The sequence below is a fragment of the Benincasa hispida genome, chromosome 5 (genome assembly GCF_027475165.1).
Source record: "Benincasa hispida cultivar pf3 chromosome 5, pf3_genome.v1.1, whole genome shotgun sequence".
NCBI classification, from domain to species: domain Eukaryota; kingdom Viridiplantae; phylum Streptophyta; class Magnoliopsida; order Cucurbitales; family Cucurbitaceae; genus Benincasa; species Benincasa hispida.
Window position 1 is genome coordinate 7089453 of NC_143482.1, and position 68106 is coordinate 7157558.

Genomic DNA, 68106 nt, shown 5'->3' on the forward strand with positions numbered 1-68106 from the left:
ATTCCAAATTGTTGTCATAATTTTGTGGCCTAGAATATAAGGAGTCGAATGAACTAATGAAATAAAGCAGTTGCAATACTTTTGCTTTGAATTTAAATGGCCTTCAGGTTCAGGCTAGCTCAGGTGGGCTATAAAACACAGAGGTCGAGCTGGATCTAACCTTCTTGGTGGCCACGATGAAAAACAAAGAAGCCGGTGGACAAAATTCCTTATGATTTGATGGGCTACAATGGAGGAAAACAAGGGCTATCAATTTATCTTCTTTCTCATTTAGGCCTTCTCTTATTAGACAATTAAATAAATAAAATAAAGGCCTACTCTCAGTATTTTCTCCCCTAATTTGAATTAAATAACACTTGATTTCATGTGTAACACCATGATCCTTGAAGTGGAATTTGTATTGTCATTTCGAGAATATTTTGGTGGACAAGACATTAACTAACATTTGAAAATTTAGTTATAAGTGATATAAATAAGGTATCTCGAGTTCAATATATATATATTTTTATTGAGTTCAATAAGTTTCGAGGTTGGGATTAAAATCTTTGATTTTAGGAGTATATGATGATTACTACTAAATTATATATATATAAACCTCCTACTCTTGAACCAAAGAGTTTTTTTTTGAGAAATTTTATGTATTTTTTTCATTTATTGTTTGCCATGTTGGTATACTTTTAAAAATAGAGTAAGATTCACTAATATTAATGCGTGGTCTACTAAAAATGTATAGTGTGAACAAATGGCGTCGTGAGATAATTTATTTACTATCTACCATTGGTGTTAAAAGGGAGAACTGCGAGGAGCCAATTCTAGTACGAGAAGATTGGGTTGGGCCAACTTATGATGTATCAATTGTTATGCTAATAGCAATGATACTGTTGTAGTATTAGAATTTTTTCCGAGTTTTCCTTACCAAAATTTTAACTTTCTACATTGAGCTAAAAATTTCACTGGTTTAAAATGAGATTGGTTGCTCCAACTTGCAACCAATGAATAATATTTAAATTGTACATCAAATCAAATGATTGATTGAACATTTTTTTTTTTAAAAAAAAAATCCCTTATCTTGTAAAAGAATAAGGATGGTTGGTACATTAATTTAGTAGTTTTCATATGTAAAGTGTTTGATTCTATATAATCTGTTGTGCTGCTGTTGAATGGAGACCACAACTGAAGATAGATTTTTATAATCAATGGAAAATCATAGAGGATATATTTGGCATATAATAAACACAAAAAGGAATGAAGTAATGAGTTTGTGAGAAGCCAAGAATTGACTTTGAAAAGCATACATTATCAAAGGAAAAGCCTTTTCTCCATTTGAAGGAATTAAAAAAAATGTGTGTTTCTTTTAATCTGATGGTGGAAAAAGATAATAAAAGCAGAGAAAATGGATCATATACCAAAAGATAAAAATTAGCGCCCTTTTGGTAAATTTTTTGTTTCCTATTTTCTATTTTTCGTTTTCCTGTTTCCTTTTTTTTTTTTTTTTTTAACAAGAAACAGTAATATATTCGATAATTATTCTTGTTTTCTATTTTTTGAAAAAAGAAACGAGAACAGAAATTTATTTGATAATTATTTCTTGTTTCTCGTTTCTTGTATTTTTTTTCCTTACATCTTTTCCTATATCTTGTAGTTTAAATATAATATAATTATATAAAATATAAGAATATATAGCATGTATTAAAATATAAAAAATAATTTTCCAATATTTAAACTATCTAATACATATAAGTTCCGATGTAAAATTAATATCAATAATACAATTGTTTCTATCATTCATATGTTGCTAAAATTTGATTTACAACATTATTTCTCACTAAGTCATTTATTTTGAATTTTAAATGATGTAGACTCAAATCTAACTAAATTATATATTATGTAAATGTCGTGGTTGTAACCTAAATGAATATCTTAGTAATCAAAATTTATATTATTGTAAAATTATAATTGGTTTCATATATAAGAAAAAATATATATAAATTTGAAAAAAAAATAAAAATGCATATTGTAAAAAATTTAAAATTCAAAATTCAAAAAATATTTATATATACCTATTGCAATTGGGAAATTATTTTAAATGACAAAACTGCTGAAAATATTGACAAATAATAGACAAATATCATAGTCTATCTGCGATAGACCGTGATAGATAGTGAAAATTTTCTATATTTGTTAATATTTTGGTTCATTTTCCTATATTTAAAAACAACCCTAATGAAAATTTGAAAATTGAAAATTAATATAATATATAAATCTAAATGTTTGAAAATTCAAAGTTCAAAATTAAATTTGCTGTATTTGTAAATATTTTGATCCATAAATATAGAGAAAAAGAAAATATAAAAGAAAGAAAGAAAAAAAGAAATATGAATAAAAGAAATATAAAAAAGTATAAAGAAAAAGGAAATATAAAACAAAGAGAGAAAAATAAAATAAAAAAGTCTTGTGAGATTTAGTCTAAGATCATGAAAGCTAAAGAGTGATTTGGACATATATTCTCACCAGTTAGCCAAGTCTCTACTTTGATATGTTATAGGAACAACCTTAAATAAAATAGAAATGAAATAAGTAGTTTTTCAATTTTGGTCTCATTTTTATGAACGTTTCTCAAATTTTAGGAACAAGAAACATAAATGGTTATAAAATAAGTCAGTTTCTTAAAAAATGAGAAACATAAACAAAAAAAAACATGAAATGAAACGTTATTAAACGGGTCTTTAAAAGCTCTTAAAGAGGGGCTTTGAAATTTACAAATTAGTTTAGGGATAAAAAAAAAAAAAATTGGAAAGTGACAATATTTAAGCATACAGTTTTATTAAAAGTTGAGATTAAGATATCTTCTCTTTACTCAAAGTGCAAGTCAAATACCATAGTTCTATGACTTCTCTCTCTCATTTGTTTTGGACCACTCTCTCCTCTCTCAAAGAATTAAATTGCAAAAAAAAAATGAAATGTCATAATGATATAAAACAGTTGATGCTACTTGAAAAAAGAAGAAAAATTCACGAGGATAGAGTTAAGGAGAACTCAATAATCGACTTTTGAAATGATAATTAGTGTCTTTATCTATCTAGTTATGCTCAGATTAATATTTAAATGATTAACATTAAGTTAAACACACTTCGAGATTAATAGTAGTCAATTAAGCTATGTTAATTTTTGACCATTAAAATATCGTTTTGTATGCTTCTTTTTTTTAACACATTATAGAGACCTATCGAAATAACAAATCTCTTTCGTTACCAATTACGAAAACTAAATCCATGTACAAAAAGGAATAGCAAATATATAGAGATTGAATACAAGATCAATCTAAACATAGATGTTAGGATAATTGAAAGAATATTCGGAAATCATATAAATTTTATTTGATCTATCTCAATTGTCCACTGCACAGTAGCAACATCCAAAATGCATATACAAATCCAATTCATTACTTCGGAATAGAAATATAGAATTAAAAGAAAGCGGTCTTTATTTGAGATGTGAAGATTTAGGAAAAACAATATTTCTTTTTTTGTAAAAGAAAAGATTAAAAAATAATATGATTCAACCTCGAATCATTTTGAATGTAGTAGATAACAACGAGATCTGAGAATTGATGTGTATTCAAATCATAGAAGCTAGTAATTGACATATGCTCATATTGATGACATTATTGTTGCTGTAATCAAGAAAGTTGTCCCAATACACCTCTAGAAAGATCAAAAGTGATCAGAGATGTAATTCAATATATATGTATATATATATTTGCCTTATTATTAGAATGGGTTGCACAAAGATATGGGCCCGATGATGCTTGATTTAAACTCATTGTATATTTTATTTATTACATCAAAGATATGAAGATGTAGTCATCATGTTAAAGGGTTAGATTCTATCTATATACATAGATTATATATGATCATTATTATGGTGTTTGTGTATGTATAGTAATTTAAAGAGGCTAACATCTCTTTCAAGGAAAATGATAGAGATTCAATATTGTAGCATTTAACCATTTGGGGTCCATTGGAATTTAAGTTGTTGATGGGGATTTTCTTTCACCGCCTTAATTTCTCTTTTTAGACCACTTTTCTCTGGCAAATTCAAGCCTTCTATATATAAATACATATGCAAGCACCAGCAAAAAGAGAGTGATTAAAAAGAGATAAGAACCTAATTAATTAATTCAACTACTTGGTTTAATTTTCTCTCTTGGGGTTTTCCCTCTCGTTAGTTTAATTTGCTGGTAGCCAAAAGACCTTCCTATTGAAAGGGCTACTCATTTTATTTACCACCTAATATTGACTTTTCCCCCCTTTTTCTTTTTGTTGGTTAAATAACAAATTTACTTTTTCATGTCTTGGTTTATTTATTATTATTATTTTTAATTTTAGTTTAGCATACACACACACACATATATATATATATATTTATTTAACCTCCTCAATGCTTAAAGTTTGTTGGGAGTATGATAAAGTCTCATATTAATTAGGAAAGGGACAAAATATGAGTATATAAGTGAGAGACAATATCGGTTGATGTGAGTTCTTTTATGAGTGAATAAAAATATAAACTCATAAGTCTTATGTTCAAAGTGGACAATATAGAGTTATGTAGATGGTTCGCGGTCATATGGCTATGCGGATGCTTAAAATAGACAATATTTTTTGTCATACCTTTATTTGGAGCATTAAGCTAGCAAGTTCAGGCTGGTTACAACTTAATTATCAATCAAACCCTACTGAATTGACTCATATAGTTAGCCTTCAAGAGAATAGGTAAATTTAGAGATTCGATTCTTCCACCTTATACTCTCAAAATAAAAAAGGAATCAAAGAGTCAACATCTCTTCGATGAAGCATACATAATAGTAATGTAAAGAAAGAAAGAGAGAAATTAAAAAGCCACTTTTGAAGAAATAGATAAGCCTTGGATTGTGGCTTCATTAGGTGGGTCATGCACTAAAAAGCTTAAAGAAGATATATTAAGTATTGAAAACCCTAGGCAATCCCTTGGGGAATGGGAGAACCCTAAATTCCCTAACAAGATCCTAAATCTAAGTTAAAAAAATGAAAAAGGGTGTGTTTTATTCCAATATGGGTGCTTTTCAAAATCTCATCTTTAATCCAATGCATGAAATGTGAGATGTAAGTTTGATTTTATCAAACAGAAACCCTAATTTAGTGGTGATACATTGCTTCTACTTGACACAAAAGTCTTGGTTCTTTCAAACCAAAGCTTCAAAATGCATGGGGATATGGGTGTGGCTAGCATGGGATTTTTTTTTTTTTTTTTACTATTATTAATAAGAAATATATGAAGGATTTGAGGATTTTTTTAAAGTTAATTTTAGTTTTCTTCAAAATGGTTTGGATGTTTCATATAGTATATTGATGCTCAAAACATTCCAAGAAGATGTCTTTCTACCATGTATCTTGAGATTTGAGATCAATATATCTTTAATTGTTGTCTTCATCCGTGTGTATATATATAATATAATATCTATTTTCTCTTTTTAGGTTAAAGTGAACTTAGTTTAGTAGTAATTGACATGCATTCCTTCTTTGAGGTCCGGAGTTCAATCCTCCATCTCTACAAAGTACTGTATTTCTTTTTAAATAGTTTGTTAATTAATTTTTTTTAGTAAGAGGTTGAATAAAATATGCTAAGCTTTCCATTTGCTTTAATTTGTTAATTTATCTTGAAGGTTAATGTAATAGCAATTAATTAGTTTAGTATTAAATTCAAAATATTGGAGATGTGAAAATATGTTTTATTTTTAGTTGACTTGACAAAATGGTAAGAGTATCGAGAAAGTTCAGAACTTTTGTTCCATCAAAGCAACTCTAATCCTCAAGTCAAGTAATTGATGACAGTTCTTGAAAAAGTTCAATCTATATTAAACTCCAATAATACTAAAGTCAAGGTTTTGATGACAAATAAAGAGTTGAAACAATTGTAATAGCAAAAAAAGCTACTTTAAAGATTGTGGAAAGTATCTATTTAAGGGTTAAAGTATTTGATTCTTAGTGACTCTATCTAGGACTAATTTTTTTTTTTTTTGTGTGTGTTAGATATTTATCTAATATAAAATAGTACAAATGATAACTACTTTTAGGATAGGTAATTGGCGTCCACCATTACAAATATAGCAATGAGATTCAAAGTTTTAGCAAATACAATACAATGCAAAATAATTTACAGATATAATAAAATTTTGATCAAACTCTCAGAATCTATCAGTGAAGTTTATGAATGGTAGGAGTATTATATTAATGATAGAGTCTGTCATTGATAGATTTTGCTATATTTGTAATTCTTTAAAAATGTTTTTATACATTTAATTATTAGTCCTAAAAGTACAACATATTTCAATTACCAAAGGTAAGAATGTGTGCTCATGCTCAAACTAAACTGTCTTTTGTTAAGCATAATAACAAAAAAAATTAATAAAAAATAAAATAAAATAAAATAGTGGTGAGTTTTGCGCCAAGCCTACATTTAGATAAATAGTGCATTATTAGTATTTTATTTCATTGGATGAACGACAAACTGTATTATTATTTTTACTCTTAATATATTAATTATTATGGTGCATGTATGTTTATTATTTGGAAAAAAAATATTATATTTAAAAAAAAAGAAACAAAAGTATCCCATTTTAATAAAATGGCCAAATTTCAATTGGAGAAAAAATGTCTAATTAAAAAAAACCAAAATAAAATTGAACAATCGAAAGGAAAAAAAAGAATGAACATGCCTAATTGAGTAATTGGTCGAAAACATAAAACAAAACCAACATAGAATCCATTCAATCATTGAATACTGGTTTTGTTATGAACGTTATTTTGTTTTCCTATTATATTAAACCAATCGGTTCAATTTGGTTTCTAATTAGCCAGAACTCAAGAAAATCAAATAGACTATCACATCTAGATTCATTATCAATACGAAAGGTGGATAAAGATTTTCATTATATCACAAAACATACAAAATAAGAATCAAAATGACAAACGTGAATATAAAATAAATAACACATACTTAGCAAGACATTTTGGCATGTTTATTTATTAATAAAATATATTTTTAAGTATAATATTTAAAATAAATTTCATGACATCAATATTTTATGGATATATATAAAATTGGTTATTAAATTCACTGGACATATATTTGTTTTTGAAGGGGAAAAAGAAATTGAAGAGCCAATAATTAATAGTTTGACAAAATAATAGAGAATAGGTCAGATGGGCAGCAAAAAAAGGCTGAGTTAGCCAAGTTTCTCATGACTGTCAAAGTTGAATATTTGAGAAAAATTCATTTATGGAATTAATGCCAATTTCTGTTCTTAATTCCAAAGGAAATTCAAATTTCTATTTACACCCACAAGAAGGACGATGCCCAATTTTCTCCTTGTTTCACTCTGTTTTTTCTCCTCATAGAAGAAGATCACAGAGATGAAGGGAAGGGGATAGTACTCCGTACTCTGTTCTTTCCTACATCAAAGTTCAAACCTAACTTTACTGACCATTCTAGAGAGAAGAAAGATAAAGTTTAGTTTTTGAGAGGCTAACCAATTAGAACAAATGCCCTTCCCCAACTTGGGTTCTTCTTGGATTTTGGGTTAATTTTTGCTTTCTCGAAACTCGCACAAATTCGAACACAAGCTCACAATAAAGAGAGAGGAAAAGCAGAGTTTTTCTTCAAATACAGATAGTATACTCCACACTGTACTCACCACCAGAAACTCTTCTTCATTCTGTTCTTTACTCCTTAATTAGGATGTAAAACACACTACATTCAACTGGGTTTCTGTCATTTCCTTTGTTTTTATCTCTTTGGAAGCTCAGGAAAATGAAATGCCCACCAACTGGGATTTTCCTTCTTCTTTCCATTTGTTTTCTCTTTATCTACTAATGAAAACAGGGGATTGGGATTCTTCTTCTCTGTTACCTTTTGATGCTTTGAATTGAATGGTGCGTTTGGGTTTCGTTCGAATTCTTGTTATTTGATTGATTTCATTTCTTAAGCGCTTAAGAATCGTTGGGATTTCCCATTGTTGTTGTGAGTTTGTGACTTTTGGAAATAGTTTCATGAATCAGTGAAGCAATGAGAGATGGAAATTCTAAGAAAAGCAAGGTTCAGAGCTATATATGTGCCCACTACTTCTTTTGAATTCTCTCTGTCTCTATTTTTCTGGGTTTAGTCCGAAATTATTGAACTTTTTCTTTTTCACCTTCAAGCTTTCATGGACCAAGACATTATTCAAGAAGTGGCTCAATATCAAGAGCAAATCAGAAGATTTCGAAGCAGACGATAGCGTTTACGGTGGGGAATTCTTCTTTTCAAAAGATGATTAGCAAATTGAACATTACTGAGTTTACTTCAATGGGGTCTGCTCAAGATCCATTGAACAAAAACTCTTTTCAAATGAATCTTCTCATCTTGTTGATATTTGAAAATGAGGGTTGATGAGTGAACAGTAAGGGGGTGTTTTTTAATCAGCTTTATGGCTTTCCTTTTCAGGTGGGGATGGAAACTGGAGAAACAGCCATCCAGAGGAGGCATGTGCCACCAAGAAAAGCCAAACAGGTCTAGGATCAAGACCTCACTCATCATTATTTCAAATAAAGTTCTCTTTTTTTTTTCCTCCCTTTTTAATTTATGTGATTTTTCTGTTTAAATTTCCAGAGGGATCAAGCAAGAGGAACTTTGAAGGAATCCTCCAGCATAGTTTTGAATTTGACTCTCCACAGACCAATGATGTGAACAACTACAGGTATGTTTTATTTTGTTGTTTCCAGGCAGTGATTCTTTGGACTAAGACTTTGTTTAAATTCTTTAATTCCTTCTCTCTCTCTCCTTTCCTCTTCTTTCTGTTTAAATGGACAGTATCTTTGTAGCTACTTGGAATGTTGCTGGAAGATCGCCTCCAAATCATTTAAGTCTAGATGATTGGCTTCCCAGCTCAACTCCTGCAGATGTATACGTTCTTGGGTGTGTCCTACTGCTCTGAATTGAAATCTGTTTCTTAGACGTGAAGTTTGTGTAAATTATAGAGAAGTTTGTTTATTTGCTTGGATTCCCAGATTTCAGGAAATTGTTCCTCTGAATGCTGGCAATGTGTTGGGAACAGAAGACAATGGCCCAGCTAAGAAATGGCTTGCTCTTATTAGAAAGACTCTAAATTCTCTTCCTGGCACTGGTTATCAAGCATCTTCCCCATTCCCTGATTCATTCACCAATATGGATGCAGATTTTGATGGATCAACAAAGCACAAGGCTTTGTCATATTTCCATCGACGATCATTTCAGTCTACTAATCGAAGTATGAGAATGAATAGTAACATTTCAACACAAAAGACTCAATTTGATCGACGATTCAGCGATTTTGATCAGGTTATGTTTGGGCATAGGCCAAGTGATTATGATCCTACCTGCAAATGGGGCTCATCTGACGAAGAAAATGGACTGGGGGACTCTCCATTTGTCTCCCAATATTCGCCTATTTCCCGCTGTGGTTCCTTCTCCATTGATGATGGAGATAGGCAACCCGGACGTTCAAGGTATTGTTTAGTTGCCAGTAAACAAATGGTTGGTATATTTCTTACTGTGTGGGTGAAGAGCGAAATGAGGGACGATGTCCACAATTTGAGAGTGTCTTGTGTAGGCAGAGGATTGATGGGTTATCTTGGAAATAAGGTAGAAGACTAAGCTTCTGTAATTTTTTCTACTTCTTTTTCAGATTTATGAATCTCTTGCGAACTCGTTAAAAGTAGGCCTATCATTTATCTTTGGTGTTGTAGGGAGCAATCTCAATTAGTATGTCATTGCACCAAACAAGCTTCTGCTTCATTTGTAGTCACTTATCATCCGGGCAGAAGGAGGGTGATGAGTTTAGGAGGAATGCCGATGTTATGGAGATACTTAGGAAAACCAGGTTCCCCAGAGCTAATGGCATGGAAGATGAGCAGTCCCCTCAAACAGTTCTAGAGCATGAGTATGATTATCCTTCATTTACTTTCATATTCTGGTTTCCTGTTTCTTTGTACTATTGAATCAAACTTTGATGATGACCTTGGTTCAGTCGGATTATCTGGCTGGGCGATTTGAATTATAGGATTGCCTTGTCTTACCGATCTGCCAAGGCTCTCGTCGAGATGCAGAACTGGAGAGCATTGTTGGAGAATGACCAGGCAAGTTCATGTTAACCATAGTATGGTCAATTATCATATTTGTGTTGATTGTTACTCTCTTAGAGATCAGGAATTATGTACCGTAGTTTTATCCAAGAGCTAACTAAACTGAGAACATGCTGGTTCATGTTACTATCAGCTGCGGATAGAACAAAGATGTGGTCGGGTTTTTGAAGGATGGAAAGAAGGAAAAATCTGCTTCCCTCCGACTTACAAATATTCTTACAACTCAGATAGATACTCGGGAGATGCCAGGTATCCGAAAGAAAAGCGGAGGACTCCCGCTTGGTAATTTCTCTATCCTTAGAAGAGCAATTCCTATGTAATAACAGAGAGTTATATATTAGCCTTTTCCCCAATTGCACCACTTATGATTATGGCTTTTTAATTGAAGGTGTGACCGAATATTGTGGCATGGTAGGGGTCTGAATCAATTGTCTTATGTTCGTGGTGAGTCGAGATTCTCAGACCATAGACCAGTTTGCAGTGTGTTTTTGGCTGAGGTTGAGTCCCTAACTCATAACCGGATTAAGAAGGGTCTGAGTTATTCCAGTTCAAAGATTGAAGCTGAAGAGCTATTGCCAAAACATGAATGGTTATTCGGGACATAATTTCTTTGGCAAATCTTCTAGACGCACGAAACTTCAAAAGAAAAGGCAGTTTACCAAGGGATCCAAAGGTTTGCTATATGGTAGATATCTGAAAATACCTCTAACATACATTTATAGTACTCCGATGTTAGTTTACAACAAAGTTTATGTTCATGCATTATCTTTGGGAAATATCTGTTTACAAAATTAGATTGCCTCAGGATTTCAAACCTCTATTTCATCAAATCAAAAGATTGGGATCATAAAGTTTTCTAGAATATCTCATATTTTTTGTCTGCTTCAAAGAATTGATGACAAGAACCTAGTTTATTATCCTTTATGATCTAAATATTCTTAATAACAGATGATGAATATTGCAGACCATGGTGGCCACTGGTCCGTTTTTTGAGTTAAATAGAAAGCCTCACATGTTTAACAACTAAAGTACGGGCTTGGTGCCATTGACTTTAAGAATAGAATGTGTAGTTTGGACTATGCGCATTTTCTAGCCATGTTTCTCATTAAAGTTTTAGTTGTGAAATCTTTTACACTAGTCGTCTTCTCATCTGTTAATTTTGGTCCACATTTTGCAGGTGGGCACTGCCAAAAGGCTCCTTTGTCTCCATAATTATGAAGGTTTCTAATGCCTAAAATCCGAAAAAGAAGGTTGGTGGTCATTCATTCTCTTTTTATTGTTGTGGTTCAACTTCCTTTACAAATCCATGTCGGTTTATTTCATTTTGTTCATCCATATTTCAGATGAAACACAAGTTGATCTTCTCTACGCGGTTTTTATCAACAGTACTTCATGGAAGGTCCAAACATGATATCAGTAGCAAGGTAAGAGAAATTGTTGTTTCTTGAGTCCTGATATCTTAATTATTCTGATGCTTTGTCAACTTTTTTGGCCGAGTTGCCAACCCTACCTTAAATCCAGTAATATTATCTGCTTGATATTGACTGCTCGAATGCCATAAATGAGCAGTTGGTATTAGTTGATTATATCATAGGCTCGAGTCGGTGGCTTCATGGCATAAATACTCATTGCTGCATGTCTTGCTGTGAAAATTCAAGATTTTGACAGTTTCGTTGGATATCTCTTCAAAGATTGGGAAAATTACTGATATTTCTAAATATATAGCTTTTTTTCTTTCTTTCATTTCTTTCATTTGATCACCATCTCCATTCAGAGGTGGCTTCCTCTAATCTTTTTCCTTTTGTTCCTTTCATGCGCATATATTCAGGACAAATGAAGAGAGAGAGAGGGGACAAGTCCTTCATGTCTAAATCATTTGCATCCCCCTTGAAATGAAAGGAAATAAATAAATGGGACCCCTTTTTTCTTTGAGGGAAGTAAGGATTGGCTTCAAAAAATTAGGACACTTTTTCCTGTTTTCTTTTTGTCATTTAAATATTCTATTGTTCTGGAGAATAGAAAAAGGAACTTGTACAGATGACATCCAATTTTCAACTGCAAGTGGGGAATAAAAAAAAAAGCTCTATATCCATTCATGTGGGTCTTGGTTCTGCTGAGCATTACTGATATTTTGTCTCACACTTTTCATTTTTTACACAGGACACGCATAGCAATGGCTTGGATGGCTGAATTTCACTTTTTTCATGTCAAATTCAAACTGCTCTTACTTTCAAATTATGGAGTTTCAAACTAGTTGTGCATGTAAAGTTGAGAATTCATGGAGCATTCAGTACATGAACAAAAAAGTAAAAGAAAAATTGAACTTTCATCTAAAAACCAATATCTTAGTACAACATGAATTATTAGATACCCTTCCTTTCATATGAATTTGAATTTGGAAGGAGTCTAATTTCAACCATCAAACTAATTTTTGGTACTGGCGATCCATATATCTTTGAAAATTCAATTTAAGAATGCATAATTACTATTTTTAAAGAAAAACTTCAGGAAAAAAATTGCAAATCCAACAACAGACTCCTCTTTAAGGCAATGGCAGTCCCCTAATTTCCACAACTGCCACTGCTACTTAGTTGAGGAACATTAAAAACTCTCACTGCAGTAAAAAACATAAACAAATAAAACTGGCTTCTTCCATTCTGTTTTTCACCAAAAAAGCCTGAGAAAGTTACCGAAAGCACAAAGAACTCAATCTTAACTGGTTGGTATTGGCCCAAAAGCCATAAGTGTGGCCTTACCCTTTACTCTGTGGTAGTGACCCCACTGCATTTCTTCTTCTTCTGTCTAATCTTATTCTCACATTTACTGCTTCCATAGTACCATTATCAGTCATTTCAAAAGGACCCTTCTTTTTCTCTTTATTTTCTTATAAAGATAGCATATTTAATGTGAGTACTCCACCTTCCTTATTGTCATAGAAGAAAAATGAAACATCAGAAAAAACAGTAAGCAGTTGGGAAGCTGTTTTTTTTTTTTTTTTTTTTTTAATACTAAAGGACCACTTGACTAACTGCTGTTCTTTTAAGTTTTTGATTTTTCTTACTATCTAGAACTTCTTGAAAAAGTTATAGGGTTGTGAATAATGATCTTAAGTACATTAATCTTTACAAGCTATGTCCCATCATTCAACTAAACTTGAGAGATTTATCTGCAACAGTCTTATAAGTGAAAGAGAGTAGTAAAAGGCAAAAGGAAAGGACTTGACTAACCATTTTTACAAACTTTTACGTTTCAAGAATAAATACACTTGTACTTTACGTGTGGCCTAAAACTGCATTAAAATAGCTCACCATATATTTACATGTAACTTCTGACTTTCATAAGCTGTCCAAAAAGTATACCTGTAAATTGAATGCTGTTGCTATAACTTATAAGATATTTCATTTGCATGGAGTCAGAAAATTGCAACTTTTTCCAGCTCTGCAATAATGATAATCATGAGACTTTGTCCAAGTGAATAAGCAAACATTCTCTCATATAATTGTACAGTGATTTGCATTTAGTTTGTTTAGTTGGGTGGAAATGGTATCATACTAATCACTTTAATGAAAAGTTTTGTTTTTGTACTCTTAACAACCGATCAAAAGGTTGAAGATTCGAATTTCCATACCTACATGTTGAACTTTAAAAAAGAAGAAGTCAACTTGTTTTGATATAGAAAAAAACATTAAACTTAGCAAATATCTTCTCTATGTGGTTGCCAGTTGGATTAATATTTCTTTTGTATAATTGTATTAGGGTCGGTTCTATAGCCCATTTTTCTTAATTATAGCTGTTATGTTCTTTGTTTGGTAGTTCTATAACTAAATCACAATATATATATATATTTGTATGTATGTATGCCCTCCTCTTCTATGCCATTTTCCTTTGGCTAGCTGCTATAGGTTTAGTACAGACAACCTTGGCTAGACTTTGTTCCCTTCAGCTAATCTATTGACTTCACAACCATGATTTGGAAAGATACATTTTATTGGATATTATATAAAACTACAAAATTATCCGGGAGATAGAGAAAGAGTGAGAGAAAGGTTTCATGTATGAAATAAAGATACTTCATGTGAGACAGGTAATCGGTATCGAATACACATAGATACTTCTCATATACGTATCTGATATACAATTTGATGTATTTGTTTTTTCTTTTAGAATATTGATATGCATATCCCTTTCTAGATATGTGAAGAGAAGATGTTGGACCTTTTTTATAAAAAGAAAAAACAAGAAAAGAAACTCATCTAATTTTTCTCGATCCAAAACTAAGCAACCTATTTAAAATGTCTAATGTCCTAGTCCAGAATTAAAATAAAAATAAAAAACTAAACCCTAGAATCATCTAATCTTCATCTTCATGCCTGAGCCTCCACAAAGTCATACAAAAACTTCAACAGTTTAATTTTATCTTCTTTGTTCGTTTTCGTACTTCTCTCTAATCTTCTTCATCTATGATCGATTCAACTCTAGCGTGCCACCAACATTTTTTATAATTATCATATTATGTTGATTATTATATTTCATTGTCTTTGATGTTGCCTTTTGTATCCTACTCCAATGTTTATACTGTATTTTGTACCATTATCATTAACTTGACATTTTATGTTTTTAAATAGATTACATTTAATATCTTTATGTTAAATATACATATTTCCTAGATTTTTTTTTTTTAAAGAAACATATATCCTCAACTTATTAATAATATTGATATTGTTGTATCCTATCGTCTCTGTAACCATATACCTGCTTCATAGGGTTTCATTGATAAACAAGAATATCATTTTCCTAGGTTGTTCTGTTCTGTTGTTTTCAATCCTACACTAATATGGTTCATGATATGAAAACGATGGCAGAAAATGGAAGAGGATGAAGAGATAAAGTTTCATTTGAGATAATTGTCTCTTAAAATGGCATGGAAACCACTAGCTCTTAAATCAAGCCTTGTATTTTTAAGACACGTCAATGCTATTATTGATACAAAGCTAAATCATGTATTGGTTGAAAAAAAAGTATTAAGACATTATTTATAAATAAACCAGCAACCGACCCTATAGTTAAATGATTCTATTTCACATGGATCTACTAGTCAAGTCAATTTTATATACAGCTTCTCTTAGCTTAGGTCACTCCCTAAAACCAACACTAATGCAATTATTCAGTCTAATAAAGATTTTCTGTATCTTCTTAAGTCTTTGGTTTGAATACAGTACAACCTAAACAAATATATTCATCCCCTTTTAAATAATAATAATGCATTTCTGTACTGCTCTATCTTTAGCCATTGTCTTGGTCAAGGACCAATTAAAACACTAGCCAATTTTGCAGCTTCTTTTAGATGTTGATATGGATCCTTTATTCATTCAACCAGAGAAGGGTTCAATTATTTCCATTAAATAATTTAGAGTTTTCTTTATGTGGGTGGTTCTGATTTAAAGAGATCAATTGGGCCACAGGTTTGATATGGATAATACAGTAGTAAGTAAGAAGAACAAGACTTGCATCATAGGGACCAAATAAAGTAGACTATATAGTATAAGATAAAATTTAATAGACAAAGTAAGTGTTAAGAATTGACAATCAAAGATGATCAAAAGGTGTAAAGCAAAAGAGAATTGGTACAAAGATGTACGTGATTCACTAACAGTATGTTAACTATGTTCACAAAGAGAGGGAGACCAGTTTATCATTTGAGACTCTAAGATTAGAGAGTTTATATATAAAGCACTTCTCTAAACCTTAGGGTCAAAATCGTAAATAATATAAATATGTTAAATATGAATTCTGAAAGACCTTGTACTTAGTTATTCGAAGCATCAAATAATAAATTCAAGACATTCCAACGGTAAACATAATTTAGAGTAATTGACACGCACTTCTTCAATTGAGATAAAGAGGTTTAAGTGAAAAAGATGAAACTTAATGGACAAAAGTTTTGGTGCAAACTCGAAACTGATGAGGAAATACCTTTGGGCACGTGATCTCACGTGAGTAAGGATGAACATGCATGTACATATATGATCACAGTCAGTGGTTAAGGTTGGTCCAAAAATGGAAAATCAAATTGGGGAAAGAAAGTGATTCTTTTGGGGGAAAAAAAAGTTGCCACCATCCCACTATTGATTTGCTGACTTATAGCAAAATTACATTGAAATTTAACAAAACCCCATAATCGAAATCCACAGAGACAGCCATAACTTTTTTTTTTTCCTGATTCCTTCAATAAGTTACTGTCAAATTTGCCACAAATGGATAAAGTGTTTTTCTTTTTGAGTTGGGTTTGTCATTTGTGTGAGAGATTTCAAAATAAAGACATCATTATTAAATTGTTAAAGCAATGGGTGTCAAAAGAAACAGTGACCTCAAAATTCATATTCAATGGTCAAAACAGAAGGCATTTGAATCTGTGCTATAAGTAACAACAAAGTGCTTTTTGCAGAGGTTAAAGATTGGAAATGAAGCATTCATTTTTATGGGAATTGTGTGTGTTTTTCTGACAGATAATGTTGGGTTTAGATGGACCAAATTCAAAACATTAGCTGGTGCCTGGGTTTACTTGTTAAAGAAGGCTAGTGATTGTCAATGTCAGTATGAAAAGAGTTGAAAGATCCAAAATTTCATCAGTCAACCATATGCAAAAGCCATATGTGATAGAACAAAACCCAAACTGTCTGTTTTCATGTTGGAGTCGAGGGTGGAAAGATCTTTCCCAATTCTCACCCTCTATAGAAATGGTTGGGAAATTAAAACGGGAAACACAAGAATTAACGTGGAAAAACTCCAAACCGGGAAAAAAACCAAAAACCAAAAAGAAATTCCATTGTATACCAAGCTTAAAATGTTTTAAATTGGGATGGTTTAAAATCGAGCGCATATGTTCTTTTTATAGTTTTTGGAGCCCGTCACTTTCTCGAACATTTTAGACGTGGGACACCTGTTGTTTTAATATTTTGCCAAAACCCAACAGAAATTTATCTTTTTTGTTTTGAAGCAGATAATGAAAGGAGGAAGGAGGTGTTTCCAATTATTCCAAGTGCAAAGCAATCCAACAAGTCTATCCTTTTTCCAAAAGTTAAAGACAGAAAGGAACTTGATTTGGTTCAGCACACCAAACCTGATCTGATTAATTCAAATTTTTGCTAAGACAGAGGATTCAACAACAATGTACCTTTAAGTTTTTGTATGTTGCTACAAAAAGAAAAGCAACTCAGCTTCCAAAACAACATATAAATATATATATATGCAGACTAAGATTGGTCCTTTAGGGTTGTAAAGTGTGGTTTGAGGCCCATTGGCCTCTGTGGTTAATCATTTGCAGTGAAGTGTCAGATCAACAATTTGGTACTGAAGTTATCACAGTGACAGTGCAAATAAATAAGTAAATACCTTTGGATAAATCGATGGCTGCTCCTTCTTTCTTCTTTCCCTTCTCTGGTTCAAGTAAAAGTGGGTGAAAAAAGCAGCTAAGTGTAGGAACATGGAGTGTAAATTAACCTAGATTCTATCATTTGTCCGATGTTGCAAATCTTTTCTTCTTAATTTTTATTAGGGAAAAAAAGACCCTTTGGTATCTACATTTTGGGTCTAGTTTCCATTTGATCTTTAGATTTCAAAATGTTATACATTTGGTCCTTAATTTTCACTTCTGGTTTCAATTTAGTTTTTAAGTTTCAAAATGTTACAATTTTATCTTTAGAGATTTGAGTTTTGTTTCAATTTAGTTCATAAGTTTCAAAATTTTACACTTTTAACTTCAATTTTTCATTGGATAGTCACTTTCAGCCATTGACGTTAATATCTATTAATTAGTTTAAAATAATTACAAAGTGAAATTTTAAACCTAATATTAATAGTGAGGAAAAATAGTGAAACTTCATTGATTGTGATTATTTTATTTATTTTCAATTAATTAACATACGTTAATACTAAAAATAGAAAACGAGTATTTAGTGAAAGATTGAGATTAAAAGTGTAAGTTTTGAGACCTAGAGACCAAACAAAACTCAAAACTCAAAGGTAAAATTGTAAGATTTTGAAACCTATGAACTAAATGTGTAACGTTTTGAAATCTAGTGGTAGAAACTAGGCTCAAAATCTATGAATCAAAAGATAATTTGAAAAAAATTCAATAATATTTATAAAAACGAGAAAAGAAAAAAGAAGAATTTGTCACGTAAAAATTGTAAATCACGTAAACTTTTCCTTAAAAATAAAGAATTACATAAATGAAGAGGAAGGATTTGAACTCAAGGCTACTGTTTTGTGTTAAAGGTGCTTCAAAATCATATTTTGAAAGCTTCCTATAATATAATTAAATACCGTCTCTCAAAGAGGCCGTCTTAGCTCAGCTGGTAGAGCGCATGGCTTTTAACCATGTGGTCGTGGGTTCGATTCCCACAGACGGCGATCGGATAACAACGCAAGTTTTTCCTTCATACATTAAGGACGGCTTACTTCACTAATCCATTTTCATTCATTTCATTTCATTTTATTTCATTTCTCATTATGTAACGATTTAATGACCCTGAACTAGTTACTTTATGAATTGGAATTAATTACACAACACACTTTTTTACCATCGTTGTTTAATGCATAAAAAGAGATTCACTAGTTATATTAATCATCCATTTGAATTACATATATTGTTTGATGAATCAATTTTATATATAGAAGTTAAAATTAAATATTACTGGACAAATTTAGTTTTATTTAATATATTGTTATAATAATTATTTAATCACTTGAAATAAAAATAAATGAATGTTTTTATATTAAACATTAACTAAACTTAATTTAATTATTTTATTTAATTATTAGACATAATTGATAAATTAATTAAAATATTAATAATTAATGTTAAATTTCATAATAAAAAGTTGAGATAACCTAAAATATTAATGAAAAATGCATTAACTGAAATTTATTAAGACAAAATATTACATTTACATTTAATAGGATAGAATCAAACTAGTGATAGGCTTTTATCACTACTTCAATAAACCTCTATTGACATCTATCAAAGGAAATTAAATTTTGTTATTTTGTATAAATAGTTTTCCTTAATTTTTTATTTTTAAAAATCTCCCTTTGTATTATTCATTTCCTAATATAAAAATCTCATATGCAGAAAGTATTAGACAACCCATTTCAAATGGGTTTTAAAGTTTTATAGATAATAATATCCTGAATTTTACAAAATGATATCCTAATAAACAAATAAAAATATTAAATATGAGATCCTGAATTTTCAAAGCATTTTCATTAAATTTATAATCTTGAATTATTTGGGTGTTAATTTATTTATCGGAGCCACATCCTACTAAAGAGTGGCATCTAGAGGACATAGATACTTAGCTTATCCCAATAGTTAGATTACTTACGGAATGTTTTATACTAATTCTTTCTCAAGTCTATTTTTCAAGTAAGGGTAAGAACATGCAAACACGAATGACAAGCAAAATCCGTGATAGAGTCACCAAGACTAGTCATATGCTTCCACTCATTTTTTTTCAAGACTTTTTTAAAAAGAATTTTCTAGTTTTGTTTTATGGTTTTAAGGATACCTATTAAATGAATTTATGTTATTTAATTTTAATAAAGTTAATTATTTTATACTATTTATTTAGTTTTACTAAGTCAAGAAAATATGTCAATTTAAATTGTAAGCATCCATGTTTATAGTAACGACTTAGTCTAAGTCCCAGGGAGTAGGGAAAAATTTCAATGTGAGAAATTGTGAGTGGAGAAAGAAATACATGTTCTCTAGATGGAGGATTTTCAACGGAGATGAGATTTTTTTCCTGGAGCAGCGGCTCGGAAAGGAAAAATGTATTACAGTTACACACCAAAAGTTTAAGTTCAAAACCATTTCCTTCCATCATATAACCATCAGAAGATCAGAGTGGTTCCTGCAAAAGCCATCCTCATGAATATTAATCTAAAATAATTGTAAACGACAATCAGGGGAATAAAATACAAGTTGCCGCCCAATACAACAAAGATGTATCTATCCTCACATTCTGATTATTTTCCAACCTAGTACAACCATGTCTTCTGAATTGAAGATAAGTAACTTCTAAAGTTCAGGCATGCCCTTCCCTGTTTTAGCATCATAAGTTTTCTCCAGAACCACATCCATTGGAGTATCCTTGGGACCAGCTGCAAATCAACAAATATGATCAAATCAAAAGGTGCAGAAGTAGTAAGTTAATTCTAAGGTTCCTCATTCCAGTTGTAAAGCAGAAGAAACCCTTGGTCAGTTGCTCGAGATTCCCAATTATTCCATTTTCTAATATTAGCAATGTATAGCGATCAGATTACTCGAGGAAAAACTTCATGGGTAAATGTAGAGAACTATATCGAATTCCATGTGCATGCCAGAGTGCCCAAGCTAGTTCATATTTATGCTTGAAGTAGTTAATAGTACATGCAAGATGTGAAATCCTCACTGAAGATTGAACCTTTCGATTATTTAGCTCATTTTTTCATCAGGTCCTCGTCACTATTAACTTAGTTGCTTTATAAATTGGACATTATTATGTTGCACTCTTCACACATCAAGAAAAGTACAGATATTGGGGGTTGTCTGTAAAGGCTTAAAGCTAACGTGAACCATGACCTAAAGTCTGTTGATTTCTTCTGACCAAAGTGACTAGATTGGAGTGATTGAGATACATAAAAGGTAGAATTGTGCATGAAGTCTATGTTTCATCAATGGCACATTGGTCATCATAAAAATGTTGAGCCCCATTCATGTATTCTAATTTGTTTTCAAGAATATCGAGAATAACAGTGCTAAATGTGAAATCCTTGACAGAGAAGTAGCTACTTGAGTTATTACTGGTGTATGGGATCAACTTTTGTTTCAAAGACAGTTTTCACTGTTGGACTAATTTCAACCTATTTACAGCATCTGTATAGCATTCTATTCACAATACCTGCTACTTTGCTACTGAGAAAAAAAAGAGGATAAAAACAACCTGGCTAAACAATACAAAGAATTAAATATTACAACTTATATCATACAATCAGCAGCCCAAAGCAAACAAAACAAAAACAAAAAACAAAATGTAAAGTTGAGTCATGTTGGCTTGAACAGAGCAGTTGCACGCACTGAGTTTTCTTTTTCATTTTTAACTCAGGTTGCTCAAATCGCAGCAACATACTTTAGATGTTATCATCAAATGAAGGAGAATCTCCTCTTGAATTTAATGCAACTACAAAAGCATTATATTCAACCCTCAATCCTCACCCATCGGAAGTTCATCTGATGTTGTTGACTGATCTAGTCAAACTATTAGCAACTAATAGAACCTCCTGTTTATGTTCAGATAAAGAAACAGAGCCAAGGTGGTGAGCTCCCTATTCTTTCCTAATAAAAAATAACCCAAAATGATCAAAGATGCCCTGCTCTCCTCCCAGTAAAGTACTTGACCATATTTGCAACTTCCCTTCACAGGCCCTCTAACAAATAACGGAATGGGTCCAACTCTCATAACAGAATCTCTCTCTTACTCACGGATCAGTTTTCAACAGCAGATACTTTTGAATCTCTCTCCCTTTTCCTACCAGATACTTTCACAATAGGTCTATCGCTAACTTTCTGGTCTATAAGTATGACATTCTGAGGTTCTCCCTAAGGTTGCACCTCCAAGGTATTGTTGGACAGTGTGGCTAATGCATTCCAGATGGAGCTACCATGTCCTTTCCTACCTATTCTAAATTCATTTTATCTAGAGAAAGAATATGAGTGGTTTTCAGAACTCAAGGCGAACTTAAGCACAACAGTCTTCTGAGGCTTGAGCACAAGGCAAGGCGCAAGAAAAAGTGAGTTTTTTTTTTGGGGGGGGGGGGGTGAGGCACACTATACATAACATGATGAACTTATTAGGAGTCTGTTTTCATTGAGGTATTGGAGAGGACAATGGTTGCTTCCACCAATATACCCTTCTTGAAGGTCAATACAATGACAATATTCAGTAGTTGGTTTTGTCATAGCAAGTAGTTTTTTTTTTTTTTTTTAATCATTGAATCTTATATTAAAAGAATGGCTGGTACAAGGATGGGAAATCGGTTTTGATCAAAAACACACACAAAAAAAAAAAAAAAAAAAAAAAAAAAAAACAAGAGAAATCGTTTTCGTGGAATAGACTTATGCCAAGAGTAGGCTTAGGAATTTTTGTTGCTTCTCTTGGAGCAAAGAATTCGTGGGTCTACGCACATTGGTCGAAGTACATGAAGAAGTGGCTGTATTAGCTCCCTTTATAGAGCTCTGATACCAAGGGTTTTGTATTAAAGAAGACAAAGAACTCTTTAGTGTTGTTCTAATTTCAACCCATTTACAATAGCTGTACAGCACTCCATTTATATTATCAATCAGACCAAGAAAGAAAGAGGACAAAAGAACAACTTGGTTGACAAACAACTTTACTTGAACAGGATATGTTCCATAGGTTGTACAACTGCGTCCTTATTCCAAAAAACTTGGTTAACAAAGTGATACAACTTAGTCTATATGAGCAGCCTAAAATATACAGTCAGCAGCTTCACTCGGCCAATATTCTAACAAGGGCATGGAAACAGCTAAAGAACCATGTTATCCACGAGAACATTTATTTTCTGTTAAAACTCAATTGAATGTTTGCAAGCACTAAACATCAGTCTGGCTCATTGATGACATGCCAAACCATGCTCTAAGCCTAGCATCCAAAGGAATGGCCGGGTGCCCTGCCCCTCCACCCCACCCCGCCCCCCCAAGCCATACACATTGCAGATGGAGCAAAAAGAAGAAAGTCCATCCATCTCCATAGCTGAGATAAGTTTCAACTCATAGCACAGCTCCTTAAAAGAACAGTAATAATCAAGTCTTTTTTTATTTTTTTTCTATAGAGACAAAAATCATTGAGAAAAAACTGAAAGAATACAAGGGCATAAAAAAAAACCAAACCCACAAAAATCCTACTAAAGAAAGGGGTTTCAACTATGTGTTGCCTATAGGGTAAATACAAAGTCTTCCAAAACAAAACCTATAGAGAAACATGAAATCTCATCAACGGAGAAAATTTAATAACAGCATTCGATAACATGGAATCACATAAACATGTAATCACAAAGGAAAGGCTTACAGAGGAATGCCACAGAAGCACCTTCAAGCATAATAATTTAGCAAATAACAAGAAAAGTGTATATATATATATATATATTCTCAGAGCAGAGTCATTTATCAAATAACAAGAAAAAATATATATATATATATATATATATATATATATATAAAGAATAGCAAACAAGATAAATATTAAATAAAAATGCTGAAGGCTTTAGATCAGTACCAACTGTAGGTCTGGGAGTAGTCCTTATCTTTAAGATCTCTGAACGAGGAATTATAGATCCAGAGGCTCCAATCCCTCTTGAAACTCGTACTTTAGAACCATCTTCAAGATATCTAATACCAACCTTACAAGGCTTCCTGCAAAAGAACAATGTCTGTCAACGTTCTAGTTCCAGGCAAAACGTCAAAACTGAATAACAATTTAGGATAGCATCCAAACCCTGTTACTGGATCAACAACTTGGACATTTGATACATGGAGGGGAGCTTCAACGGTAAAGATTCCACCTTCATGACCTTGTCCTTGCTTAATATGTTTCTTCACCTGTATGAAGCATAGAAAGGTGAATGACCGCTAATAAAACTGACACACCCATGTAAGGTTCAACTGCGGAAATCATAAAAATGATGAGCATCAAAATCAGCCGAGGGAACACAACAGGAATCATAAACAACTGTTGAACCATAAAAAGGTATCCATACGGTGTCAAGCACCCATACACAGAGGATATGAGGAAAGGGAAAAAAACTTGATGTTAAATCAAATCCAACAAACCAGTAATTTGCACAACTCAATTGCCTACATGATCAAACATATGCCAGAAAGGGCCCAAGCACAACAATTAAACACGAGAAAGCTCAACTATAAACCTTTCACTGTCCAATTTGGCAATCATTTTCCTACCAGATTTTTGCCCTCGACAATAACACGATTTTGAGTGCGAATGACACGCTTAATTACACCAGTTTCTCCTTTATCCTTGCCTCTAATGATCATCACCTGTTGCAAATGCAAACAATCATGAATATCATAAGGAAACCTAGACCAACATTAGGAGAAAATAAGATATATATCTTCAAAAAGTTTCCCTTACATTATCTCCTCTAAGAATTTTCCAGTGCCTAATAAGCTTTTCGGCAGCCTTCCAACCCATTTAAATGTAATGCAAACACCAAATCTGCTGCTGCCACTATCTGCACAAGTTACCCCAGCAAACTGCAGTTCACCATTCAGATTATGAGTTTATACACTTTCGCTACAACATAAAACATGGATGATAATAATATATACTGAGTAGAAAATTCCAAGCAGATCCAAGAGACATAGTATTCAATCAGTGATTTGGAATTCTTCAGCAAATGTTACATGGCTAGGTTCATTGGTCAGATCACCAGCAAAGCAGAAAAGGTGATGCAATTCTATCTTTGCATAAACTGTAAGCAGAACTGGTGAAAAAACATTTCCAATCAAGGCTTTTGGAAATGAGAGATTACATGTTAAATAGCAAAAGAGAAAACGAGAGAATAGCAATTTAAATTTCATACATTTTGTTACTGCAGGGATGCTTTTGGGTCCAGTACCATTCGTTTTTCAATTCTATCCTTTTACATTTTCATTAAACCCATCCAAAATTCAAACACAATTATTCAATTCTACGGGAAAATGAGCGTTTTCTTATCTTTATATGCAAACGAACGGAATCCACAATCACCCTCTAAAGGCTAAAGGCTAAAGGCTTCTTCTCTTTTTCCTCTGTTCTGTTGTTGCTGTTCATACATCTTCTTCAATGGACTCTGTTTTCCTCCTCCATTTTCATTCTAATTTACTCTTAGCTTCCCCATTTTAAACCAAGAATCCGCAATCACCCAATAGAAACCCAAAATCCAAAATCACAAAAAGAAAAAATAGCAACAATAAGCATTCAATAGCTTAGAGAAAGATGAAGACGTGCCTGAGACAAGTGGGTTAGATTGAGATCCAGCGAAACACAGCTTCTACAGAGAGCGGAGACCAGCGACTGAGACAGAGAGGGAACGGTAGTGAGGAGAGACTGACGGCTCGACGACTGAGAGAGAGGTGCGACGAATGGAACCTTAGGCCTCTTTGGTGGGAGGTTTTAGGCTAATTATATCGGTCGGTTTGAATTATAATAAAAACCGGTTCGGTCGGGTTCTTACGTATCTACTAAACATCTATTTAGATTTTATATATATTTAAGAAGAAGAAGAAAGGACAACAACCAGAAGTAACCAACCAGAGAAAAAAAAAAGCCACTTCCTCAAGAGAGCCACCATCCGATTGGTTGACAATAGACTCATCTAAAATCAATGGTCATTCACACACATATGTTTCCCAAATCTCCTCCATAACTTCTTCTATCTAAATCAATGACGCTTTTATTTTCAATACCCATTGAGCCGTTTTATGAGACAATTGATTTGCTTGACGCCAACGATGGCTAAATACACACGGTCAAAAGCGATGAACTATCCTCTTCGCTTCTTTAATGATCATCCCCACCTCCAAGAAATCATCAATTTCTTTCTTCGGTAATATAGTAGCAACACGGAGTCAATTTTCACCTCCAAATCAAGGATACCTGCTTCAGCTGTCGCGAACAAGCCTTTTCACTTCACCTTCAAGTATTCACAAAAACTAGTAAGAATAAGCATAATCTCTCCTTTATCATTTTGAAACATTACATAAATTACACTTTCTCTATAGTTTTACCTAAAGACGCATATGTATTCATTTTGACAAGATTGATAGGGTTCCATCTCCATAAATGTTGAGAGCAAGGGGTAGGACTATGCCAAAATACTCCTGTATTCTCAAACATGACATATCATAATGATGAAACGTTTCATACCAGCAAATAAGGTCATCAAAATTAGTCACCTCCTTTGCCCACATCATAGCCCAAAATGGGATTTGGACCCAATGCTTCCTTAGACTCTTGCAACTCCAAATAGTATGAAGCACATTTTCAACTACTCGAGTACACTGATGGCACAATTCCCTAATCCTAACTCGCCAAATCCATAAATTATAGTTAGTAGGAAATAGACTTTTAACTTGCTCGCCAACGGACAAACTTTATTTTGTTTGGAAGCTTGCAATTTCACACAAAATTTCACCATCTAGCCATCAACCCTCTCTCTAGAAGCATAGACATCATTCACACCACCACTCGTAGGTTTGTACTCACTCCACATAGAATAACACTCATTCTTTTCACAGTGTCCATTGAGTCTATTTGAATATCAATTTAGCTTTAATCTTTTCCTTTTTATAGAAAGTATTTCAATTAAAAACAACTATAAAAAACGGTTGATACATAACTGATGTATGGTTAAGTTATTGCTTTACTAATATTTTTAAACAAACAAACATGTCAACTTGAAATTTAAAGAATAAATTTTGTTGATAGATAGGTTGAACTTTTTAGTATTAAGATTGATATTTTGTATGTCAAATGACATTTTTCTAATACAATACGGGTACGGAGATTCATAGACCTATTTAGACCTATTGATCACTAACACACATCTATATGATAGTTGAGCTATGTTCGTTTTAGTACAAAAAAGATATGTTTATGTGTCTACATATGTTAGTAAAACAATTATTAATATATCGATTTTGTGTAATTAAAACTTAACAAACGTTTTGTAAAGTAATCTAGTAGGATTTTTTCAATACATTATACTAAACCATTTGTTATATTTAGCAATTAGCCATTCTTTCGTTACTTTTCCCATCAAATCTATCCTCCCTTTTCCTCTTCCTTTTGCATATGGTTTATTCCAATTTCCATTTTAATATGATTCGTTAATTCCAATTTCCCATCAAATGTTGTAATTATTTGTTACATTCCAATTCCCTTCTGCATATGGTCTATATACCAAATAATCACAATTTTGTAGGCCTGTAAATCTCACCTACCCATCAGCCCAATTTATTTATTATTTATTATTATTATTATCTTTTGAGAACACCTAATTCATTTAATTGGAGTATGAGAACTTTTCATATTCATTTATTATATGTTACATGAGCATTTTTTAAAAGTAGTGGACTCTTGACATTAAAATGGGATTTTCTGTGAAAAAATAAAGCAAGATATTGTCGTAGTATTAAAACTTTTTTACGAGGAGGTACTAATAACCTGTCCATATAGCCAAAGTGAGTTTAATTTAGTGATATTAACATGACCTTCATTCCAAAAAGTTGGAGATTCAATTCTCTATCCGCAATTGTTGTACTAAAAAACAAACCTATCCACATAGCATGGTTAAAGTAACTAAGGAAACGATTTAATTGAGAATATTTATGTAAAATAAAAGAATTAGGTTAGTTTGGTAACTATTTGATTTTAGAAAACTGTGTTTGTTTCACACCATTTATTATCATGATTTTCATTTTTTTTTATGTATAGTCAAATTTTAAAACAAAAAAAAAACTTTTAAAAAACTCTTTTTTAGCTTTTAAATATTGGCTTGAATTTTAAAATTACTTCTAAAATATTGATAATAAAATATATAAATCAATAGATGTAAATGGTGTTTATATGTTTAATCTTAAAAAAAAAAACAAAAACAAAAACAAAATGATTATCCACCTTAATAAAATATACATCATTATTAGTTGATTTAATCTCGAAACAAAAGGAAATTTGTTCAATTAAAAAAGGAAAAGTGAATTACTCTTGATATAGTTTTTGGTTAAAATTTCAATTTAAGCTTTTAAGTTTGTGTAAAATCTTAGTTAAGTTATGAATTAAGCCTCCCAAAAAAGTGATTGATTATTATTTTCAATTTGGAGATATAAAGATTCGATTATCTGACTTAATCAATAGTATGTCTTACATCAATCCTATATCAACTAAATTATAGTTATATTAACATAAAAATTCAGAAAAATATCAATTTATACCCGTAAATTTTGAATTGTATCAATTTAAACTTTAAACTAATAATTATATCAACATGAATTTTCATAAGTGTATTTATTTACATTGTTCTCCAAAATTTGAAAGCAATCAATTTAAGATCATTTATTATGATTATTTTTGAAAATTGACCATCTTGTACCTTTGAAAAAAGTTTCTCGATTCGAACTACACCTCATGTCAGTACTACACTCTTATATCAATTGAAGTATACCATATTTAATCCTTAGTTAAAGTTTGTGTCAAGAGTCGTATTTGAGATATAGAAGAAGAAGATTAATTATGCATATGAAAAGGAGTAAATACAGTGGCCAATAGGGAAACAAAATGAGTATCTGTTATTTAGCACACGCGATTAGAAGAGGAGTGAAAGCAAAAAGCTGTTCATTGGGATTTGAAAACCATGAAGGCTATGGATATTAGCAAGAGCGATGGTGGGCAGACACAAGATGGAGAGGATGCGGATGGAGCTAAAACAGGTCGGATCCGACGATGGGTTGCTGCCGGAGCTTCTGATTCTGCCGGAGGATGTGTGGGCATCAATTGCTGCCGCTGACCGTCTTCCGGTGCCAGAGCTACTGCTACTGCTTTTGAAACTGCCCACACAAATTAAATATAATTAGGTTAGTTATAATTACACCCTTAAACTTGGAATAAAACAGTTTTATTTCAATCTTTAGTAGGTTTTTGTAGTTAAATTCTCGGATAATATGAATAAATATATTGAAAAAAAGTAAAGACATGTAATGCATCTTGAATCATACCATATAATTCTTGTCTTCTTATTTCGTTTTTGATTGTTTTGCTAATCCTAACTCCTAAATTTACTTCTTGGATAAGTTGTGATATATCGAAATACAGAGGACAAGATAAATTAAGTATTTGAAGTACTTGGACTCTCCCTCTCTTGATATCTCTCACAATCCTGAATCACTCCTTCAAACATTGTCTAACTCATTCATTCCCCTTTCCTCTATTTATAACTAAATTCCATAACAAACTCACTCGCTAATTGCTAACATACCCCCTCTATATATCCTTAGCAATATCTTAATAACATTCCTATCAATTTCTCACTTAAATAATACATAAATATACACAAACTTTTTGGTTCACAGATAAAATTTTCAGAGTTGGATGTGTACTTTTATAATTAATTACATGTGAAACTGCTCATTCTTAATGTTGATAAGAAGATTATCCTGCACAAGGAGGTTACCTTGTGGGCTTAGAGGAGAAGGAGAAGCAGCTGCAGTAGGAAATGGTGCAGTTGGTCCAAGTGAGATAGGTCCTGTCAAGTACAGAAGGATCAAATTCTGAAACCTTTCTCACTCTGAATTTTCATTGATCTACTGATGTATAAGAAATTTGATGAGAACTAGAGAAGATTAACCATACCTGGGGATGGTAGGGGTGAACCAGAAGCTGCAAGATAGATCAAAATCAACATTAGAACTCTAAGGAATTCTTACAGCTTCCAACTGAAACTTAGAGCCTGTCTGGCTTGATTTTCCATGGGTTTAAAAACGGTTTTTTAAGCACTTAAAGAACGATTTTTTAAGCACTTAGAAAGTCATTACAAACATGTCTTACCTTGATCTTATTTGCTAAACTGTAATATGAAAGGGGCGTGATGAGTTTTTAGTTTTTTACCTTTGCATTGAGCAGGTAGGTTGGTGATGTTACAAGAAGTTGGAAGGATGAGTGCAAGGGCTGCATTGATGGGCAGAGGAACAGGCACATTGGCAGTAAGTAAAAGGCAGGCACAGTCCATACTTGTTCCTGAGAGCGACCTCAGTGTGGTGCAGCAACTTTCTTTTTGTGATGAACCATTGTTGCTACTTCCAGTGATGACATTGAAACATGGGGTGAAATTGTTGATCATTGAGGTTGTGCAAGGCGAACGAGTCTGCCCTTCAACTGAAAAACTACCTAAAATAGTTGCTGCAACTGTGATGAATTCTAAGGCCTTCAAAATCTCCATTGCCATCCTTTGAAGAACAGGGGAAGATATGGGGTGCCCAAGCCCAATGCCTTTCAATTGGAGGTGGTTGTAGTTTATATTAGTTTGAGAATTTGGAGGGAAAGTCTGGTAGATTTGAATCTTGGGATTTGGAGTTCAACCAACTCAATTAACCAAGTTATACTTCACCATTGCTAGAGCTTTTGGTGCCCCCTCCCCCTAATGTGAATAGTTTGGAGTTCACATTGGGTGAAGTTTGGCATGTTGGTTATACCAATCAATAAGCCCTTGTCGCTGATAGGGATAAATGAACTTTCCATCTAAGGATTAGAGATGTAGGACTAAAAAGAGACCTAAAAGAAGAATTTTCATGTATAATCTTGTATAATTCAAATGTCGTTATGATTCGTTCCAGTACGTACCTAGATCAAAAGTTTCGAGATTCATGGGGATGTATAATAACATATAAATTATCATTTTGTGTACTATGTTGTATGTCCTTCAACCTTTTGGGGTGTCTGGTCCACTGACTTCACATGTCGGTGTTAAATAACTTAATCCCACCAATTTTATTAGTGTCCACTATTGAAATTTGTATATTTATTGAGGAATTCCATCTCTCTTTTTTGCACATTTATCAAGAAACTCCATTTTCACAACTCTATCCCAAACACATACTGCTTTTAACTTCAATATATTAACTCCATATTTCATAGCTCAATTTAGCGTCCCAAACACCTCGTTTGAGTCTCTCCAACAATTAATAAATTGATTCTTTCTTCCAAAACAAGAAACAGAAACATCTTCTAATACACACAGGAGGCTCTGTGCATATTAGGATCAAGTTACTGCAAATGTAGATAGGCCTGTTGGAACCCATGTTTGTAATTTCTTGTCTTTCTTTTCTTTTTTCAGTGTTCTTGTCAGTGACTTTCCCCATCAAATGTCATCAAAACATGAGCCTAAAACTTCCATACTTAAGAGGGATCAAAATATCAGCTGTGATTGTCTTTGACACTGTCTTTTCTTACCTTAAACCCAGAAACAAACTCAAGTGCAGTTTAAGTTAGTCATTGAGTCGCACCTGTTGAGGAAAGTTGGCCACCTACTTCTTTTTCAATCGGGTTTGACCTGTGAAAAGAACCCAAATTTTCTTTCCAATATGATGTACCTGTTTAATCCCACAATACATACTGCAGCAAATGGCCCCAGAAGGATTCTGATGGTTGCATTTGAATAAGAAATAAATGGAACATGGCTTACCAAATGGCTTAGTTAAATTTCTTTTCTGAATTCATTTGTTGAAAAGGGAGAAGAACCTCACATCAAGCAATAGTGCACTCCTAACATCTTTTATAATGGATGTTTGGGGGCATTGATTTAGGTTAAACTTACTATCTAGCCCACCACTTCACAAGAAGGTGTTAAATAATTCAATTCCACCAACATCATTGACGTTCGCTATTAAAGTTTGCATATTTATCAAGAAACTCTATCTTCCTCTCCCTCTCTCCCTTCTTCTAATGTTTCCAATGACTCTACTCGCCGACCACTACTAACGACCAGCTTCGGTGACAATATTGATGACATGCTCGGATGACAATATCATCGATGACATGTTCCGATGATCATCTTTGATATGACACCCAACTTCAGCAGCAACCACCATCGGAGACTATTGCCATCGTTTCACTTCAACGATATACTTCGACGCACCTCGTGTAGCCAAATTCCGACATCCACATTTGATGTACAACTTTGCGTGACTACCACCTCTGGTGGTTAATTTCAATGATCACCTCCAGTGACAAACTCCGACCACCAACTCCATTGATCATCTAAAAAATATTAATTCTAACGACCAACTCAACCGATCATATATTAAAAAAACAAAAATAAAAACAAAAAAAACTTGGCCAGTGAAAGTGTTATTAAATAAAAATTTGAAATGATTAGTTCATAGTGTTATTAATAGTCGTCTTAGATAGTAAACATTAGTTGAAACACTTTGAGCATATCGTCAAACCAAAAAGTGTTCAAATGCAAATGACTTTTTAAAAAACATTTCAATGTTGGTCTAAAAGCCCAACCACAGATAGATACCACCATGAGTTGTAGAAGTTTAAAGAAAAAAAAATCTCGATAAGGAGATTTTTGTACAAACGATCCAAATTTTACAGCCAAAATCACTTGACCCAACTTTTGAAAATAAGGATGTATAACATTTTGTTAGTATCACTTTTTAGCATTTCTCCTCACTCTTCGTGCTTGCACTTGCATTCAACTATACCAATACAATATTGCACTTGCGTTCTTCTTTGCACTTGTACTCGTACTTGTCGCTCTGAAAAAAAAAAAAAAGTGATGATAAGTGGTTGGTGTGTGTGACATCAACAAAATATTATTCTTTATTATTTTCAAAACTTTGAGTTAGACGATATTTTAGACATAAAATTTGGGTCATATGAACAAAACTCTCTAGATATAGAAATTCAAAAACTTTTCTCTCCAAGTATTTTAGCGTTTCTTTTAAATTTATATGATCACCAAATTAGGTTATATTCAACCAGTTTTAACCTTTATTAATGACGAGAACAATATTGAAAACTTTTAGAACATTTAAGAGACTAATTTGAAATCATCTATGTATAAACTTTAGAAAAATAAGATAAATAATATATATAGCAAAATTTTTATGTATGTACAGATATAAGAATATATGCAAGTTTGTTGAATAGATGTACAAATTTATCAGAGTGGACATAGTTCGACTAACATATAGATGTATTAATGACTAGGAGATCCGTGGTTTGAATTTTTCATCCCTATTATACTAAAAAATGCACAAATTTAAATCAAATCATAATCTATCGGTGAGAGAATCACATGAAAAATCAAATCATGAAATTCCTCAAAGTCATACACAATCCCAACTAGAATAGTGCTTAATCATAACAATTTGCTCTAGAAATTAAAATCTGCAAGGCATCAATAATTCAAATCTTGATCAACCCCACCCACCCAATTCAAAACTAAGAATAATTTTCATTTGAGTTCAATGATAAGGGTTGAGTTCATATATAATATATACAGGACTGAGTTCATATATAAAATATATAGGACTAGGATGGAGATTGCAAATGACTTTGCTTCATGTTACAAATCATCATCGTAAAAAATCACAACAATAATTACTTTGACTTATAAGCATCAAAGCAAAAGTTGCTTAATTAGATTATACAATGAATAAATGCTCAAAGTTCAACTAGAAAAGGGTACTAAAACTATCAATCAAAACCATAGATTGATGACGCTAAAAATTTATCATAACGTTTCAAAAATACAAAAATCTCATGAAAAAAAAAAAACGTGTATTTTTTCTCTTCTTAAATAAAAGGACTTAAGAATTCATTATTTTTAATTTAATATTTGTAATCATAGCCATATATTTGTGACACTAAAAAGATTGTCGTAACTTTTCGGAAATACGAAGATCTTCATTTTTTCTACGACACCCTTTTTAGCTTTTTATGTCCCTTTTTTTCTCTCTTCCCTTGATTTTGTTTTGTCTCTTGTGTCATGAAAATCCGTTTATGTTGTAGTTGTTGTAAATTTGAAGGGCACAATAAGAACACAAATACTAATAAAATAAGTTAAATATATAAATAAACAAAATAGAATAAATTAGCAAAATATAAAATAAGAAATTTATCTAAATTATCCACTTTCTCTAATTTTCATGAATTTTACCCAATGTATGTAGGAGGTGGATTACATGGACATGGGGTAATTGACAAAAATGACATTGAAAAATTGATAAAAATGACTTTTTTGGAATTTTATTTTGTATTTTTTACCTATTTTTGAAAAACAAGTTTTTTTTTACCCCTTGATGGTGAAAATGATGTATGCATGAAAAATTTTGGTTGTACAATTACTCTTATGCCTTTTATTAAATTCTCACTTTTAATTTCAACAACCAACCTATCAAATTAATTCACAAAAAATTATCCACCACAAACATTTATTCATAAAAAATTAATTCATCCAAAATTAATTGACAAAAATTTTCACATTCCAATACAAAAAATTATCCACAAAAATTGATTTTCCATGTTAGAATTCATGTGCTTGTATTTATGCTTGTTTGGTTGATTGTTTATATATATATATATATATATATATATATATATAGTTATAAAAAAAAACATAAAAAAGGATTTTTTTTTAAGATACCCGGTCGAGCTTCACCGCATACAAAGGAAATGAGTTAAAATTACCCGACCGGGCTTCACCGGGTACAAAATAGTTTAAAATACCCGATGGGGCTTCAATAAGGATGAAGAAAATTGATTAAAATCACCCGGCCAGGCATCACCGAGTCTTTGTCGGGTGTGAAAGAAATTGATCGAACATATTTTGCATGAGCCCGGTCAGGAATTGGCGCCTATTTGCATGGGCCTGACCAGGTATTAGTGTACTTTGAACATATTTTGCATGCGTTCGGAAATTGATGCATACTTGCATGGACCCGGCCGGGAATTAGTGTACTTTGAACATATTTTGCATGAGCCCGCTCGAGAATTAGCATCTATTTGCATGGGCCCGACTAGGAATTAGTGTACTTTGAACATATTTTGCATACGCTCGACCGGGAATTGGTGCATACTTGCATGGGCCCGATCGGGAATTAGTGTACTTTGAACATATTTTGCATGGACCCAGCCGGAAATTGACACCTACTTGCATGAGCTTGACCGAGAATTAGTGTACTTTACGCTGACTGGAAATTGGTGCATACTTGCATGGGCCTAGCCGGGAATTAGTGTACTTTAAACATATTATTTTTTGGCCCGATCTTCAACCCGGACGGGTTGAAGACCGGACCAAAAAATAGTATATAACATTCCCAGTTTCCACCCCGGTCGGGTGCCATTAGTCCCGCCCGGTCACATACCCGGTCATCCTCGTATGAAAACCGGCCAGGTAGAGACCAATTTGTAGAAAAAATGGTCTGATTTTTATAGAAAAAATTAACTTTGCTCCAAATTGTTCAGAAAACGCCGAAAATGTTGTTCTAAGGGAAAAATTAACATTAAAAACGGGTGGGGTTTTGGGGGAGGGTTTGTGACTTTTGAAATGTTGAACGACATTATAGTAATTTTACATTGTTTGCAAAATTGTGGGGTCAAAAAAATAATATTTTTAAAAATGGTCTAAATTTCAAAAACAAAACTGCAAAAAGGCTATTTTTGTCAATTATCCAATAACACTTTTGGGGTTTGACTTTGTATATTTGACCTTTTTTTTGACCCCTCGATAATGAAAATGATGTAAGCATGAGAAATTTTTTATATACAATTACTCTTATGCCCCCTTTATTAAATTCTCACTTTTAAATTTCAACAACCAATCTACTAAATTAATTTTAAATTCGACAACCAACCTACAACCAAAAAATTGTTGTACAACCAAAATTAATTCACAAAAAAATTTTCCACCAAAATTAATTCACCAAATTGTTTTACGATCCACGACAAAAAATTCTATTCATAAAAAATTCTCTTCACGAAATTTTGATTCACAAAAAGTTTTCTTTCACCAAATCATCTCCAGAATGAAGAACTTTTTGTCAAGTCCAAAACTTGTACTTCACGAAGTTATGATTTCGTTGTGATTTTGTACACTCCGTAAGAAGGTATGTATTTCATTTTTTATTCAATAGTTCGATCATTTCTTTCATGTTAGAATTCATTTGTTTATATTGATGCTTGCTTGCTTGCTTCTTTTTTCTAATGTCATATAGAAGCATATTTGATTTTTTTTAAAAGGAGAAAAAAAGACAAAAAAAAAAAAAAAAACTCGAGAGATTTCTGAACTATGGACGGGGCCAAAATCCATAATCGAAATTGACAGCATGGGATCGAGCCAAAAAAATAGCATACTCCCTCACTCCACACTCGGTCTAGTTCCCCTACGTTCGGTTCGCAATCCTACCCCCATGCTCTTTCCTAGTCTCGGTCCCGATCTCGCCCCCTATGAACGATTCCTGGTCCTATCCTCTATGCCCTTTGGCGCCAACTTTCCTCCCCCATATTTTCATTTGCCTCGCCCCGTACCATACCTGGTTAGGCTTGTATGAAGCTTGCCCGGGTAAGAACCGTTTTCCATAAAATAAAGGTTCGATTTTTTGGAAAAAATTAACTTTTGGGGTCTAAATCGTTTAGATAACGCTGAAATGATGTTTTAATGTAAAAAGAATTCTCAAACAGAAGAAATATCACACAGTTGACATATCTCAAAACCTAAAAAATACACGTACATGCTAAACATGATAGATCTCAAAACATTGATTTAAAACAATCATTTTTCGACATCTCAGATAAACTAATAATGAGCGAAAAAAAGGTTAAATCCAAACCTGATTAGATGAAAAATCTGGAATTATCTTCAAATGGAAAGAATAATTGCAAGAAGTAGGAAATGATAGAAATTGAAGGGAAAATGGAAAGGGTCGAACGACGGGAATGGAGATAGTGAAGGGAATGGGTTGTGATTTTGAAATCTCAAGGGTAGTAAAGCGATTTTACATTGTTTAAAAATGTGTAGGGGTAAAAAAGTAATATTTTTAAAAAGGGTCAAAATTTACAAAATAAAACTTGAAAATGGTTATTTTTGTCAATTTTTGCAATAGTGTTTAATTTTGAGACACATTGACATGGGATAATGAATGTAGGATTGGTACAACAACCTAGAGGGATGAATAAGGTTTAATAAACTAATTGAAACTTTTTACTAAGTGGACCAAATTAAACAAATTAATATACTTTTTTCTAAACAAGAATTTTATGCAAATAATTTCTTTTTGAGTTAAATAAGAAATTAACAAACACTTTAAAACACCCTATTTAATTCTTATAAAAAGATTGATGATGGATATAAAAATTTAAGGATAACAATCAAAATAAGCCAATAAGAGTAATTAATTTAAAGAATAAATATTGCAACTAATTTCATACAACAAACTACAATAACAAATTAATTGCAAAATTAAATAGGAAAGGAATAGAGAAAAATAACATTGAAAATTTTTATAGTGGTTCGGAATCCCTACTCCACTCCCCAAGATTCCTTCTTGGGCATTTGGATAAAATATCCACCGACCCTTTCTATGGATTAGAGACAACCGCTATACTGCTCTTTTTGCGAGTTCAGAGCAAACTCAATCGTTTTAAGGGATAACGATCAAACTATTACAGCCACTCCTTTTCGGGATCAAGAGCAACCCCTTACTCTAGATTTTTAGAATTAAAGAACAAGAGGAAAAAAACTCTTTTGAAGAGTATGTTTACAAATTAAAGTCCCCAATGAATCAATTCTCACAATATAAAATATCTCTCTCAAGAAGAAGATAAAAAAAAAAAAAAAAAACATTGAAGTTTGGAGAGAGCAACAATAGAGACTTTGTGTTTTAATGGAGGATTAAAATTAATGTGCAATTATTGTTAAAATCTGGAGAAGAAGATGAATTTAAAAAGAAAGTAAAAATTATTGAAAACCACATTTAATTTGGGTATTGGATCTTGGAAAAGAAATATCAATCGTGGAGATTTAAACTTAATTAGCTGTTAGTCAAATACAAAAAAATAATATAATAATATATCTTTTAAAATCATTTATTTTAAAAACCAACAAAAGCAAATACCTACCATATGTCCAAAAGTTAACATAAATATAAAATAATAAAAATTCATTTTCTTTTTAAAACCAATCAAAAAGTGCACCATTTATTGCTCTTCCATTGCTCCAAGTGGCACATTTCAATTAGTACACTTTGATGAGAAAAATTATGCTACGTCATCAGCTCGAGATTTTTCCGTTAAGCATGTTTCAACAATATCTTTTTCATTTAATGTCAGATTTAAGTAATTCAAATTGTGTTGGAACTATTGTTCCGAGCTCTACGCAATGGACACTTCAAAATACTCAAATATTAATAAATAAAAACAGATTTATTATCACCTGAATGAATGAATTAAAATTAATTAATTTGGGATTGAGAGCCAAAAAGCCAACAATCTTCCCTTTTTATGATAACAGACAACTTAAGCAAAAAGAAATTCAAGGTAGTGTATGATATAAAATATGAACAAGAATCACAATCAACATACATATAATTTCAATTTACGTAAACACAAAGAATATATTCAATAATAACATGCTTCTATTTTTCTAATTACCTTTCCCCCTTTTGGAATAAAAAAAAAAGGACAATTATGAAAAAAACATAAAGACATGAGAGTTCCTAAAAAAAAAAAATGAACATATAATTTTACACATTTCTTCTCCTATCAACATGCTTCTAAAAAAAACATAACAAATAACATGTAAATTCAAGAGACATCAAAAAGAATCAACCAAGTTCAAGCTAATTCTATTTTGACCAATTTCACAAATTTCTCCCCCTCTTGAAATCAATCGAGCACCCCTCTGAATAAGGGACACAAAAAAATATTTAACACATAATTCAACTGACGGTAGAAATATCAAATAAATTTTTAAAACAAATATTTACTCAAAATACAATAACTCCCCCTGAAAGAATGAACAACATGCATAAAAGGGACACAAAATAATATAGCAATATGGGAAGACAAATTTCATTCAAACGTGAAATTCATATATAAAAGTATATAACTTCCCCTAAAACCAAGCACTTTCTCTCTAATAAGAAATATCAATCAAAACCAAGGAAATAAAATCATTTAAGTAATTCAAACAATGTAGGTACCAAAATATCAAATACTATAAGATAAGCACCAATTGCTGAAAGTAAAATAATGATGCCAAATAAAAACAAAGCAACATTAGCAAATTCAATGTCACACAAAGAGATAACATTGGAAATCAAATATAAGCATGGTAGCAACACAAATGAATTTATACCAATTTTGAACAAAGTGCTATCAGGGATTCAAGAAAGTAAATCAACTTTGTAAATACTGAAGGAACTATTGAAGGTCCTTGAGCGGAAAATAGGATCAGACCCAAACCCAAAAATTTAAAGAATATAAATTTTACAGCAAACATACAGAAAAATTTATGCATTTAATTAAAATACAGTAGGCTTGGAAGAAATTGCAGAAAATAAAAAAAATGGGTTTAGAAACCTTTACCTTTGAAGAATTGTTTTTCAAGAAGAATCCCTCAATCAAAAAGACACTACTACGATGGAAACCTTTGTATTCTCAAGGTGAAAATCCATAAGCTTTATGTGTGCTCTAGCTATTCTGGATGAGGGAGATTTAGAGAAAAGAGAGGAAGAGGAGGATAGGGAAAAAACTCAGAACTTTCAGAATCCTTATGTGTTGTTTTTTCTTTAGGAAGAAGAAGATGATCAAGAAGAAACGTACTGCATCCTACTCTCATGTTCTAGAGAGAAAATGGGGAGGCTCCCTAAAACTGTTTTTATAAATAAAATTAATTTGAATAAAAACTTTAATATATATATATACATAATAACTACTTTATTATTATATATATTAAACTATATGTTATATCAAATACAACATATAATATATAGTTTAATATTGTATCTATTGGGATTGGTGTCCTAATTCTCTCAAAGTCTCGTTGTTTTGTAAAGATACACATTATTTAATGAATAAAATAAGTGTTATTTAATTATGGCATTTATTTATATCCAATAAACAAAACTCCTTGGTTATCTTAAGTGAACTTAAGCATGTATATGTGATATACAAGTGGATCATGCCTTAAGTGATAACCTAAATAGATCTGTAGTATAAGGATTAAGGTGAGATACCTGATCCTAGTGACACTACGGATACGACTTGCTTTATAGAGGTTTGCAAGTGTTGTAAGCTACTACAGATGGTAGATCTTAACCATTCATATGAAGACGTGCGAGCTGGGTGTCCTATACAAAGAGTTTGTATAAGACCTAGACCACGAGATGATTAGACTCTGTATATAATTCCGTTGATACTAGAGACTTACATTTCATCTAAACGACCATAGGTGACACGACCTCAATCTTGAGTGTTTTGGGAACTCCTGCTTTTGAGGGCGGTCCTTTGATTAGTATGGGTGAGAGTGGCCAGATGGCAACTTAACATGCCTACCTTTTTGGGGACTTGTCTGATCTGGGAGTTGGGAACTCAGTCCACAAGATGGAATTCACTCATTTCCCGAAGCAGGGATAAGTAGAGAGATTGCTCCCTTAAGGCCTGATTCCGAGGCTTGAACATAGTGGCCACAACTTCTCTTTGGAAGAGAAGACTCAGTCATAGTAGGACTATAACTTATGTTCATTAGAGGGATCAATGGTACTTAAGGAGATAGATGTAACTACAGGGGCATAATGGTTATTGGCCCAGCTGTACTTACAAGCGATCTGTGAAGGGTTGTCGCACTTCTGATTGGTTAAGATGGACACATGATATATATGTGGTAAGGAGAGTTCAGATGTCGGTCTTTAGTGGAGTGCTTGGTAATTAACAGATGGTGGATCTTGTGACTAAAGAGTTTAGCCAGTTATTCACGTATCGTTGGAGCTTCGAGCTACAGGTCCATAAGGTCCCCTTGGTAGCTCAATGGATTCCGTTGAGGATCAGTTCTTGGTGTTGATTTGAAATGTTCAAATTGACAAGGGGTATTTTGATTATATATGATATAATCAGTATGATGTATAAGATACATCTAGGGGAAGATTGATGTAAATGAGATTTACATTAAGTACCATGGAATAGAAAAAGAACTATGGTTTATATGTTTCATGAGATGAAATATTAAAACTATAGGTTATAAATATAGTATGATAAGTTGGTTATCATTTATATTTATAATAATATTAATTATTGGATAATTAATTCTTTTTCTCTAATAACCAATTGAGAGGGAGGTTATTGGTGGTTCATGGTAACCGTGAGATAAAAGGAAAATTGTTTTTCTAATTTTAGTAAGTTTTGTTGAAAAAATGTTAGTTTTCTCTCTTACAAAAAGAAACTCACGGTAGTTTTCAAGTAAATATAGATTTACTAAACGACAGCTTGAGCGAAGTAAACAATCGTGTAATGTTTTGAGCTAAACGATGAGTTAAACGATCACTTAGATTTTGCTAGATGATCGCTTAGCTTTAGCTAAACGATTGGGCATCGACCCATGCGATAGGTTTGTGTCTTCTCCCACTTGCCCAATCGTGTATATGATTATTTATTCTTCCTTCGTCTACCTCATTCCAATTCCAAACAGAGCCCACCCTTTGGATTCTCACACCGAGAATACGAAGATAACCTTCTTGGTGGTATCATACTCAACTCGATACCATCGAGGTTCTGTGGAGGCCGTTCGTGTTCTTGATGAAGTGCTCGTGACCGAGGCGATTGCAGAGGACGAGTACACGGTGTTCATGCTGTGGTGCGGTCGTGTTGTTTGGGCGTTCGAGGTCGCTGTGTTCGAGCGTTCATAAGCAAGGGGCATGGAGACGAGTCTACAAATGTTCGTAGAGATATTTCTCCTTGTTCATTTGTGGTTTTCATGCTGTAATTTCTGTATTGATTGCATAACTGTATGTTTTGTGTACGACTGTAATTTGTAAAGTTCATTCATGATTGTAATTTGGAATGATCTATTTTCTGCTGCTCATGAAAATCTCGAGTTCGATTTTCTTCAGTATCCAATACAATATAACCTATAGTTTAATTCTCTCAACAATGATTTTAATATAAATCTCATTTATATTAAATTTAATTATATGAATCCAATTCACATAATTAATATTTAAATCATATTCAAATATTTATTTCCTCTCATATATACTTTATATATAATCTATCAAATACATTATAGTAATTATATCATATATAATTAGATTATATTAATTAATTCTCATTGAGCTACGGAGAGGACCTCATGGACCTGTAGTTTGAAGCTCCAATGAGATGTGAATATTAATTAAACTTCTTTAATTAAATTATTCACCATCCGTTAACTGTCGGGCACTCTACTAAAGACGTGGACTGCACTCTTTGCACTACAAATATATTTATGTGTCTATTGGATATAACTAGTCACCAGTATAATGACCCTTCACAAATTGTTCGTAAGTACAATTGGACAAAAATTACCGTTTTGCCCTTATAGTTATATCTAACTCTTTAAGTACCATTGATCCCTCTAATGAACAATAAATCATAGTTCAACTATGACCAAACCCCTCTCGGGCCAAAAGAGGGTATGACGCCACATTTTTTAAGCCCTAGATTTAGCCATTAAGGGAGCAATTTATCTACTTACCCCGACATTGGGGAATGAGTGAATTTCTTCTTGTGTAACTGTGTTCCTAGCCCTCCAATTAAACGAATCCCCAAAATGGTAGGCTTGTTGAGTCGGCGATCTGGCCACTCTCACCCTTACAAATCAAATGACCACCTTCATATGCAGGAGTTCACAACTCACTCAGGATTCATTCATGTTACCTATGGTCATCCTGGTGAAATGTATGTCTCAATTATGAACGATGTTATATAATGAGACCAAACATTTCGTGGTCCGGTCTTATACAAACTCTTTTGTATAGAATACCCCTACTTACATGTCTCCACATGAATGATCAGGATCAAATCATTTGTAGTACTTTACAACAATTGTAACATCTACAAAGCGGATCTTACTCATAATGTCACCAGGATAAGGTATCCAACCTTATCCATCTACTACAAACCATTAGGTTATTACTTAAACATGATCCACCCGTATGTGTCTACATACTTGTTTAAGTTATAAGATAACCTTGGATGTTAGTTGATTGGTTTGTGGGTTTAATTCAACTAAATGTCAAATAAAACATCACATATTTTATTAGATAAATAAGATGTTTGTACAATATAATTACAAACTATAGAACCCTACGAAATTTAGGGCATTAACCCCAACAGATACTCCCCCTATGAAAAAGGAATTTAACAATTTTTCCAAACAACATTGCAAATCACATAACTTTTCAACATAAGACAAACATCAACTCAAAATGATTTTTATTTCAACAATGTAAGCTATAGATTATGCACAACTTCATACTCAAAAAGACATTTAATAAAAAATCTAATAAATTTCATCCAAGAGTATAAGCAACATATACTAATCATCAAAACAATGACAATCTCTTGCAAGACTCAATATTCTTGCTTAAAATTTTCCAAGAATAGAGTAAATATCTAATTGACCAAAAAGCCAAAATATAAGCAATAAAGACAAATGTCACATAGATAAATTTACAATAATTTCTCATGGCATTAAGTACAAGAACCAAAAGCACAATTATTTCAATAATTAAAAAAATAAATGCTACCAAATATGCAATTTTCTTTGTTAGATTCAAGCAAACTTTTTAGTCCAATTGGAATTAATTCCCCATTTTGAAGTCCAAATAACCATTTACTTCTTGAACCACACCTACAAAGATCAACCAAAAGATTTTAAAGAAAGCTCAACCAAAAGATTTTGATACCCATTTCTTGGGTCCTTCGTTGTTAGTTATCAAAGATTTTGGAACCCATTTAAGATTATTTCCAATATTACTAGGATTCATTTTTGGCAAATAACAAGTATAAAATTTATGTCCAACTTCGCCTCATGAATAAAAAGTAACATTAGGTAAGAATTTATTTTTTACAATCTTTTTCACAAAGAAATTCTTTCTAGGAGCATTTTTCAATTTGAAACAATTTGATCTAATATGACCTTTAACTCCACAATAATGATATGTAGGTACAAATTTTGATTTCACATGCATATTTCTAGTATTTCCATGTTTAGACACAAAGTTTGACTTCACATACGTGTCTCTAACATTTCTATAATTGGCACAAATTTACTATTATGCATACAATTAGTTTTGGTATGTGAATGATGAGGTACAAACTTTGATTTTTCAAATTTAGATTTAGCCTTTTCATGCGTACTAACAAATTTCTTATTATGAGTACATTTTGATTTAGCATGAAGTTGTTTATGCATAGAATTTGATTTTCCATAAATGCTTCTACCTTTTTCATTCTTTGACACTAATTTAGATTCAACATCAAGCACATTAAATAAACCTCTTGAGACATACTAGAGGTGGCTTTAGCAAAAGTAGTTTTAGAACTAGATGATGAATTTTCATTCACATAGCCAAATTCTTTATTGTCACTACAAAGTCGATCTTTATCTAATTTTTGAGCACCTATAGTCAATTTCTGATTACATTCTTTAGTACATTCAAGCTCATTTACAAGATTTGACTCTTTTTCTCTTAAGAGCTTTAACAAGTTCATTTTTATCAAAAACATCATGCTCAAGAAATTTAATTTTATCAACAAAAGAAAATTTATCTTTTTCTGAAGATGTATTGTTATTCTCCAAAATAAGAACTTTTTCTTTCAAACTAGCAATTTCATCTTTCAATTCCAAAGAACAAAATTCAATTTTTTCATTTACATTCCTCAAATAACTCAATTCAACATTTATTTCACATGCTAAAGATTTGAGCTCACCATTTTCAATTTCAAGAAACTTAATTCTATCATTTAAGATACATTTGTCATCACCACAAAATATCATCATACAAAACATCATTAGTTGCTCTATTTTTCAAACATATATTTTCATCCATGAAAGATTTATTTTTGATAGATAATGCCTTAAACTTCTTTGAAAGTTTTAGATATTTAGAGCTATTTTTTTCTAAATCATGTTGCATACTTTTAAATACATCATATAGCTTATTATAAGATAGAGATTTGTGACTTACCTCATCTTCATCGGCCTCATCACCGAAGTCATATTTCGTATGGGCCATCAAGCACAAAGAGGACTTATCACATTTTCTATTTTTCACTTCATGAAACTTTTCTTGATTATTAGAATTATAATTATCCTTCACATCAAATAAATCATTAGTATTATAAGGAGAATTTTCAATACTAAACATATTATCAAGAAAATTCTAAATATCATATGTATATTCAAAATGTAGAATTTTATCATGTATTTGTTTATCCAAAGCATAATATATGATATTCATGGCTTTGACATTAAAAGTAAGTGCAACTCATTGTTCAATTCTAATTTTCACAAATCTTGCTCGCAACCATATAAAATGTTAAAATCCAAAGCAAGCATAAAAATTTTCATTCTATTTTTCCAAACATCATAATTTCTATTACCATCAAATAATGGAGGTTCATCAACACAATAATCTCCTAAAGTTGTCATAGCTCTAGCAATCAAGCTTTTTAAATAATTTTTTAAAATATTAATAAGATACTTTATATATCATAATAATATTTAAAAAATAATTTATGTATAAGAGCTCATTATTTTGATACCAATTGTAGGATCGGTATGACAACCTTAGAGGGGGTGAATAGAGTTTAAGTAAACTAATTGAACTTTTTACTAAGTGGGTCAAATTAAACAAATTAACATACTTTTTGCTAAACAAGAATTTTATGCAAATAATTTCTTTTTGAGTTAAATAAGAAATTAACAAATACTTTATAATACCCTATTTAATTCTTATAAAAAGATTGATAGTGGATATAGAAATTTAAGGACAACCAATCAAAACAAACCAATAAGAGTAATTAATTTAAAGAATAAATATTGCAACTAATTTCATGCAGCAAACTATAATAACGAATTAATTGCAAAATTAAATAGGAGAGGGATGGAGAAAAATAACACCGAAAATTTTATAGTGGTTTGAAATTCCTACTCCACTTCCCAAGACTCCTTCTTGGGTATTTGAATAAAACATCCACCAACCTTTTCCATGGATTAGAGACAACCGCTATACCACTCTTTTTACGAGTTCAAAAACAAACTCAATCATTTCTACGGATAACGATCAAATTGTTACAACTGCTCTTTTTCGGGATCAAGAGCAGCCCCTTACACTAGATTTTTAGAATTAAAGAATAAGATGAGAAAAAGTCTCTTGAAGTATTGTTTACAAATTAAAGTCCCTAATGAATCAATCCTCACAACATAAAATATCTCAAGAAGAAGATGAAAAAAAAAATTGAAGCTTGGAGAGAGCAACAATGGAGACTTTGTATTTTAATGGAGGAATGAAAATAATGTGCAATTATTGTTGAAATTTGGAGAAGAAGATGAGTTTAAATAGAGAGTAAAAATTGTTGAAAACCACATTTAATTTGGGTCATTGGATCTTGGAAAAGAAAAATCAATGGTAGAGATTTAAACTCAACTAGCTGTTAGATACATACAAAAAAATAATGTAATAATATATCGTTTAAAATAATTTCTTTTAAAAACCAACAAAAAAAAAAGCAAATGCCCACCATGTGTTCAAAACTAGTTGTTAGATACAAACATAAAATAATAGTAAATTCATTTTCTTTATAAAGCTAATCTAAAAATCAAAAGTCCACCATGTGTCATTCTTTCATTGCTCTAAGTAGTACCTTTCAATTAGTACACTTTGATGAGAAAAATTCTGCCACGTGATCAATTCGAGACTTTTTCATTAAGTTTGTTTCAACCATATCTTCTTTATTTGAGGTCTGATTTAAGTTATTTAAATTGTGTTAGAACCGCTATTCTGAGCTCTATGCAACGACACTTCAAAATACTCAAATTTTTAATAAATAAAACAGGTTTGTTATCATCAAAATATGAATTAATTAATTAATTAATTTGGGATTTAGAGCCAAAAAGCCAAGAATGGATAAGTGATATATGGCCAATAGATACATCTAATGAACATCTAATGAACATCTATTATCATAATATTTATAATATTCCCCCTTAGATGTCTATTATATATGTATGAAATATGCCTAATTAAAGCCTTAATAGGAAAAAACCCCATGAAAAAAAAATCCTAGTGAAGGAAAAAGAGTATGTATTTCATATAGTTTATACTTCTAAAAGGATATATTTGCTCTCCCTCATGAAAATATCACTTAAGATCTCTGAGCCACCACATTCTAATGTTGTGTACTAATTTCTCAAAGGTCGTGGTTGGTAATGATTTTGTAAATAGTTATCATTCGAACAAATTTGTTGTACAATGATGTCACCATTTTCTTTAAGATCATGAGAGTAGAAAAGCTTTGGTGAAATATGTTTTGTTTTATCTCCTTTAATATATCCTCATTTGATTTAGAATATGCATGTTGTGTTGTCTTCGTATAATATCATTGAAAGCTTTTTACTAGAAGGCAAACCACATGTTCCAATTACTCATATATGAGTATAATATAATCTAGAAGATAAAACAAGCAACTCTTCCAGTATACGTTTTTCATATGAGACAGTAGATATGATATAAAGACACTTCATATTATCATTTCTGTCAGTCTCAATATGATAACCATTGCAACGTATATCTTTAAAACTAAGTAGATTTCTCTTTAATTGACTAGAGAACAATGTATTGTCAATTGTAAATTTTGTTCCTCTAGGCAAAATAATATTTGTTTTTCCTAACCCTTCAATTAGGTTTGCAGAACCTTATATTGTATTGACTTTTGCTTCCTTGTCAGTTTAGAAAAATATTTTCTACTTGTAAGTATTGTATGTATAGTTGCACTTTCTGCTAGATATAAATCTTCTTTACTTATTTTTTAGTCACCCAATATATGAAAATTATCTAGGTTTCTTCATTAAAAGAAAATAATTACAATAAGAAAAAAAAAATTTGGAATATAAAAAGGTTAACAACTACTAAGAGGAAAAAAAGAACATAAAGATGAAAAAAAAACATTAAGTCTATAGATATTTTCAAAGACAAAAGGAAACACTTGATGTTCCATCAATTCTGCCGATTTTCTCTTCAGAAGATTCAAAGAAGTCTGCCACATCCAAAATTTTCATATGAGATGGGTCAAGACTACAAGAAATTTGACCTACCATGTCATATTTGTACAGTAAATTTGAGAGGGGAAAAGGAAAAAGTGTCATAAATGTGAAAATTTGTGTTTTTTGTGGAAAAAGCGGAAGTTTTTGGATTTCTTATAATTTGTGACAGTTTTAAAATGGCATCAATCAATGACATTTATTAATTGTCATTAAATATAATTAACAATTAATTTTTAATAAAAATATAGTAAAACCCTAACTTAACATTATTTCCAAGAATTCGAAGTAGATTTTTCCCCTACCTTCGTTGGCTAGTTGAACCGCGAAGCCAAACATCAGCCTCGACGTTTCTTCGTTTCCCTATTTCCATATCCATATCAGACATTTTTCCTACCCTCGTCGCACATCTCAATGTTTCTTCGTTTTCCTATTTCCATATCGGATGCTTTCCAGTAAGTTGAATCAGCCCGCCCCGCGAGCGCTTTCCGACTTCTTCGTTTTGCTCATCGTTCTCCATTGATACTCTCCGTCAATACTCACTGGTCATCCTCCATCGATACTCACCGTCGCTCACCACCAAATTTGCGACGGTCATAGTCAAATAATTGACGTCCACACCAGAATTGCCATTTTCGGAGCCAAACAATTGTGGTGAAGTAATTATTTTCATTTTATTTTAAACCTTTGTTTTTAGATTTTTGTTCTTGCCATTTTACTTAATTAGATTTTTGTTGAAGTTCGATATTTCTGGTTTATACACATGTATGTCTGTTGTTCAATAGTGTATGGATTATGTATATTTAGGTTGTTTTGAAATATATATTTTTCATGGTTCAATCTTCCACCATGGTTATGTATATATTTGTGTTGCTTTAGTTTCTATTTTAATAGGTAAGTGTAAGTGGATTGTTATTTATTTTAAGTTCAAGTTGTGAAAGTTGGAGAATATACTTCCTTCTCATACCAGATTGACAAATAACATTTCGTGTAGTTTTTCCCTTGTTTGGGGGCTATTTACGAAGACTAAGTTTTCTATTTTTATATAATGGACAAGTCATGGATGATGGAAAACAAGATGTCTAGCAAATATGAGTTAGGAGTGGAAAAGTTCATTGAATTTAGTTTACAACATAGCAGTGGTTCCAATACAACTAGATGTCCATGTTTGAAATGTGGGAATCGTGTATCCAACTATATTACAACAATTAGGTATCAGTTGTATGCCAATGAAATCAATTAAAGTTATAAGGTATGGGTTTTTTTTTTTTTTTTTGGCATGGAGAAGATTTGATCACAAAGAATGTTAACAATGGATTAGAGAATAGTGTGATTAAAAATTATGCAGAAGATGGTGATTTATTTAATGTACTTAACATGGTACAATTTGCTCGTGAACAATTTTCTGATGTATCCAATAGGTTTGACACTATGTTTGATGATGTTAAAAAGCCTTTATACCCTGGATGTAAAAAATTCACAAAGTTATCGATCCTTGTAAGATTATACAACTTAAAGATTAGATTTGGATGGAGTAATTCTAGCTTTTCAGAATTGTTGTCCATAATTGATGATCTCCTATCTGAAAACAATAAAATGCCAACTTCCATGTACAAAGCGAAAAAAACATTATGTGCCTTAGGATTGAGTTACCAAAAAATAGATGCATGCCAAAATAATTTGTTTGTATATGAAAAAGTATACAAACATCACTAAGTGTCCTAAATGTAATTTATCAAGATGGAAGATACATAAGAACTTAGCTGAAGAGATAAAATGAGTGGTTGCTAAATAATTGTGGTACTTTCCAATAGTTCCAAGGTTCTTAAGGATGTTTAAGAGCTCTGAACATGCAAAGAATTTGTGTTGGCATGCGATAGGAAAGTAGACGGTATTATGCGACACTCAGCCGATTCTCTATCTTGGAGGTTGATAGATCACTTATGGTCAACTTTTGGTTTAGGATCGAGAAATCTTCGTTTAGGTTACGTTTAGGTTTGTCCACTGATGGAGTGAATCATATGGAGATTTATCGACTAACTACAGGTATTGGCCAATGATTACTGCAATATACAATCTTCCACCATGGTTGTGTATGAGACAAAAGTATTTGATGTTGAACATTTTGATATTGGGTCCAAAACAACCAAGATATGATATAAATATCTATCTAGCACCTTTGATTGATGAATTGAAACTTTGGCGGGAAGAAGGGGTCTAGTGTTTTGATGCATATAAAAAAGAATATTTCACTTTGCGGGTTGTCTTACCGTGGACTATCAATGATTTTCCTGCATATGTTCTATGTGGTTGTAGTGTCAAAGAGTATAATGCTTGTCCAATATATAGGGAGGAGACTTCATCAATAAGACTACAACATGGGAAAAAAAATGCATACATGGGACATACAAAATATTTGCCAAGAAATCATCCATACAGGATAAAAAAAAAAAAAAAAAAGATTTTGATGGTAAGCAAGAGCATGGAAGTCCTCCACATCCTTTGATAGGAGAGACCATCTGGCTGAAACTCAAAGACATGAACTTTTCATATGGCAAGAGATTGAAAGACCAAGTTGGAAATGATTATTGGAAGAGAACACTAGAGGTGTTCAAAAAACCCGATGACCCGAAAAAATCGATCAAGCCAACCCAACCCGTGCGGTTTGGGTTGGGTCATCAACTCATTTGGGTTGGATTGGGTTTAATTAAATGAAAATTTTATGGGTTGGGTTGGGTTGGTTCATGGGTTCACCTAATATAATCCAAACCAACCCGAATTTATTATTAATTTTAAAATATATATTTATTATTACTTATAATATAATTATTTATACATATATTGATTTTAATTTTATTTAATTCCAATATTTTTTTTCATAATTTATTCTTCAACAACTCTTAAAAGTAGTTCTTTACACTTTAGAAAGAAAACTTTCACTATATAAATTGAAGTTGAGTAGTTAATCTTAATTCAATATATGAAAATAATTAAATTAGATTTTTACATATTTATGTTTTGCTTCTTTTCGGAACAAAATTTTAAATAAATGACCCGATTAACCCAAACCAACCCAACCTAAATATTTCATGGTTGGGTTGGGTTGGGTTCATTTTTTAATAAGGGTTATTTGGGTTGAAGAAGTTTATAACCCGAACAATTGGGTTGGGTCTAAAAAGTCTTTCAACCCAACCCAATCCAACTCATGAATACCCCTAGAGGACACCTATATTTTTTTAATTACCGTACTGGAAAAAATTGCATGTAAGACACTGTCTTGATGTCATGCATGTTGAAAGAATGTTTGCATGAATATCATAGGTACATTACTTGATATCTCGGGAAAAGTAAAGATGGGATAAATGCTCGACTTGATTTAGTTGAAATTAACCTCGACCTGAATTAGCACCTATGTCAAGTGGAAATAGAACATACATACCCGTAACATGCTATACATTGTCAAAAGAAGATAAGTATCGTTTTTGCAAGACTTTGTCTGGAATAAAAGTTCCGGAAGGGTATTCATTAAATATTAGAAGTCTTGTATCTTTAGATGACCTAAAACTCACTGGCCTTAAATCGCATGATTTTCATGTTCTAATGTAACAATTGCTTCTAATTGCACTACATTTAGTTCTACCCAAGAATGTGAGATACACTATCAGTGAATTGTATTTTTTCTTCAATGCAATATGCTCTAAAAGTCTGTGGGTATCAGAGTTAGATAAATTATAAGAAGATGTAATTGTAATCTTGTGTTTCCTTGTGAAGTATTTCCCACCTTCCTTTTTAATAACTATGATTAATCTTATCATTCACCTTATGAGAGAAGTAAAGCTTTGTGGACCCATCTATCTTCGATGGATGTATCCATTTGAAAGGTATATGGGAGTGTTGAAAAGTTATGTCTGTAATCGAACTCACCCTGAAGGGTGCATCACAAAGGCACACATATGTGAGGAGGCTGTTGAATTTTGTTCAAAGTTTCTATCTGGGTAGATCCAGTTGAACTTGGGTCATTCAAATCACGAGAACGAAGACAAAGTGATAGGCTTTTATCAGCTGGATTTTATTGTCGATCTAGTCTATAACAATTGAAGCAAGCACATCTTCACATCTTAGAAAATACTGAAGAAGTTCAACCATATAGAGAGTAATGATGGCTATAGGATGAACAGAATCGATCATTTGCTAACTGGATGCATGGTCAGGTAATTATTTTGTACACTCAGTTTTTATTCTTTTCACTTAGTCCAACTATTCATAAAAATTATTGAGTCTTTTTAGAATAGGTGATGATTGATATACAGATGGAAAAATTGTTTCGAAAACTATACGACGGCTTGCAAACAGCCCTCACCCAGGGTTGTCTTTTAGCAATTGGATCGAAGGATAATGTGCTTGGAGCCGGGACCATTTTTGACTCTGAATTGTATGGTGACCACGTGAAAGTGTCAGTTGATGTGGTTGTTGATGATGGTTGTTCAATTCCCGTACCATTGAAGTAAGGGACGAACATATTATCGCAGGAAAGAGGTTCACATTTATTATGGCCATGACATTTAGTAATTATAGACAAGGAAAAGGTAATGTATTTTCGATTGGATGATATTATATGTGATAGTATAGATTATTTCTAATGTTAAAATGTGTGATAGAAGGAAGTTAAGAGGATCTCAAAAGATCTAGAAATCAACCCAATGACACCTCTTCAAAGTTCTTCAGTAGCTCTACGTTATTTGCTTTGAGAACTTGAGCATATTAAGTCACTGATCCATATGAAGTACCTGTTGGCGTATTCGGGATCCAAAGAAAATCTTGCATATTGCTTGATATGCTTCGTGATCTTTGATGTATGCGCCCAATATCAACACCTTGCCTTGATGCATATATGATGTAAGTGACATTATCAATATAATACTATCTTATGATTACAAATTGGGTTGAATAGTTATTCATTGTGGTTATTATATTCTAGGTACTTATACAAAATTGTTGATAAGTTCAATACTCTAAGTTTGTAAAAGTTCTTGGACGCTGGATCTATTTCAATATCTACTTACAAAGAATCACGTGCGTAAGTGTTGAATGCTAGTTTACTGGGAATAGGTCATAATCAATTTCTCATGTTTCCTTATAATTCAGGGTATGTTGTTGTAGAAATTGGGCGTATATAGTTTCGTATCATTAGTCTAACAATTTCTATGTTTATTTGAACATATAGTAATCACTAGAGTTTGGTAGTTGTTGATTACATAAAAGGTGTTGTATTTTGGATGGACCTACTGAAAAATTATATCATGAGGATGGTATGGAAGTAGTTAGAATGTATGTGATACTTACTATACCATTTAACATATAATGGCTAACTATTTTATGTCAATAGTTAAGATCTTTTTCATTCCATATATGCATCCGTACGTCCTTCAACATCTCAAAAAAGAAGAAGCCAAGTTGGAAGGTCGTCAAGGTAGGTGAAATGACAATGCAAGTAAGTGACAAATTAGTTCATAGAAACCTTATTTACCATATCTATGTTTCTTATGTTCTATGCACAGTGTCCTAAATAATTGGATGTGGTTGAATATGGCTATTATGTCATGCGATTTATGCGTGATATAATATTGTCCAAGAACACTTCAATTTTAGACATGGTATGTGCTGTTGAACTTCAAACGATTTGAACTAGAAATTTAGTGCCATATGTTAAGTGTTGGATTTTATATTCTAAAACTCATAGTTTGGAAATTAATAAATATATTATGTTTTGTTTTTCGATAAAATTGTTTTTGAAATTGTAATTTTGAATCCAATAAACTAAGGTCTTGAGGCTATTTAATGTAGTTTGAACTTTATGTAGTGACACAGATGTGGATCAAGTTTAAATATATAGTCAAAATGGTCTATAGTATATGAATAAGGTTGGACGCCTTGTTCTAGGGACATTATGGATGCAACCCACTTTGTAGTTAGTACAAACGATTTGATCCTGAATCGTTCATATAAAGATATGTGAGTGGGGACATCCTATGCAATGAGTTTACATAAGACTGAACCATGAAATAGTCACCCGTTTTATGTATAAAACTGACGATTTTATTAATTGATGACTTAGGTAACTTAATCTTAATCCTAAGCTAACTATGAATTCCTGTTCACTCGGAATTATCCTTAGATCTGCATAGGTGAGGGCAGCTCATTATCGTTGGTCCAATAAGCCTCCTATTTCAGGGGTAAGATTAGTTGGATAGCTAGGAACATAGGATGCAAGACGGAATTCACTCCTACCCATTATAGGGATAGTAGATAGGTTGTTCCCTTTAGTACTGAATCCAGGTCTTGAACAAGGGGCCCTACCCTCTCCTTGGCTCGAAAGGGGTTCGGTTTATAGGTTGAATCTTAAACCAATTGTTCATTAGAGGATCAGTGGAGCTTAAGGAACAAGATGTAGTCTTGGGGGTAAAACAGTTTTTATGACCTAGCCGAGATTACGAACAACCTGTGAAGGATTAACTTACTAATCATAGTTATATCAAATGGACACAAATATATCTATAGTGAGGGGAGTACAACTACAGGACTATAGTGGAACGACCCGTTAGTTAATGAATGTTGATTAGCTCCATCTAAAGAGTTTAGCCACCTAATTTCGGATCGTTGGAGCCCATGATCTATAGGTCCATTAGGTTCCCCTACTAGCTCATATGGAATAAACTTAGAACAGTATGATAGAATGATTCGAATTGTTCGAATTATGTGAAGAGAGAGAAACCGACAAGTATATGTGATATAGTAGTCGGTTTTTAGTTTAGAGATACAGCTTTAATATTTAAATGTGATTTAAATATCAAGAATATGAATACGTTCATATTCGGAAGCTCGAAAATAATGAAATGGTCAAAGATGTAAAAAGTCAAAGAATTGACTTTTGACTTTGAAAAGTCAAACTTTGATCGACCTTATATTCAAATGTGATTTGAATTTTGAGAAAATGAATGTGGATTCATGCTCGGGAGGTCAAAATTAGTCAACACGGAAAAAATCATTAAAAGTCAAAATGTGACTTTTTGGTCAAAGTCTGACTTTGACAAAATGAATATTTTGCCCTTTGACTAAAGTTAGTGGGAAAATCCAAACTTTTGTTGGATAATTCCACTAACAAAATAGTGGGCTAGGTGTTGACTTATAATGAAGACATTAAACCCACTTAAATAGTGGGTTCTAGGTGTTGGGTTTTTATGGATTTGTTTCATGCAATTGTTGCACGACTTTTTTCTATAAATTGGGCTTTTAATTTTGGATTAAAAACTTTTGCCCATTTTGCCAAAGGTAATTTTCAAATTTGGGCTAAAAAAAAAAAACACTATTTTGAGGAAAATTCATAACCCAAAACCCAACCCAAAGATCCATTTCTTTTTCCATCTCTCTCTCTCTCTCGGTTTCTTCATTTACCAAGTCCCATAATCCGGTTCTAAGTCCAGAGTAGGTCAACTCTAGTGGTGGTCCGGAAGAATTCGGATCGAGATTCAGCGAGGAAAAGCAATTTTTGGGAGCTTCAAAGGTAATTTTCTAATTTACTGTTTTTTCCTTCAATTGCATTTTCCCCTTTAAATTAAAAACAATTAGAGTGTAATTAGATCATTTTTCCACTGCGTATGTCTCGTGTTCCATCATTAAGATCCACTTTCTTGTATACAGATGAAAGGTGCACTATCTACTTATACACAAGATGACATTGACTGTGGCGATTTGAATGGGCTGAGTTTGTAGGATCACATATATTTTTTTGCATGATATGTGGTACTTGGTGTTTTTTGTTGCTTTTGGACAACATTTTGTTGTAAATGATTCTTTGGAGAAGAAATGCATGTACATTCACACAGTAGGGAGAATTAAGACCAACAAAGTGGTGAGTTTAGTGCTTGCATGATATATAAGAACACTTAGATTGCTATATCTGTAGACTAATTTGAGTATTGACTTTTTATTTGAGGAAAAATTTGTGATGATTATCCAAAGAAATGTATAGGTTGACAAGATCTCTTTTGTCATTTTTTGGCAACTTATTGATGCTCAGTATGTACGTGGCTATTTTTACATCTTCCATTTGTACCCCCCTCCCCTTGAAATAATAATAATATATTAATGAAAAGAAAGATACTATTTGTTGTCGAGTATTACGTATTTACTACCGTTTTGGAGAATTTTGTTGAATATTGTTATAATTGTTGATATGGATGAATTGCGAGTATAGGTTATTATATCAATGTTGTATAAGTAAATCATTTACCCAATTTGATTATGGGTGTTCATACTTGTGGATATAGGTTATGAACTCCATGTTTTGGGCAAGATCAATGTGTTAAAAAATTGTTAACATTGGAAAGGCCTTTTTATATTGTTATTATTGTCAATATTGATGGGTAGAGTTGAACTCTAAAATGATTTTTTATTTTCTTAACTTTGATTGAAATATAATTCGATGTGGCTTATTGTAAAACTTTTATTAATGGTTACTAGTTGATCTTTTATGTAAAAGTATTATCAACTTTATGCTTATTTTCTATTTATATGAAAGTATTTTATATTTGTGTTCTTGGGGTTGAAAAACATTAATTCATTATGGAAATCTTATATGTAATGACAGGGTTCACAAAAATAATAATTATCAAAAAATGCATCTTAATGACATTACAAAAGTGTAAAAAATGTTAAATTCCGTGACGGTTAAAATATATCATGATATAATATTTTTTGTCATACAAAATTCGTCCTGATTCAAATGTTAATGACACTGAAAATTGTCTTGGTCCATTTATTCTTGACAAGAAAACAATGTCACTATATATTCCTTTTTGACATTTTATAACTGTCATCATTACCTTAAATCCTACATAAATTCATCGATTTTGAGTCAATTGATGACAATGATAATATGTCATATTAAACTTGACAATGACAGTTTATCATTGTCAATAATCGTTCGTTAGTGACAATTATTTGTTGTCATTTAAAGCTCAATTATGACATTTTTCGAAAACTGCCATTAAACATTATACCTTTATAGGGGATACCATGACGGAAAATAACTGTCGTGAATTCTAAATATGATAGTTTTTAAATGTCATGGTATTACAATTTTCTTGTATTTGCAAATATGTCATTATTTTGGCATGCAAAATTTGCTTCTACATTTTTCTCTTTTTCCTTCAAGGATACTTGATAGAGATCAACTAAGTGTTTTGATGAACGACAGGTACGTGACCAATGCCTAGTCATTCCGTAGAAGCATTTATTTTAACACTTTTTGAACTCTTATCTTGTGGAACTTTTCCTTTGTGATTATCATTTCATGGTTCTTTTGAAATTTGAATGATTAGAACGACCACCACGAAAATAATAATTATTTCTTCTTCTGCCACAGTCACAACCTCAACCATGACCATGATCTCGACCACGATTATTATTAAAATTCACAGCATTCACTTTAGGGAATGGTATCATTCCGGTTAGTCGAGATTCATGATTTTTCATTAATAACTAGTTACTTTGTTTGGCTACGAGAAGACATGAAATTAATTCAGAATATTATTTAAAACCTTTCTCTTGATATTGCTGCTATAAAAGCATATTCGAGATATGAAATTACAAAATGTTTTCTCTAAAACATCAGCATCAATAATTTTCTCTTCACATAATGTTCGTTATTATCGTGAGATGTTCTAGAAGTGTATTGTATAGAATAAATTGGAGAAATAATTTCTAAGTATAAGTGATGTGTTTATGCTTTGATGCTCTAAGTAATGGTAACGTGTTGGGGCGTTAGTAATGTGCACAGAACACACACAACTTCTTCTAATGACGCTCAAGTTTTCCTAAACCAGATCCAAGTATAAATCTAATTTAGGTTCCTGGCAAGTCCAGGGTCGATCTCAGGGATTCAGTTAACCAAACGTAGACCTTGCGTTGTATATATTGTAGGGGTTTTCCTAAATGAATATGAGAAATGTATTATTTACACTAACTTGCTGTGCCTGTGCAAGAAGATACAAAAGAGTTGAGTGGTGAATGATGGATCATGCGAAAATGGAATTTAAGGTAGGTGGACGCATTGGTCTAAGATGAATGTACACAATTAAGATGTGATGTGGATTAGATGGGATGATTTGCTTATCTTTTTGTTTATGCGTTAGACCTTATTCAACACTTCTCAATGCGAATAACATACAAAGCCTATCTCTAGGGTGCATGCGTCTAACACAGAATGCAGGAAACACTAGAAGTCTATCTCTACCTGTACTAGGCGTTCTACTTGATGCAACTTAGTTATTCTTTCGAATAATCTAAGTTAAAGATGTTTTTATCAAGTTGTCAAGTTGGTTTGAGCGTTAGAATGAAGTTGTGCATAAAGTATTAATGCGTTCAACATAAACAAGAGATAAACAATAGTAAGTATGATGGATCAAACATATGAATTTTATAAAGAAACAAAGAGTCTTTACAAAAACAATATTCAATCTAATGGAGTGAAAACAATAAATAAGAAGGAAACTGAGTCAAGCCAAAGAATACAATCTCTTGTAATTCTTTGGCTTAATCTCGTTGTGTACAATCACTTGTATAGGCATGGACAGAGTATCTTTCTCAAGAGTGGTTTCCTCCGCTCCCCGACTGACGGTGTTGGTGGTTCTCAACCCTTTTGATCATCTTAACACCACAGCACAGCTTCTACAGAACTAAGATTATAACTACAATTTACAGAGAGTAAGGATCTTGATGATTTCCGAACTTCTTAACTCTAGAGGGACTTCATCTATTTATAGGCATTGGTCACGTCCACTTGGTGAATGGGCAGCATTAAAGTCCATGCCCTGGTCAGCCGTCTGACCTCGGAAGCTTTTCAGACGCCGCCTGCTACTTGGAAGCTTTTTAGACGCCGCTTGCTGCAGGTGCCCATACTTGCAAGTGGTGATGTGACACAATCAGCCTGGAGCAATGAATCTTCTCTACGTTGAACTCCCTCTGACGCATGGCCCATGCGTTAGAGCTTTTCCTTGGCACTTGTATAATGCATTAATGCTAATCCTTACATTGAAATCCTACAATTCAGTGCGTTAGTGCCGCGATATTTAATCATAAAACTTCTTTTGCCTGAGTTTGTTGTTGTTTGAATAAATCCATGTGTTTCTACTAAAAATGATGAGAGTTTATCATTAAAAACCTTAGTTGTTCCAACTTAAGAGCAAAAATAACTTGTATTTCTACAAGTTATCACATAACAAGTTTCGAACTAATTTTAAATAATGCGTAGTTGTAATCACTTACTGATTTGAAATCTTGTAACCTCAAGTGCATCAACTTATAACGAGCTTTAGGAAGAATAACTGTTTTTTTTTTATCATACCTCTCTTTCAAATTTTTTCACAAGATATGAGAATATTTTATTGTAAGATACTCCGCTTTCAATCCCTCGTAGAGATGATAACGAAGGAAAATCATAACTTTCACTTTGTCTTGACTAGATGTTGTATTTCCTTCTTTAATAGTCTCTCCAAGATTCATAGCATCCAGGTGGATTTCGGCATCAAACATCCACGACAAATAATTTATGTCGTTAATACCAAGAGCGAAGAACTTTAATTTTGTGAGATTTGTCATGACAACACCATCATAAAATATTATATTTATATTAGAAATTTAATAGATATTAAATATGCAAAATAACATTAAATTTATTAATTATAAGGAAGAGGAAAAAATTGACATACCTTTAGAACCTACCTTTAGCGAGGAAGACGATAGGAGCTCGTGCTGATAACGTGTTGTGAACTTGAGGAGCACAACGGAAATATGAATACCAATAAAATATAGTATTAAAATAAATATAATATAATAAAATAAATAAATATTAAAATAAAATTAAACATAATGTATAAATAAACAAAATAAAATAAATTAGCAAAATATAAAATAAGAAATTTCTCTAAATTCTCCACTTTCACCAATTTTCTTGGACTTTGCCTAATGTATGTCTTCCAAACCCCACCAAATGCCACTATTTATAGATAATTTGACAAGTAGGAGGTGGATTACACTGACACTAATAGTGTGTAATCTTGAGACACATGGACAACACATGAGGTAATGGATAAGTGACACATGGACAGTTGACACTAATAATGAGCATCTGTTATCATAATATTTATAATAGTATTAGAATACCGAGAACTCACTGTCCCGCCCTAGCTCCACCTGAAAAAATCTCTCAATAAGGTACGGATCACCCTATTGAGCATCAATAATCCTCTGTCTCAAAGTCGGTTGTACCATCAACTGTGTCAACTGTGCGATGACCTCTCCTACAACTACTGCAATTTCAGCCCACTCGAAATTATTGTGTAAAGGTGTCTGTCTAGTAATCAAAGCTGCTGAATGAGCCGTCTTCCTATTGAGAGCGTCTGCTACTATGTTTGCCTTACCTGGATGATACAGTATCTCACAGTCATAGTCTTTCACCAACTTCTTCTGAGTGAAGAAGTACTTCAAGCTTTTATGGCCTGTGAAGATCTATATTTCTTCTCATACAAATAGTATCTCCAAAATTTCAAAGCAAAAACCACCACTGCCAATTCCAAGTCATGTGTCGGATAGTTCCATTCATGATTCTTTAGTTGGCAGGAGGCCTAAACAACCATCTTAGCATGTTGCATAAGCACACATCCCAACCCTTTTTTCGAGGCATAATTGTAAATCACAAAACTACCTGATCCATCTGGAATTGTAAGACTGGGGCGTTATGACGGTCAAAATGTTTGAATGAGAATGTGATCTCAAAGCTAGTTTAGCACTGGTGTACACCCATATTATTTCAGTCGTAATGATCCTGAAGGATCACTTATTAGTCATAAATGTGATTCCGAAGGAACACACATCAGTCACTAGCAGTACTCCTCCCCAACTCTCGTTCTTCAGGCCGATAATGAAAAATTCCACCACCTTCATGCAAGCATTTGAGCTTGCGCGCAATTAAAGGAGGATAACTTTTCTTTGATATGGATAGAATCTAGTCATACTAATCCAAAAAAGGGTCAATGGGTTCCGGGGCTAAAGGGGGTGTTATGCCAACGAAGAGGTTCACCATTTGAAATGATGGAGAGAAGGAAAAAGGGTCTTTGCTTTAATTGTGAGAAAAGATTCACTCTATAATATCGATGCAAGGCTAAGTTAGCCATCCTAAAGGGGTTCGAGGATGAAGAAATAAAAGTAGCAGAAAACGTTACTGATGAGGATGAGCCTTATCATAGTCCGACCTGTCCGTACATATTGTGGGTGGAATCCAAGGGTCCAAAACGATGCAGATCTTGAGGCCAAAGCTTGACTAATAAGGGCTTGACCAGCATGGGTTTTTATCGACTCTAGGGCTATGCACATTTCTCAGCATGGTATTAGCATAAATGGAAGGGGGTGGGGGGATGTCGAGTAGATCCAGACAAAAAATTCATGGTGATATACAAATCAATCGTAAACATGAACCCGAAAGAACATGCATTAGTCATAGTATGTAACCTGAAGGTACACGAATCAGTTGTAAACATGAACCTGAAGGAACATGTATTATTATGTGCACATTTAAATATATGTTTGAAACGTGTATTAGCAGCTGAACCCTCTCTTAGTTTTAGCCAAACCTTGAATTAAAGGCCTTAACACCAACCATTAACATACAAGTCAACATTTGGGACCAATCCCAAAATGTAAGACAATTTATTCCAACAATTCCCACATAACTTACCCAAATTCATGCTCAGAAGTGATGGACAACCCATTAAAATGCTCAAAATCATCGACCTATAAGCCAAAAACCCATGGTTAGTGTCAAATTGAAAAAAAAAAAATTAATGGGCATTGGAGACATCCCAACAATTCATCCAATAAACACAAAAACCTCACCTAAAACCTGAGATCCGGAAACTAGAAGATGGAAAATTTGTGGCTGGACGATAACAGGCTGGCGGCGCGGCTGACTAGACGACAACTACTAGCGGCGCGACTCAATTAAAAATGGAGAAGAGAGGTAACTAGCGTGGCGTGCTGGGCTAAGATGCTTGGATCTGGGCAAGAAAATGCGCGACGAAGCTGAAGAACTCCGACGGTATGCAACAACAACGATTGGTGAGGCTGACGATCGACGCGCAACTTGAAGAAACTCAACCAACGGCATGCGGTTGAGACACAGACGACTAGGGCTTCGAACATCAGCGATGATAAGCCATAAATTCCCTTCTATGATGGTGCTAGGTTTGAGGGAGAGAGGGGGGTGAGGGCTCTTACGTTTGAAACGAAAGGGAAGAAGAAATAGTAAATTTTTTTTTATGCACAAGAAATTGAACAAATTCATACAGTCTAATCTAATAAACTAAGATCCATGGCTATTACATGAATACTGTGAACTAATGTAGAGACATATAGTTGGATCTATTGGGGTTGATACCCTAAAGTCTCGTGTCCTGTAGTTTGTAAACCATTTGTATGAACGCTTGTGTTGTATAATATATGATATTTACTTCACATCTTGTTTTTGCTCAGTTGTATGTTTTATTTTCTTTACCACAAACCAATAAACATAAAATCCTTGGTTATCTATATTTAACTTAAGCATGTATATGGTGACATACAAGTGAATCATGTCTTGAGTGATAACCAAAATGGTCTGTAGTATATGGATATAGGAGGAAAACCTTATCCTGGTAACGGTACGGATGTGGCCCGCTTTGTGGAATGGTCACAAGTGTTATGACTTGTCACAGATGGTCTGATCCTGATCATTTGTGTAGGGGACATGCGAGCGGGGGCGTCTTATACAAAAAGTTTGTATAAGACCTGACCACGAAGTGTTAACGTCTCGTTATATAACACTGTTCATGACAGAGACTTCACTTCACTAGGATAACCATAGGTAACATGACTTCAATCCTGAGTGAGTTAGGAAATCCTGCCATTGAGGGTGGTCCTTTGATTTGTATGGGTGCGATGGGCCAGGTCGCCAAACCTACCATTTTGAAGATTCGTCTGATTTGGGAGCTGGGAACTTAGCTACACAAGAAGGAATTCACTCCTTCCCCGAAGCAGAGGTAAGTAGATAGATAGCTCCCTTAAGGGCTGATTCCAAGGCTTGAACGATGTGGCACCACACACGAGAGGTGTTCACACATAGTTGGACTATGTTGTATTGTTCATTAGAGGAATCAGTGGTACTTAAGGAGTGAGATGTAACTACAGGGGTAAAACGGTAAATTGGCCCAGCTGTACTTACGAGCATCTGTGAAGGGTCATTGTACTCATGATTAGTTATATCCGATGGACACAGAAATATATCTGTGGTAAGAAGAGTTCAACTATTGGTCTTTAGGAAATGCCTGGCAGTTAACGGATGGTGGATCTCGTGGCTAAAGAGTTCAGTCAGCTATTCACATACCGTTGGAGCTTCAAGCCACAGGTTCATAAGGTCCCCTAAGTAGCTTGGATAAAGTCGAGAATCAGTTTTTGGGTTAGTTTGAAATGTTCAAATTGACAAGAGGGAGTTCAATTATATATGATATAATTGATTAAATGTATGAGATACATTATTTTAGAGGAAATTAGATATAAATATCATTTATATCAAGTGGAGGAGAAATTACTATAGTAGATATATGATATCAAACTATAGGGTAAGAATATAATATGGTTATTTTCATTTATTAGTTAATTGGTTAATTATGTAGAATATAATATGGTTATTTTCATTTATTAGTTAATTGGTTAATTATGTGATAATTGGCCGAAATCTTCTCCTCAATCGTGCGTTAGTGGGAAATTCAGTATTCGGTTATTGTAACTGAAGAATAAAATGAAAATTTGTTTCATTTTGCAAGGGGTTCAGAAAAATTCGCAAAAGGTGTGAAAACGTATCGATCGCTTAGTTGAGTGCCTATACGACAACATTCTATCGCTTAAACGATTGCACACCCTACGTCTAAACGATCGCACACATTCCCTAAACGATCACTCAGTTTTTCTAGACGATCACTTAGCGTGTCGAATTTTTTAAACGATCGCTTACTAAATACTAGACAATCGCTTAATAAAACCTACATGATCGTGTAGCTTTATCTAAACGATAAGCATCCGCTATACGATAGCCTTCTCTGATTTACTTATCGTTCTACATGATCAACCCTTTCCTCCTTCCTCTACCAAATTCAACAAAGACCACACTTTGGATTCTTACTCTAAAAATACCAAGGGCTCTAAGTGGTGGTGTCGTCCCTGCTCCTGCTTGCTCGTGCTTGTTCGTTTGCTGCCGTTCTTTTAGACGATCGTGCTGCTGGTAACCGACTCTTTGAAGGGCGATAAAGATCGTAGAGGTTTGCTTCCGCTATGTTGAGTTCGTTGTGAAGACAATCTTCAACTGGTATGTGAACTCAATCTCTTGTATTTTATTTGTGAAAGCATGTCGTTAATTAGTGTTAAATTGCATACCTGTATTGATAGAATGTATGTGTGGTAATTTCGATCACAATGAAATAGGACAGATCCGAACGCGCTCATGGTTGCTCTTCGTTAAGAGTTCCTTCAGGGTCAAGTTCAAGTAAATTGCCAAAATGGTCTATAGTATATGAATAAGGTTGGGTGTCTTGTTCTTGTAACACTATTAGATGCGGCCTACTCTGTAGCGGTTACAAGTTGCTGTAAAGGTGCTACAAATGAAGTGATCCTGATTCATTCATGTATTGACATGAGAAGTGGGGGCGTCCTATTCAATGAGTTTGCATAAGATCGGACCAAGAAATAAGTCATTTTTACTTTATAATGTTGTTTACTGTTTAAGACTGACTGTTTCGCTTAGATGACCTAGGTAACTCGATAGGTAACTCGATCTTAATCCTGAGCTAACTATGAACTCCTATTTATTCAGGATTATCCTTAGATTTTCATAGATGAGGTTTGGCTCAACAGCGCCGGCTCAATAAGCCTCCTATTTCAAGGGTAAGATCGGGTAGATAGCTGGGGACATAAGGTACAAGACGGAATTCACGCCTACCCGATGTAGGGATAGGAGAAAGTTTGTTCTCTTAAGTAACTGAATCTAGGTCTTGAACAAAGAGCCTCACCTTCTCATTGGCCCGAGAAGAATCAGTGATTGGATCATAAACTAATTGTTCATTAGAGGATCAATGGAACTTAAGGAGCAAGTCGCAATATCAGGGGTAAAATAGCATATTGACCCAACCATTATTATGAACAACCTGTGAAGGGTCAACTTACTGGTTATGGTTAAATCATGTGGACACAAATACATCTAGTGAGAGGAGTGCAACCATCGAGCTATAGTGGTGGGACTTGATGGTTAACGAATACTGATTAATATGGTCTAAAGAGTTTTAGTCAATTAATCTTAAATCGTTGGAGCTCATGATTTGTAGGTCCATAAGGTCCCTCTACTAGCTCGTAAAACATGAATACCTTGAATTATTAAATTTAGTTTATTTCGAATGATATCAATTTGAATTGTTCAAATTGAATTTTAATTTGAAAATGTTCGAATTGAAATTAAGGTTTGAATTTGAATAGGTTCAAATTCGAATTAGGATTTGTATAATTATATATGATATAATTAACGTTTAATTTATTGACATTAAACGAAATTGGAGAGTTTATTATATTTAAATATTAAATTACATAAATAGGATTCAGGTATTAAAACTACGTGTGTAATTAATTTGATATTTGATATTAAATTATTTAATTAATTAAATATGTTTAATTAATTAAAAATCAATTAATTTCCATTTTAAAATTCAATTTAAAAAAATTAGATTTTTCAGTTTAGATTTGATTATTGAGAATTAATTAAATCAAATTTTAGTTAATTATAGAATTAATTAAAACAACTAATTTGAAAATTTGGAAATCGGGAATTCAGTGGGGTTTTCCCACTTTTCTCAAGCATGAGGTGTTTCTCATGAAAATTGACACAAATACCACTTGGAATCTTCAACTAGTTGATTCATGGCTGATGAAGTGCTTGCATGTTGAAGATTGATAAAAACCTCAGTATTGGAGAAGAAGATGATGGATTGAGCTGAAGAAAATTTTTTCTGCAGTCATCTTCTTCTTTCTCTCAAACCCAGAAAAATAACTTCATAAATTCACTCAAATTCGAGTTCCACCACTCAAATTCAAGGCTGAGAATAATAGAAAAGATCTCTTTATGGTTCACCAACAATTTGGAGCTGAATTGACGTGAAGAGCAACTTGGATTTGGGAGAATTCATCAAAGATATGTGAAACTTGAAACCCACTTTTGGTTTTCTGAAATAGCATGCTTTAGAGTGCTTATTGATTATGTTTGCTTTCGTTGCATGCTTGTGTATCCCATCACATCTTAATGACATTACAAAAGTGTAAAAATGTTAAATTTTGTGATAGTTAAAATATATCATGATATAATATTTTTTGACATACAAAATTCGTCCTGATTCAAATTTCAATGACACCGAAAATTGTCTTGGTCCATTCATTCTTGACAAGGAAGAAAATGTCACTATATATTCCTTTTTGACATTTTATAACTGTGATCATTACCGAAAGTCCTACATAAATTAGCCAATTTTGAGTCAATTGATGACAATTATAACATGTCATATTAAACTTGATAATGACAGTTTATCATTGTCAGTAATCATTCATTAGTGACAATTATTTGTTGTCATTTAAAGCTCAATTATGACATTTTTTGAAACTATCATTGAACATCATACCTTTATAGGGGATACCATGACAGAAAATAACTATCATGAATTCTAAATATGACAGTTTTTAAATGTCATGGTATTACAGTTTTCTTATATTTGCAAATATGTCATTATCTTTGTATGCAAAATTTGCTTCCACATTTTTCTCTTTTTCTTCGGGGATGCTTAAGAGAGATCAACTAAGTGTTTTGACATATATGACAGGTACGTAACCAATGCTCATTATTCTGCATTGGTAGAATTTATTTTCAACACTTTTTGAACTCTTATCTCGTGGAGCTTTTCCTTTGTGATCTATGTGGTTCTTTTGAAATTTGAATAATTATAATGACCACCACAAAAATAATAATTATTTCTCCCTCTGCCACAGTCACGTCCTTGACCATGACCACGACCACGACCTCGACCACGATTATTATTAAAATTCACAGCATTTACTTTAGGAAATGGTGTCATCCCGGTTGGTCGAGATTCATGATTTTTCATTAATAACTCGTTATTTTGTTCGGTCACAAGAAGACATGAAATTAGTTCAAAATATTATTTAAAATCTTTCATTTGATATTATTGTTATAGGAGCATATTCGAGACATGAAATGTACAAAATGTTTTCTCTAACATATCAACATCAATCATTTTCTCTTCGCATAACAACAATTTCGAACTGATTTTAAATAATGCGGAGTTGTAATTACTTACTGATTTGAAATCTTGTAGCCTCAAGTGCAACTAATTATAACGAGCTTTAGGAAGAATATATATATATATATATATATACACACACACACACACATATATATATATATATATATATATTTCAATGATTATACCTCTCTTTCAATTTTTTTTACAAGATATGAGGACACTTTATTATAAGATACTCCATTTTTAATCCCTCGTGGAGATAATGACGAAGGAAAATCATAACTTTCACTTTGTCTTGACTGGATGTGCACATTTATAAGAACCTACAAGTTTTCATATAACTTTAAAATATAAAGTTATAAAGTAAAAGTATAACTTTCACTAACAAGAACCCTATAACTTAGGGTGCATCAGTTTTCATATAACTCATGTGTTATATTTTACAGTCGTTAATCTTAAAGGTAAAATTTTCAGTATATCCTCAGTCAACGGTACATTCATCATGGTCAAAACAATCCAATCCAATTAACTAATGCTATTAAATCATG

The 68106-nt window shown here is 32.5% G+C and overlaps 4 protein-coding genes, 1 long non-coding RNA gene, 1 other non-coding gene and 1 pseudogene across 11 annotated transcripts in view; 5 read left to right on the plus strand and 2 right to left on the minus strand.

Annotated features, from left to right (window-relative positions):
• Positions 1-498, plus strand: part of STN1 (Nucleic acid-binding, OB-fold-like protein) — a 2409-nt gene extending 1911 nt beyond the window's left edge. Inside the window, exon 2 of one of the 2 annotated variants that reach the window (XM_039031338.2) lies at positions 71-498. In XM_039031338.2, coding sequence (XP_038887266.2) covers positions 71-134 — 64 coding nt within the window. In that variant the 3' untranslated portion in view covers positions 135-498. The remainder of the gene's footprint in view (positions 1-70) is intronic. The other variant, XM_039031337.2, reaches the window with a different exon arrangement.
• Positions 499-7263: 6765 nt separating this feature from the next.
• Positions 7264-12533, plus strand: LOC120078642 (type I inositol polyphosphate 5-phosphatase 4-like). Of its 4 annotated transcripts, none has more exons than XM_090313924.1 (13): positions 7264-8133; positions 8238-8322; positions 8521-8586; positions 8686-8773; positions 8887-8991; positions 9084-9696; positions 9801-9994; positions 10082-10190; positions 10330-10478; positions 10585-10869; positions 11374-11446; positions 11540-11620; positions 12357-12533. In XM_090313924.1, exons 1-10 carry the CDS (start codon positions 8104-8106, stop codon positions 10799-10801), a joined length of 1656 nt encoding a protein of 551 aa, XP_090170050.1. In that variant the 5' UTR covers positions 7264-8103; the 3' UTR covers positions 10802-10869; positions 11374-11446; positions 11540-11620; positions 12357-12533. The 4 variants fall into 4 exon arrangements, with proteins under 4 accessions (XP_090170050.1, XP_090170049.1, XP_038888863.1 ...); XM_090313923.1 differs by having other exon boundaries at positions 7280-8133; positions 10585-10881; XM_039032935.2 differs by lacking the exon at positions 12357-12533 and adding an exon at positions 12025-12290 and having other exon boundaries at positions 7280-8133; positions 10585-10881.
• A 6002-nt stretch (positions 12534-18535) lies between these two features.
• Positions 18536-18608, plus strand: TRNAK-UUU (transfer RNA lysine (anticodon UUU)). The gene has a single exon. It is a non-coding gene; the product is annotated as a tRNA-Lys (tRNA).
• Positions 18609-20053: 1445 nt separating this feature from the next.
• Positions 20054-25593, minus strand: LOC120078789 (KOW domain-containing protein). Of its 2 annotated transcripts, XR_016529720.1 has the most exons (7): positions 25265-25414; positions 24407-24506; positions 24217-24312; positions 23753-23856; positions 23534-23670; positions 20219-20360; positions 20054-20110 (listed from the first exon to the last, which is right to left on the minus strand). XR_016529720.1 is itself a non-coding variant. In XM_039033102.2 (6 exons), the coding sequence occupies exons 2-6, from the start codon at positions 24464-24466 to the stop codon at positions 20278-20280; spliced, it is 480 nt and encodes a 159-aa protein (XP_038889030.1). In that variant the 5' UTR covers positions 24467-24506; positions 25265-25593; the 3' UTR covers positions 20054-20277. The 2 variants fall into 2 exon arrangements, 1 of the variants encoding a protein (XP_038889030.1); XM_039033102.2 differs by having other exon boundaries at positions 20054-20360; positions 25265-25593.
• Positions 25594-28518: 2925 nt separating this feature from the next.
• LOC120078326 (non-specific lipid transfer protein GPI-anchored 16-like) lies at positions 28519-30290 on the minus strand. Its single transcript, XM_039032565.2, has 4 exons — positions 29918-30290; positions 29663-29689; positions 29484-29555; positions 28519-28860 (listed from the first exon to the last, which is right to left on the minus strand). The coding sequence occupies exons 1-4, from the start codon at positions 30252-30254 to the stop codon at positions 28649-28651; spliced, it is 648 nt and encodes a 215-aa protein (XP_038888493.2). The 5' UTR covers positions 30255-30290; the 3' UTR covers positions 28519-28648.
• On the plus strand, positions 28749-30861 carry LOC150035879 (uncharacterized). The gene is made up of 2 exons (XR_016529721.1): positions 28749-28887; positions 29933-30861. It is a non-coding gene; the product is annotated as an uncharacterized LOC150035879 (long non-coding RNA).
• Positions 30862-50172: 19311 nt separating this feature from the next.
• Positions 50173-52624, plus strand: LOC150035880 (uncharacterized; annotated as a pseudogene).
• Positions 52625-68106: the final 15482 nt, after the last annotated feature.

What these genes read in the sequence shown, in the direction of transcription:
- LOC120078326 (XM_039032565.2), bottom strand. Translation starts at nt 30,254, where the DNA reads ATGGCAATGGAGATTTTGAAGGCCTTAGAATTCATCACAGTTGCAGCA. An exon ending in CCTACCTGCTCAATGCAAAG is followed by an intron (nt 29,690 to 29,917) that starts GTAAAAAACTAA and finishes TCTATCTTGCAG; the next exon opens with CTTCTGGTTCACCCCTACCA. An exon ending in TTCACCCCTACCATCCCCAG is followed by an intron (nt 29,556 to 29,662) that starts GTATGGTTAATC and finishes TGTACTTGACAG; the next exon opens with GACCTATCTCACTTGGACCA.
- LOC120078789 (XM_039033102.2), bottom strand. Translation starts at nt 24,466, where the DNA reads ATGGGTTGGAAGGCTGCCGAAAAGCTTATTAGGCACTGGAAAATTCTT. An exon ending in AAATTCTTAGAGGAGATAAT is followed by an intron (nt 24,313 to 24,406) that starts GTAAGGGAAACT and finishes CATTTGCAACAG; the next exon opens with GTGATGATCATTAGAGGCAA. An exon ending in TTGTCGAGGGCAAAAATCTG is followed by an intron (nt 23,857 to 24,216) that starts GTAGGAAAATGA and finishes TGCTTCATACAG; the next exon opens with GTGAAGAAACATATTAAGCA.
- LOC120078642 (XM_090313924.1), top strand. Translation starts at nt 8,104, where the DNA reads ATGAGAGATGGAAATTCTAAGAAAAGCAAG. An exon ending in TGGGTTATCTTGGAAATAAG is followed by an intron (nt 9,697 to 9,800) that starts GTAGAAGACTAA and finishes TTGGTGTTGTAG; the next exon opens with GGAGCAATCTCAATTAGTAT. An exon ending in CAAACAGTTCTAGAGCATGA is followed by an intron (nt 9,995 to 10,081) that starts GTATGATTATCC and finishes ACCTTGGTTCAG; the next exon opens with TCGGATTATCTGGCTGGGCG.